This window comes from Nicotiana sylvestris, chromosome 11, assembly GCF_000393655.2.
Source record: "Nicotiana sylvestris chromosome 11, ASM39365v2, whole genome shotgun sequence".
In the NCBI taxonomy this organism is placed as follows: domain Eukaryota; kingdom Viridiplantae; phylum Streptophyta; class Magnoliopsida; order Solanales; family Solanaceae; genus Nicotiana; species Nicotiana sylvestris.
This window is the reverse complement of record NC_091067.1, coordinates 34,110,027-34,182,115: the sequence shown is the minus strand read 5'-3', so window position 1 is coordinate 34,182,115 and position 72,089 is coordinate 34,110,027. Positions and strand designations below refer to the sequence as shown.

The window sequence follows — 72,089 nt, the reverse complement described above, 5'->3', positions numbered from 1 at the left end:
ACTTTCAGAACTACACTGATCTGATTCCTTTATAACCAAGGATAGGTAGGCAACCTCTGAAGCAAGGTTTGATCAAACACTTTCAAACAATGCTTCTCATGGAGTTTCAATCGAGCAAAAATCCCTCGTGATTGCTCATTTTATCTTTGCCTGAAAACCCTTCGTGTTTACGAGCATAGAGGGGCAGCTGTAAGCATGTGGTGTTTGTCATATACTAAATACTCCTATAAAATCCCAAGAAAATAGATTTTTTGTTAATTTTTTGCCATTTTAGGAATTTTGTAGAATTTTTGTTTAATTGTTAGCATTTTTGTGCATGTTTTAATTTTATTAAATCATGAAAAGTACCAAAAATACCATGCATTGCATTTAGGCTTTATTTTTACATTTTTAGGATTAATTAATTAATTATTTGCTTTACTAAAAATGAAAATCACATAAATTACTCATTTTACATTTTTACTTTTAATTTTTAGATTATTGATTTTTCTCTTTCGATTTAGGATCAAGTAATTTTTATAATTATTATAATTAGATAATTAGTTAGTTTTACAATTTAGATTAATTTAGGATTTTTAATTAAAGAATAAGAAAAAGAAAAACAAAGGAAAAAGGAATAAAAAAGGTAATTGAAAAAGGGATTTTAATATGAATTTGGGTTAATTCTTTGTACCAAATTGGCCCAATTCTTCCCCAAAGCTAACCCAAATCCAAGCCTAAATTCGAACCAACCCCAACCCAAATACACTTGAACCCATCAGCCCAAAACCCATCCCCTTTCAATTAAAACCTAGACTTATACCTATATAGAGATAAGATTTTAGTCTACATTTAAGATCAGATTCCTAATTCCCTTCACCAAACGGCGCAATACACTCGAGACTTCCTCTTCGTCTTCATTTGTTTTCTCCAAACCAGAGACCTTTAGACCAAAAAACCTCAAGCGTCATTCTTCATCATCACCAAACAGACCTCTCTTCTCCAAACCAAAAACAACGGAACCTCACTCTCTCATTCATTGACACACGCACATGAAAGCTGAGAAGGAATCTTTAATTTTCTTGAAAAATCGAAAAAAACAAGAGAAAGCTTCAAAGTCAGATCTGAGAAAACCAAAAAAAGAGCTCTGAAAAAGGAGAAAATTCTGTTTCTTCATGTTTTTTTTTTAATTTTTATTTCTATTTTTGGGTATCAAAATCATGGTGTTTGCTTGAGGTTGGAGTTGTCTCGTTCGATTTCCAGCTCCGCTATTCGATTTTGTTGTTGCTTCTGCCGAAACTGCTCTGCTGGGTTTCATCTTGAAAGTTGTGCAAGTGATATAGTTTTGAGATTTCACAATTGTTGTCAAAGCTACAAGGTATGTTGCAAAATACATTTGGTGGCAGTCTTTATGTAAGTAACATCCTCGTTTTCAAATCCCATCTCCCAAGTTTAAGTTGTTGTATGAAGTTTGTTAATTATATTTTCTGTTTTATCTAATTGTGCCAAGTTTCTTGAAAACTTTCAGTTGTTGTGAGTAAATGATGAATATGGTGCTTGTTTATGAGAGTGATCAAGAATTTACTTGATTTATCAATATAAGAAAAGGGCTGAATTTTCTGGTCATAGCTTTATTAGAGATGCAGTATGGAATATAGAGGATACATAAATACATATAAATAAAGGAAAAGGATTGATGAGAAATGGCCGTAGTGACGAAAGATTACAATGAATTCAGCTTCTTCACCCATATGGTTGGTCAAAAATAATTGAATTGGTATTTGGAACTTTGAAAAGCAATCATTGCATAAACAAAAATCTGAATGAATCGCTTGCTGTTTAAAGCATCTTTAGATGACATTGTATAATTTAAGGGGTACGTTATGCTAAATAAGTTGTTATCTATAACAAGATTTTTCTATATTTTTTTAACAAAATAAAGACTATGGCCCAACTAACTTCAAGTATGAATTGTTTTTTTTTTTGGAAATGGGAACTGTCATAATTATATGTGATTTTCATTTGGATGTGTTTAATGATTAGCAACTTCCCCTTTATGAATGGCCAGAATCTGCTCCATTTCCACAAATAAATCTCATAAACTCTTGGACGTAATCTCAAACACTTAGAAAATATTAATTTATAAACACCGTAGTTTGCTTTAGTTGAGTAAAATCTTTTAAAATAAGTGAGGTGTGTCATGCCAAACAAAATTTATAATTCATGGCCCTCGTAATAATAGATTAAGAACTAACACTTATAGAAAAGGTTTGAGGTGTTCCATAAATAAATTAAATCATCCATGGCCCTCACAAATGTTTCTTTTAAAAATTGAATAATCGTAGTTTGCTTTAAGCTCGATTTAGACTAGTATTGTGATTATGTGTACGTTCGCGTAACATAATTGCAAATTTAATTCTAAAACTAACCCGAGGGATGTGTTCGCGCAACTTCAACCAAACATCTCTTAATAAAATCATCAAAGTGTTATCAATTGTGGACACGTTCGCGTGACATGATTTTGACGCGCCAAAGGAAAAGAGTATACGTACGTGTAACTCAATTCTTTAAAATACGAATAATCAACTGATTAAAAGCGTTAAAAAGGTAAATTAACATATGTTCTAAAATAAGTAATTAGACAATTTAAGCCAAGTAATAATCACTAAGCGACCGTGCTAGAACCACGGAACTCGGGAATGCCTAACACCTTCTCCCGGGTTAACAGAATTCTTTATCTAGAATATCTAATTCGCAGACTTTAAAAATAAAAACTTCCTCGATTTAGGATTTAAAATAAACTGGTGACTTGGGACACCAAATAAACTATTCCAAGTGACGACTCTGATTAATAAAATAATATCATTTCGAATAATGTCACTTTAATTGGAAAACTCCTTTATATACCCTCGGGGTGTAAAAAAGGAGGTGTGATAGTTTCCCTCATGAATGTCGAAACCCAGACTTCCCCATCAAAAAGGAAAAAAGGGGCGCGACAACAACCAATAGGCATTGTATCGAAATAAACAAAATATTGCAACAACCTATAGGCATCGTATCTACCCTTTCCCAATAGGATATGTATAAGCAACCCTCCCTTTTACTATTTCCCCAATATATGTTTACAAGAAATTATTATTACAGATCAATATTAATAATGAATTACAGAAGCGAAATTGCTACAACTATAGGGAGCCTGAATATAGGCCCAACAGATAAACCCGGTAGACTAGGCCTTCAACCAGTCCAAAAGTGCCATAATCTCATAGTGCATCCAATAGTACCCTGGTGTGTCAAAGTTCCCAAGGGCCTCAGGGACCCCGGGCAATGCTCACACCATGAAACCCTCAAAGTAATCCTTTGTGAGCAAGTTTTGGAAAGCCAACTCCAGTGTGTCAAAGTTCAGAGGAGCCTCAGGTATTCCTAAGCAATGCTTACACTAGAGGGTCAAGACCCTAGGTGTTCTCTGAAGCAAAGGTTTCAACAACCAAACAATAAACAGAAACATGGTCACAAAGGTTCAAAGCAAAGATTCCCATTGCCCAGATTTAGCTTAGTTCATTAATTAACATTAGGTGACATATAACATGTTGAGAACAAACAACTACATAGAGAAGGGAGCAGGAGTTGGGAACATAGGAATCCTGAATCGGGAAAACATAAAAAGGGTGAGAAGCATGCTGATTAACACCAAATAACAACCTCATTTCATGTCACCCAATAGGACCTAATGGTGCTGATTAGAAGTGATAAACAGCAAACACATAAGTTTAAAAGGCCAGATTACATAGCACTAGGTAGGGCATAGTAACAGGAGTAATCATGCTGACTTAAAGAAGCAGACATGAAAGACATAGAACTAATTGCAGGAGTAGTCAGGCTGATTAAAAGCAGTAAGCCCTAAATACAGAAGTAATCATGCTAATTGCAACAATAAACATGAAAGCAGAAGTTTAAATATAGAAGTAAACATGTTAATTGAGATCAACAAACAGGAGAAGGCATGGATTTGGCTACACAGAAATAGTCAGGGAATTGAACAGGAAAAGACATAGGTATAGCTTCAATGCGTGTGAAAGGGTATTAAGAGGGGAGACATGCCAATTAAATACAGCAAACAGAAGATGAGAATATGTAGAACTCAATGGTCTAGCCTTAGCTTTCAGTCGGCTAGACAATATAGTAAATACAAGTAGCAGCAAGATGAGAGCAAAGTTTGTGTGTGAGTGAGAATTTCTTTATGAATTGTGTTCGTGTCCTTAGAAGAATCATATTGAGAGTATATATATCACTTAGTGAGGTAAAAACAAATAAGGTAAATAGTGAAGCACAGCTCATAAAATAAGGGTAATCAAATAGTTATAGAATAAATTCATGTAAGGGAGTCCAGAATAGACCCATTAATTAGGGGTAATCACTTAACAACAAAAGAACGGGGCAATTAGGGTAAGGAATCCAAATCATACCAAATAGGGAATCAGTAAGAATCCTCAAATCCATATAGATAACTTATTAAGGTAAGGAAAGTAAAATAAGGTAAATGAAATAATCAAGTAATCAATCAATCTTTACAAGGGACATAAAATCAGGGAATTATTCCCATAAACGACTCGGATTGAGTTTCAAATAAGGCAAGAAGTTGGTTTAATAGCCAGTTAGGGTTAGAGCCCATAAATCAAGCAATCAATCACAGAAATAAGGCAATCATAGGTAATTAGAGACAAATCAAGGGTACGTCTCCCATAATAGGCAAGAGATGCTAATTAGGGATCCCTGGATTAAAGTAAGTGAGTAGAAATCAGTAATGAAACCCTAGATAATTTGGTTAATCAGTCAATTATTCAAATAATAACGGACGAAAATGTTGAAGTTACACAATGAACAACCAAGCAATCGAACTAGAGACATAACCATGTGAGAAAGATTAAACAAACATAAGGATCTCAAAAAACATTTTTGCAAAAACAAAAGTGGAAACCCTAAAATTTTAGAAATATTTATGGTTGATTAATAGTTGGAAGATTAGGAGATTCTTAAAGAAACAGTCATGGAAACAATCAAGGAAGCTCGAAACTACTTCAAACACAGAGGTTCGACCAACATATAATGAGAAAACCAACCCTAATATAATAAAGTGCTTAAAAATCAGTTAATCAGTAAAGAAATAAGGGAACCTTATGGAAAAATCAATGACGAACTCAATATCGCTCTAGATCTACAAGGATCAGGACAGATTCAAGTCCAAACATTAGGGTTTTTGAAGAAAAAGAAAGGGTAAAGAGAATATGGTCTTGAATCAAAGATTTGGGCCGTAAAACATCGATAGAAAGCACTCACAGACCATAGAGAGATCCTTGAAGAGTTTCGAACAAGATCTGGCTAGATTTCTTCAAGATCCTTCCATGAAATAATAAAATTGGGCAACCAGGAGAAGTAGGAGACCAGTAAGAGCCTCAAACGGTCATGGAAATCCGTGGAATGGGAAGGAATCGAAGACATTAGAGCTAGTTTTGGGTGGCGGCGATTAGAGTTAGAGTTTGGTCTTAGAGAGAATCAGAGGAGAGACAGAGTTTTAGGGCAGCAGAAATGAAAAGAATGAAGGGGTTTAGGGGGATTGTTTGGGATTAATTATGGTAGGTTTAATTGTGGACCGTTGATCAAAATGATTAACGACCACGATTAAATGGGGCTATTGGGTCGAGGCATATAGATTGGGTCTAAGGGAGTTTTGGGCTAGTTTTGGGTTAATATTAAGGGGTTTGGGCTGGTTTTAAAAGAGGCCATGTCTGAAAATAAAAGACTATTTATTAAATACCCAAACAATTGATAAAAATATTTTATAAAATAATTAAAAAATTATTTAAAAAATAATTTCCATGCATAGAAATGCTTTAAAATTATTACTCAATATTTTAAAAATACAATGAGCTATTTTCTGGTAAAATAATTAATAATGCATGCATGGGCTATAATTGCAAAGTTATTGCAATTGTAACCCAAAAATGTAAAATGTGGCTATTTTGCAATATTTGAGCCTAATATAAAAATATAAATAGCAATATTAAGCTGTGAAATTGTTATAAAGTCCTTTGTGATTCAATTTGTACTTATTTATATAAAAACAATACTAGGATAAATTGATTAAAAATCCCTAAAAATGTAGAAATTATGGAAAAATATCAATTGATGCCAATGCATAGTTTTGAAGACATACATGCATTAAAAAAATATCATAGTGAAATAATTGGGTATCAACAGCTGTCCCTCTTTACCTGGGAAGGATGAAAGAGTTTTCGGTAAAGAAATAATGGCCAATTTTGACCAATTGGGATGTTTTGAAAAATAGAGGCCAAACCCTGGTCTCTGAGCTGCCTACATATCCCTGGCTTTACAGGATTCAGGCCATGTGTAGTTTTGGACCCACCGGTGAATGAAGACGATGGAGTTGTTATAAGAATGGTGACCAGTTCCCACAAAGAATCTTTTGTGAAGGGTAATGTTTGATGGAGTTATGATTTGAATCTAGAATGCGACGGATGCATTATAGGGAAAATATTTGAATGGTTACAGAGTAAGGTGGGTGATTGATGGGATTTGGTTATAATGGCAAAGTGAAAATGGTATGAGCGGAAACCGGAGTGAAGGCTGCTCCTGTTTGAAGAACAGTTATTTCCTGGATTTCCTGCAAAACTTAAAACGCAATGCATGCGAGTAAAAATTACTGGGAGAATTTAAACGTGAGGAAAATTTCCTTTGGACCATGAAAGATTGTCTTTGGACGGTGCGGATGACGTCCTTAGACTATGATGTCCTAGGCTTTGAATTGTGAGATAGGGGATTCGCATGCCATGAAATGATGTTCTCGGGCCATGAGGATGGTGCCTTTGAACCATGACACCTTTGAATAATGATATGCAAATTGGAGAGATCCTCAGTCCATGGCATGGTGTCTTCCAGCTATGAGAATGATGCCTTTAGGCAATGACACCTTTGGACAAGTTGGCGATGTTTCAGCCCATGAGATGCAATAATATGATTCTAAAATCAACAGGACAAGGCTTAGTCTTGTGAGGTGGAGGGCAGAGCTTAGATCGAAAGAGAAGCAAATAGATAGAGACGGAGAGACATCACTTAGTCTCGGCAAATAAAGGCGATGATTGACCTTATGCAAATATGAGACAGAGCTTAGCCTCATGCAATATTCGGGACAGGGCTTGGTCTCATGCAGATGGAAGGCAGAGCTTAGCCTTATGCAGATATGGAGGCAGGGCTTAGCCTCATGCAGGTGGAGACAGAGCTTAGTCTCATTCAAGATTTGGAGACAGGCCTTAGCCTCATGCAGGTAGAGACAGAGCTTAGTCCCATGCAAATGGAAGGCAGTGCTTAGCCTTATGCATATATAGAGGCAGATCTTAGCCTCATGCAGATTTGAAACAGGGCTTAGTCTTATGCAAAGAGAAGACAGTGCTTAGCCTTATGCAAATGTGGAGGTAGGGCTTAGCCTCATGCAAAATTTGAGACAGGGCTTAATCTTATCCAAAGAGAAGGCAGTGCTTAGCCTTGTGCAGATATGGAGGCAGGGCTTAGCCTCATGCAAAATTTGAGACAGGGCTTAGTCTCATGCAAGGAGAAGGCAATGTGTTTACCGTGAAAATAGTAATAACAATTAAATTTAATTTAGTGGTTCTAAAAATACGTGATCTATTTTTAGGCTAGCTGTTAGGCAGTTGATGCTATGTGAAAGACTTAGAAACGAGATAAGAGCTTGAGAGCAAGGTGATAACTAAACCGAATGATTAACGATCGGGGACTCGAGCTTGCCTATTCAAGGGCCTCGGGGTCAAGTCTGAAGCTCAGCTGAGAGCTATCGAGGGTAATCAATGGGTGACTAACAGGTATAATAAAATCAATGATGGCTCTTTATGGCCAATAATAAGCAATAAATGAAGAACAATAGATAAAACACAATAAATATGGGCAATAAATGGAAGTAATAATATCAAGGGAATATGTTAGAGAGCAGAAAGAATGTTTTTATATATTTAGTATGGAGCAATAGATGTTTACAAAATGACAAGGATCCTCTTTATATATGAGAGGAAATCCCAACATAGTACAAATACATTTATTACAAAGATATGGAGATGGGACAACTAGTTAATGCCATGATGCGAGCTTAGACTAGCCTAACAGACTTTGTCGGCTCTAGCTGCACACTTTGGGAACTCCCCACTTTCTCTACATAACCGTCAGTTCGTACTGCTCCAAGGTCGAGCGTCGATGGCCCTCGAGGGATGAAACTCGACCGTGGTTTCGAGCCTTCGAGATGTCATAGCGATGGAAAAGTGGACCCTCCGATTTTACCGTATACAGATAGTCCCCACATTTCATAGAGTAGAACGATAAGAAACTATTTTGATATCCATCTCTTTGAATTTCCATGATGATGTCATACTGATGATGCAAGCTTCCATGATAACCGAGACGTCCCGTCATTTCATCTTTCCAGAATCATTCAATGCACTGTCGATTCTTATTCTTCAAAGTGATAATGTCGCCACCGGTTTAGCTCCCAAAAATGCATTGATTGCTTATGCCGGTACGTCTTTCAAATACATTGATGGCACCGTCAGTTACGCTGCCACCCTTTCCATAAATGGGAGCTTCCTCTAATCAATTCTTCATTACAATGTTCTTCAATCAGCCTTTCACTCATTTCTTCTCTCCATCCTCATCCATTGTCATTTCCCATGTCTGAGGCCCGTGGCCTTAAAGCTTCATGGTGGCATTCTCATCAGTTATACCATGGCTTTTTTCTAGGGCTCTTCCTTACTGAGCGAGATTACACCAACCCATTATTGTTGTTGTTGTTGTTGTTCTTACTGCTATCATCATTGGCTCGAAACGAGGAGATAGGGGGTTGATTTCTTCCCACTCAAGAAAATGTTTGGACTTTACACCGCTGCTCAGGAGGGTGTTCGGACTTTACACTACTGCTCACCTCCTCCGACTACCTAGTGCGGTGCCTCACTCCTTCTGCTTTTCGTGGAGTAAGGTGGTATATCTACTAACTGGTGCATCCCCGCACCGGTGTAACGTCTCAATAACTTGCTTCACAATAGTAGTGCTGGCGAAATCCATACTAGCCAGATTTTTCACCCAGCCACTTCTTCATCCCTTTCTGCTTCTCTCGCGTAACTTTTCTCTTCTCTATCACTTTCCACTTCTTCATCTTCGCCGTTGGAGATGTCATTCTAGAGGACCAAGATGAGACCCCCGAGGAGGTGGTGATTGAAGATACTGCCACCGAGAATGCATCCCCGAGGAGATGGTGCTCGAAGATGCTGCCACCGAGGATGTAACCCCGAGAATAAATTAGGCTCTTTGCTTTTACTATATGTATACTTTTGCTTCTTTGTTTTTATGTAAGGACCCCTCGTGGGCTTTTGTAATCAAGTGTTTATGAATATAAAGATGTTTCTTCAATTTGTCTCTGATGTATGCTATATTTCCCTTTATCTACGCTTGTGAAGAATATGAGTTCATGACTCCACCGATTGGCACAAATATCGAGCCCGGGTGTGAGTATTTCTTCTGACTTTTGATTAATTAACACGGCTCCCCACAGAACCCTTTTCTGTTCCTTGGACCGAGCCCAGATTGGACTGATAAACTCGGGTCATCGGGACCCTGACTTCAAGTTGAATAAGAGTAGGGCTTCGAACCTTCCGACCAAGACTTAGCCTTTAGACCTTGTGATAATCTTTGAAGGGGAATTTGCTCAGAAGCCCGAGAATAGAGACTGCCTTTAGGCTTTCGAGAATAGTCCCCGAGTGGGGGTTTTCTCAAACTCGAGCCACCTGGAAACTTGTTTTGAAGTTAGTGTAGATAGCCTTAAGGTGTTGTAGATAGATCCCAGATGAGGGTTTACCCGGGTTTAGATGGTACCCCAAGGCCAAGCCCATATGAGTAAAGTTTAAGCGTTTATTTTCTTCGTGAGAGAAGCCCTCGAGATCGGGTACCATGTCGAGTCTCTTAATGATATCAATGGCCCCTTGGAGCATGTTTTCTTCTCAGTGGGGGTCATCGAGATTGGGTACCATCTCAGGACATATAGTGAGGGCATTGGTATCCTGGAGCCTATTTTCTTTTCGATGGAGGTCCTCGAGATCGGGTACTATCTTGGAACTTGCAATGATGCCAATGGCTTCCTAGAGTCTAACTTCATTTTTATGGAGGTCCTCAAGATCGGGTACTATCTCAGGACTTGCAATGATGTCAATGGCTTCCTGGAGCATAACGTTTTTTTGATGGAGGTCCTCGAGATCGGGTACTATCTCGGGACTTGCAATGATGTCAATGGCTTCCTGGAGTATAACGTTTTTTTGATGGAGGTCCTCAAGATCGGGTACTATCTCGGGACTTGGTTGATGCGGGGGTCTTCGACCCCGAAACATCGTATGGCGACGGTGAGTGTATGATATGGTTATAAAATGACCGAGGCAATTCTGCCGGCATATCTTTCCAAAGCGTTAAAAGCTTTAGCCAATATTTTAATCGGCCTTTGAGGCAGATAGGTGGTCACCTCTTTTCCCATATATGGCGTTGTCTTCGCCCTTTTGGAGATTCCGTTATTTTGAGTAGTTATCCTCTTTCATAGAGTTCTCCTTTCTTGTGCCAATTTTCTTATAACTCAAATTTTTCGCCCAAGTCCTTATTTCTCCTTTTTTATCATAGCCATGGATACTTCATTAGGGTCCGCGGCAAGGAGAAGGGAGCTCCGCCTCTAGGCACTTTGTTTTGGGAGGGAAACTCCCGTCAGAAAAGACTCCCAATGCTCGAGGTTGTTGGGAGTATGCCTCGAAGTTTATTTCTTTAATAGGAGAAAAGCACCTTGAGTTGGTGAGGAAGAATTGTGGATAGGGATAAAAGGTAGCATTGTGGTACCTTGCCTGGAGGAGAGCATCATGGACCATGCCGAGGGATTTTTGAATGTGTACACGTACCACTTTACACTGGGCCGCATTGATGGAGTTGTGCTCAACTTCCGTCGAAAGTACCAGGTTACCTTGGCGTAGATTCACTCATCATTTTGGATAGTATTGATGATGAGGTTCTTTGCAGAAGAAGTGGGCCTTGAATTCACTCTCAATCACCTTATCAGGCTGTATCAACCCTTTCATCATTGAGGCCTACTGACCCTGCGATGCCGATCCACCACACCTTTCATTGTTGACGATGAAGAAGATGGAGATTGGGGATGGATGAGCTGATTCGTCCCGATACGTGCTATGTGATTTGCTCTCCCCTTTTTCTCTCAGACGGGTGTTTTTTCTTTCTGCATACTAACTCTATCATCGTAGGCATTGGAGAGTCCCTCAAAACGTGGTCATTCCCTTTAGGAGAGGGAGAAGATTGCTAACTTCCGGGCTAAAGAATGATAACAACAAGCAAGAAATGCCTTTGTAGGGCGACGGTGCTCAAAGAAAGCCTAAACAAGACCGGGGGCTCAGAGAAGATGTATTGACTGAGCTTGCTTCACCCCCAATTTCTGGTTTTGGAAAGGCAGTTTCTCCTCTGCTGCTGTCTACTTTATCCGTCGAAGGTACTTCAAGGGATACTAAAAAATCGGGATCGTATACACCGAGAGACCGTATCCCAACCAGGGTCGGCTCTTCTGGGGCTAAGGAAGCCATACTAGCAGATGTGTACTCAACCTTCGAGGAAGCTCAACGGCTTCACTCTGTGGTGAGTTTTGGCAAAGGCCCTTTGAGTTTTGCGCCTTCCCTTTCGTATTGAGTTTTCTTTTGCAGGCCTTTGACAAGCTTAAGTCCGAGTTGTTTCACCGTAAGGCCAGGCTGTAGAAGGCTTTAGATGGGGAGAAATCCCTTAGGCTCCTTTGTGACGAAAGGGAATTCGAGTTGGCACGCTTACGGTATGAGGTGAGTCGAAGCTTGAATTATGAGAGCTACCTGAAAGGGCAGGTAGTTTTTGTTCCGAGGGAGTGTGTGTTCCTTCTTCTAGCTCCTGAGGCTCATGATTCATTTATTTCAGTTGTAGAAAAAGATGGAGGACCTGGAGCGCCTTCGGAATGAAGTTGGCCGAGCCAAGCACGAGTATGATGAGTTAAAGGCTCAGGGGGACGCTTAGGCTTCGGTGGAGAAGGGTGCTCTAGCTAAAGCTTCTGCCCTAGAGGTTCAACTTTGCTTAGCTCGTGATAATAGCTTGGTTCGAACAGATATGATTACGAAGCTCGAGTCTGAGCTTTTGAAGATAAAGGATGAGGTTGTGGAGTCCCGGGCTGAAGCTGTAATGAGTCGAACTAAGGCTGACCAGAAAGTGACGGTCTATTTGAAAGACGTTGCCGATGCTCAAGCTAAGCTAAGAAGGACTTGTGAGCGTAAGGGCAGGAGCAAGGAATATGCTCAGCACAAGTCTCGAAGGGAAACCTTTGAGAAGATCCATGCTAGAGGCTTTGACCTCTTGGAAGAGGTGAAGCGAGCGAGGGCGAACGAACGTGGCCCTAAGTCACTTCTGTCTGACACCGAGGATAGTGAGGATGAGGACGACGAGCCATAGTCCCCAAGGGGGAAGTAGATTTCCTTTTCTGATTCTGTACATAGTACTTTCGAAGTATGTTGTAAATGGAGCTTGTATTTTTCTGCATATATGTATAAAAGGAAAGCTTCGCGGTTCGAGCTCTTATGCTTGTGTTCTTAGGTGTGTCTAGTCAACTATTTTGGGTTCAGTCTCTGAGTCGGGTATCAACTTGAGCTTAGTCAGCCCTCAAGTTTTTTGAATTGCAAGCTGGACCTTAGGCTCTTCGTACTGGGTCGGCGCAACCTTTGGTTTTAGCACTAGCGACAATGGCTATTATTCGTTTGGTCGTTGCAACCTTCGATTTTAGCGCTGGCAATTGTGGCTCTTACGCTTTTGCTCTTAGGCATATTTAGTTAACTATTTTGGGTTCATTCTCCTTATCGGGTTTTGACTCGAGCTCATTCAACCCTTAAGTTTTTGAATTGCAAGCTGGCCCTTAGGCTCTTACGCATTGTGTCGATGTGACCTTTTATGTGGGCTAGCGACAATGGCTCTTACATCTTAGGTCGATGTGACCTTTTATGTGGGCTGGCGATAGTGGCTCTTACGCCTTGGGTCGTGCAACCTCTAATATAAGCTTTATTTTTCCCTCGTTAAGGACTTTTTGAAATAATGTTTGCGTAACTCTTTGACGGTTTGATAAAAACCTCAATTGTGAATCATTATATAGCGATGATCGAGCACCTCGGGAGGTTTGTCTCGGTGGCTGAGTATCTCGAAGCTTGTGTTTGGGAGCTGACATGGTCGAAGCTCTTTTGCCTATGTCGAGGGTAGCCTAATTAACCAATTCTTTTCGAAGTATATTCGAAGTAATTAAAGGCCTGTGATTTTATAACGACAGTCGGGCATCCCCGAGTCGCGTTAGTTTGGATGGTACAGCCTTATGACCGTAGTAATTTGTGTTTGGTCGGAGCCTTTCAGTCCCGAATGAAGTAGTTTCGGCATCTATATCGAGATTATGCCTTTTAGAGGTCTTACAAGTTCGATATATAGCCTTAACTTTGAGATCAGGTTTATGCCTTTAGTAAGGTCTTACAAGTTTTACATGCCTTTGAGGTCTTACAGTTTTGGATACTTGGTACAAGTGTGGTTCATGCCTTGCTTGAGGTCTTACAGATATTATTGTTGCCTTATACAGGTCTTACGAGATCGAGGCTTCCTACATATGGTCTTATGGCCTCGAGCTTTGATAAGTTGATGGAGATGGCGATTAACGGCAGTCCCGAGTCATCGGGGATTTCTTGGCTTGAGAGCCATTACTTGTAAACTTGGCATTGCCTTATCTAGGGCTTACGATTTTGGAGTTTCCAACCCGGAGGTCATGTGGCTTGAGTTTTCGACACCAGTCCCCGAGTATTCGGGACGTTTTTGGCTCTGGAGTTGTTTTGTGATCTCGTTGTTGCCTAATTAAGGGCTCACGAGTTTGAAGCTCCGACCTGGGGGTTGTACTGTTCTGAGTTGTTGACGCCAGTCCCTGAGTATTCAGGACGTTTTTTGGCCTTGGGGCCATTTTTTGCAAAAAATGTCGAGCTTCCTTGAAACGCAAAATGCTTTCGGGAAGTATTCTTTGATAACTTAGTACAAGTATACATGCCTTTACTATTAGGGGATCAGTTGTTCTATACGGACACGATTCGTTTAACCGTTTGGTCCGGTACATTATTTTCCTATCGAGACCCCACTTAGCATGTCTAGACTTCTCCGAGTAGGTGACCTTCCGGGGGATGCCCCCCAGTGTTCGAGGTTTATAGCAAAAGAAGCCTTGAATACATGTTGAATCTTCCTTAGGTAGCATATGGATGTTGCCTCGTTAAAAACCTTGCTGGTAAAACCCTTTTTGGGATAAAAACCCGGTTGAAGGAAAAAAGTGCAACACATGCTTTTGAAACCTAAGGCCTTTGAGTTGGAGAGTGCTTTGGCCGTTTTGATCGGATACCTACACTCAGGCCAGTGTAGAATGTATTTGAAAGAGAAAAGAGACTATCATACCTTAGTGTAGAATGTGTCGGTGATGTTTCGAGCCCTGATATGTTTCAGTGGCTTGTGATGAGAACGCAGTACGGTCCCCTACTTTGTTTAGTCGGGGATAGCCGAAAGTGTAGCTTGTTATCGCTATTTTATTGTTTGCATATCCTTTGGCTCCTTCGAAGGTGGAGGTACCTGTGTCGGGGCCACATCGTGCACCGCGAACATTTCTCTCGCCGCATGATGTTCCTCATAGACGGTCTTAATCCCATCCTTTGTCGGGAATTTCATCATTTGATGGACGGTGGATAGTACTGCTCTCATGCAGTGTATCCATGGCCTTGCGAGCAAGGCGTTGTACCTCATGTCTCCCTTGATGACATGGAATTTGGCATTTTGGGTTGTGCCAGCCACGTTGACTGGGAGGGTGATTTCCCCTTCCGTTGTTCCACTCGCCATGTTGAATCCACTGAGGACTCGAGAGGCGGGTACGATTTGGTCAACTAGTCCGAGCTGTTCTACCACCCTAGACCTGATAATGTTGGCCGAGCTACCTGGATCCACAAGTATATGTTTAATTCGAAATGTATTTACAAGAAAAGAGATTACCAGTGCGTTGTTGTGAGGCTGAGAAAAGGTCTTGATGTCTTCGTCGCTGAATATGAGAGCATCCTCGGGTATGTATCCCCGAGTTCGCTTTTCTCTGGTGATGGATATGTTTGTTCTTCTCATTATGGGCTCATATGGGGCATCGATGCCTCATAAGATCATATGGATGACATATTGTGGCTCATTCGTTTCGTTCTTCTTAGCCACCTCTCTTTCCCGGAACTAATTTTTGGCCCGGTCGCTGAGTAACTCTCGGGGGTGACCTTTACTGAGTAGTCTGGCTACTTCTTCTCGGAGTTGGTGGCAATCCTCGGTCCAATGGACGTGCGTGTTGTGGAATTCACACACTAAGTTATGATTTATTTGCGAAGGATCTGATTGTACAGGCCTGAGCCACCTGGTGTCTCTGATTTTACTGATAGCGAACACGATGTCTGATACATCGACATTGAAGTTGTATTCTGACAAGCAATGTGCCTCCGTTGGCCTTATGTGCCCTATCGAATCCAGCTCTGTTGACGAGTCCCCGAGAATTTTGGCCTCGGTCCATCCTTTGGTCATTGTAGGGTATGTTACGCCTCGGGGCATTTCTCCTGTCATCGGTGTATGGCTGGTACATTTCCTTGTTTGGCTTTGGCTCCTTCGCCAGAAGCCTAATTGGGTATACCGAGCTCGATGTGTCTTCTAGTTGGTCGTCCTCAACCCTGATTTTCAATTGATATCGGTTGTGAACGTCCGACCAGATCACGGCAGGATATTTGACTAGATTCTGTTTCAGCTACTTCGAAGCCACTGAGATTCATTCACCTAGACCTTGAGTGAAGGCCTGTACCGCCCAGCCATCGGAGACTGGTGGTAGTTCCATTCGTTCCATTTCAAAGCGAGATACAAACTCTCACAGCATCTCGTTCTCCCTCTGCTTGATCTTGAAGACGTCAGACTTCCTTGTTGCTACTTTGATGGCACCAACATGTGCCTTTTGTGAAAGAATCTGCCAGCATGGAAAATGAATCTATGGAGTTAGGAGCTAGGTTGTGATACCACATCATGGCCCCTTTGGAGAGTGTTTCCTCGAACTCTTTTAGCAAGACTGACTCGATCTCGTCGTCCTTTAGGTCGTTGCCCTTCACTGCACAAGTGTAAGCAATAACATGCTCGTCGGGGTCTGAGGTTCCATTGTATTTTGGAAGGTCCGACATTCTGAACTTCTTTGGAATTGGTTTTGGAGCCGCTTCTTCTGGGAATGGCCTTTGTATGAACTTCTTTGAATCTACACCTTTCAGTATTAGGGGTGCACCCGAAATTTGGTCAACCCTGGAGTTGTAGGTCTCGACCTTTTTGTCATTGGCTTCTATCTTCTTCTCGCCCAATTCGGTCCTCTTTGTGAGGTCCTCGAGCATCTTTACGATGGTGGAGTCGGTTGCCGACCCATTGTTGCTTGATCTCTACGGTACCTACTTGGCTGGGGGAACCATTCCCAACGCTACCGTGCTGGGAGTTTTCTGGTGACTTTGCAGCTGAGCGATCGCTAATTGTTGTGCCTGCAACATTTCAAAAATAACGTGAAGGCTAACCTCCCATTCATCCATATTTATAAGGCCTCAAGGCTATCTTTATTTTAAGTTTGAACAAGTTTTCGCTCAATCACGGGCTGCCCGAGTTCGAGCAAACTCTCGCTCGGGGATTATTTGTAAAAGCCTAAGGGCTACCTTTATTTTCAGATGATCGAGCAAACGCCCACCCGGTCGCGAAATCTAAAAGTTGCTTCAGTTTGAGAAACTTACCACTCGAGGTCTACCAGCGAGGCCTAAAAAGGCTAGGCTTTATTTCAAAAATCGAGACCCTGCTCTCACTCAATTCGGACCTAGAAGTCCCGACGACCTAAGTTCGCATCAAATCAATCCAGGCTTAGTCTAAGGGATAGCAGAGAGCACCAAGGAATGTCATATTAACCAATTAAAAATCTGAGGGTTTATTATGACTGGGTCTAGTATTCAGACCGATCGACAAAGTCATACACTTGGATTTCTCACAAACGAAGGCAAAATGGAGTTTACACAAGATTAAGGCAAAATAAAGAAACTCTTATATTAATGAAAGATGATTACAAAGCCCGCGAGGGGTCCTTACACATAAATAAAGAAGCAAAAAATAACAGCTAAAATGCCTAATCTACTTTCGAGGGTATATCCTCGGGAGTGACATCTTCGGGAACCTCCTCCGAAGCAGCAATAGATGAAGAAAAGGCTATAGCCTATCTAAGAGCAAAAACTTTTAACAAGCAAGGAAAATTATGGCCTGGTGAATAACTTTGCGAGTATGGGTCTCGTCAGCACTACTATTATGAAGCCACTTCTTGAGATATTGCACCGGTGTAGGATGCAAAAGTTAGTAGATAATGCTCTCACTCCATGGAAAGCAAAAGGAGTGAAGCGTCACACCAGGTTGAAGTTAAGAGAGATGAGCAGCGGTTTACGGTCCACATATCTTCTGATACGGGAAGAATTTGAGACCCTTCTCTCATTATTTCGAGCTAACAACAACGACAACAACAACTCAGTGGGAAAAAACTTTGAAAAAGAGTCATGGCATAACTGACAAAGTTGTTACCGTATGACCTTATGGTCACGAGTTTGAACCATAAAAATAGGAGTTTGGAGGAGGATATAGAGAAGGGAAAGGGCTAAAGGCTGTTGAAGAAAGACTGAGTGAAGTCTTGGTTCAAGCAATCCCCCATTTATAGAGAAACAATAGCGTAACTGACAGCGCAATCAATGCTTTTAGGGAAACAGATCGGCGACGCAATCAGCGCTTTTTGGAAGGTGAACCAACAGTGCATTCAATATTTTTTGGGAAACGGACCGGCGGTGCGTTCAATGCTTATGAGGGAATGAACCGACGGGACATTTCAATCATTTCGAGTACCTACGTCACCAACGTGGCGTCATCACGAGAGGTTCGAGAAAATCATGGTTAAGATCGTTTCTTATCGTTTCACTCTAAGAAACGCGGAGATTATCTATATATAGTCAAAATTAGGGAGGACCGTTTTAAGGCTCCAGTGGCAATTCAAGCCCGGCCTCGATGGGATCAAATAACAGAGTCCATGGTCCATCCCCGAAGCACTCGCCTCGGCAGGGAACGTCGAAAACTTATCATGGTGTACCCCGAGGGCACGCGATGGGGACTGACAGAGTCTGTAAGAATAGTACAAATTCGTACTGAGCTGCTATACAGCTGTACTAGTAGCATTCCTCGCCATTATTAGACATGTACTGTGTTGGGATTCACCCCTCCTATATAAAGAGACCCTTGTCATCTTGTAAAAGAGGATCCGGATTATTATACAACATATTGAATACAATACAACATTCTTTGCTCTTTGCTAATACAGTTGTTCTTCACATTTATTGCTTATTCTTTCATTGTTCATTTATCGTTCTTCATTTATTGCTCATTATTAACCTCAAAAGGTCATCTTTGAGGCCCTCATTATCCTTGATTCTTCATCAATTGTTCATTGCTATTAGCCCCACCTAAACCTCGAGGCCCTGCTCCAGCCAGCTCGAGGCCCAGCCTTGTGATCCTATTGTTTTGTATTTCTAATTTTTTTACTTACAGTTAGCGTCTATTGCGCTACGATTAGTATTAAAATAAATCACGTATTTTTAGAACCACAAAATTAAATATAATTGTAGTTATCATTTTCAAGTTAAACACTAGTAATTCGGAATTTGCAGGCTCTGTTCGTGCCAATCTGCAGTAGCTTTTAAATGTTTCTTTCCCAACTAAAGCCAGGTACGCATTTGAGGCCTTATAACTCTAAATCCATGTGACTCTTACCAATATATGTTTGATCAGAGAAACCAATGAAACGAGGAGCAAATGAGTTTGCAAAACAGTGTTTTGTAATTAATTACCATTTTTTTAATGCATTTTTTATTTATGTAAAGTGAAAAGAGAGATGAGCTTTCATTTTTGAGCTTACTTTTTCTCGGCTTCCCTGTCTTTTGCCAATTTATGAACATAGGAGTAAAATGAAAGAAAACTTAAGCTTACTAAACCACTGAGATATGTAAAACAATGCTGCTTTCAAGACTGTATGTTCCATTTATTTGTTCTGCATCTTTGAGCAAAAATCCCGAGGGACCAGGTTTTGTTTTAGGTTTTAAGAACTCAAGTTTAGCTACCTTGAATCATAGTTCACCTTTCAGTTCTATTTCCTCTTTATTTTGGCAGATCTGCTCTTATGAGTTATGGTTGATTTTGATTTTTTGCAGATTTTGGTTGAATCAATCTGCAAAAGCGTTCAATTTTTTCTTCCAGCTAGATCTAGGTTAGCATTTGAGGCTTAAAACTCATTATTAACTGTTGCTTTTCTTGTTTACAATTGATGTTTTGTTTGATCTAGGAAACAAATAAAGAGAGAAGTGAATTTTTTTTTTCATCCTACAGTTGGTGAAAGAGATGGCTTATGCTGATCTGATTTCCCTCGAACGAACTTTGGAGCAACTGGTGCAGCAAAAGCCACATTGGATTAGTGCTGAAACAAGAAGAATGGTTGAGTCTCTCCTTGATAGTCTTGAGTATTTCCAAAACTTTCTTGAAGACACTAGCAAGAGAAGACAACATTGTGAAAAGTTTGAAGAGTTGGAGAGAGAGATCAGAAATGCAGTGAATGAAGCAGAAGATGTCATAGAACTAAAGATATATGAAATTAATGAAAGAGAGGCATTATCCAACACTTTCTTGAGGACACTTGTGCAAAAGGTTGATGCTCTAAAGAGGGAGGTGATGAGTTGTAGGTTTGGTAAATATAAAGTCCTTAACGAAACAACGGAAAATAAGGCATTACACGAAACATTTTCTCCACTTGCAGAAAAGATTGATGCTGTGAAGAGGAATGTGATGGGAAGTAGTTTTGGTACAAATGAAGTTCAAGGCTATGGTGAACCTACAAATGAGGATCCGCAAACGTGTAATTTCTTGCCTAGTCATTCATCTAGATATTGCAAAACTGAATCCAGAAAATATTGTCGTGGGTCTTAAAGATGACCTCATGAGCATCAAGAGAAGATTAATAGGGCCCCCGTCTAATCGTGATATTATCCCCATTTTGGGAATGGGGGGGGGGGGTTGGAAAGACGACTCCAGCTAAAAAGGCATATGATGATCCTGAAATCAGGCATCGTTTTGACATCCATGTTTGGGTGACAGTACCTCAAGAATACCGAATTAGGGATTTGTTGTTAGGTGTTCTTTCTTGTACTTCAAATGGCGTGAAAGAAGAGATTGATGATGATCAATTGATGGATATGATATACAAAAAGTTGAAGGGTCGGAGGTATCTTGCTGTAATGGATGATCTTTGGAGTAGTGACGTCTGGGATCTTATGACAAGAACTTTTCCAGACGATAATAATGGGAGTCGAATTATTTTGACTAGTAGGCTCAATGATGTGGCCATGCATGCTGACCCTGACAGCCCTCCTCATGAGATAAGCCTATTGAATGTAGATGAAAGTTGGAATTTACTTCATGACAAAGTGTTTGGAATAAAACAGGTTTGTCCTCCTGAATTAGAGGATATTGGGAGCAAGTAGCACAAAAATGCCAAGGACTACCTTTAGCTCTTCTAGTGGTTGCAGGACATCTCTATAAAATTGCTAGAACACCAGAAAGTTGGGGAGATGTTGCCAAAAGTGTAAGTATAGTTGTTGCTGATGAACCAGATATATGTCTAGGTGTGCTTGCTATGAGTTACAATTACTTACCTAATCATCTTAAATCATGTTTCCTTTACATGGGAGTCTTTCCAGAAGATAGTGAGGTTGAGGTTGAGAGAATGATAAACTTATGGGTTTCTGAGGGTTTTCTATTGGAAGAAAGGCACAAAAGCATAGAAGAAATGGGAAGAGAGTGTTTGGAGGATCTTCTTAGCAGGAATCTGTTAATGGTTAGAAAGAGGAGATGGAATAATGAGGTGAGAACATGTGGTGTCCATGATCTGATTCGCGACTTAATTTTAAGAGAAGCTGGGAAAGAGAAGTTCCTGCAGGTTACTAGAAATCATGAAGCCACTAATCCTTCTGCACAGAAGCTTCGTGTTCGTCGCTACAGTTTCCATTCAAGCATTTATCAGGCTGCCTGCTGGGAGTCATCATCCATTGATCTCACCCGAACTCTGCACTTTTTCCAACAACAACAACAACGACCCAGTATAATCCCATAAGTGGGGTCTGGGGAGGGTAATATGTACGCAGACCTTACCCCTACCCTATTCCGTCTTCGTCCTGCTCAACTTGTACCCACCTGCACTGAACTCTGCACTTTTTCCATGGATTAGAAACGCCTTCTAAACAAGTTCCTCATTTTGAGCGCTTCAAACTGCTAAGAGTGTTGGTAATCTTTGGCTTTATATTTCAAGATTTTCCACTTGAAGTAACAAAATTAGTACATCTCAGATACCTTGAATTCTACTGTAAAGATGATATTCACTGGTTAGTCTCAGAGCTTCATAATCTGCAGACCTTGATTTTTGGGCACCGAGGTTATAAATCTCCAACTATACCTGCGTCCATCTGGAAGATGAAACATTTAAGACATCTTCACGTGAATGGTTTCTTTTCCTTCCCCCAGAGTATAATAGACAGTTTTGGGTTCTTTTCTTTTCTCCAAAATAAGCTACAAAATCTGGAGGTACTTTCCTGTCTAGCTTTGTCCAGCTGTACTTCTGAATTGTTTTCTGCTATTCCGAATCTTAAGAGACTGACAGTTCATCATGAAGAAGAGTTGACAGAATTCGAGCGCGTGGAGATTTCCCAGCACCTAAGTAATTTTTCCCGTTTAAAAGAACTTGAAATATTGAAGTTCAGGGGCAACAGACAATACTTTCGCCGAATGCCGGGTAAGTACTCTTTGCCTACATCTCTGAACAGCTTGACTTTAACAGATACTTATTTACCGTGGGAAGACATAGCAAATATAGTAATGTTGCCAAACCTCGAAGTGCTTAAAATTAAATACCATGGATTTTATGGTGCTTTCTGGAGATTAAATGACAACGAGATTTTTAATCAGCTTAAATTACTCCTAATTAATGAGACATACCTGAAGCACTGGGATGCTGGAAGTGTTAACTTCCCAAAGCTGCAACGCCTAGTTCTGAAAAGATGCTTCGACCTTGAAGAAATCCCTAAAGATTTTGGGGAAATTTGTACCTTGGAGTCAATAGAATTGCATAAATGTAAAACTTCCGCTGCAGCATCAGCTAAAAATATTCAAGAAGAGCAAGAGAGCATGGGGAATGATTGTCTTAGTGTCCTCATTAATGATTGTAGGTAAGACTCACACTGTCTCAATTTAGTGTTTGCTAATCTGTTCAATGATCTCTCTTTATTTTATGTGCTCCATTTCTTCTTATACATTGCCTAATGATATAGTTTTACAAGTCAAGCAATGATAGTTGAAAAATCTACAGAACTTAATCAAAGAAGTCCACATCCCACTTAACATATGGTATTGTCCTTGCCTTGGACATCATTGATATGCTTCAAGAATCATGATAAATTCCTTCTCCTTGGTTTTGATTTTAAGTTCAAAAAAGTTGGTCGTGCTAAAAGGACAGCTCGGTGTACTAAGCTCCCGCTATGCGCGGGTCCGAGGAAAGGCTAGACCATAAGAGTCTATTGTACGCAGCCTTACCCTGCATTTTTGCAAGAGGCAATTTCCACGGCTCGAACCCGTGACCTTCTGGTCACATGGCAGCAACTTTACCAGTTACGCCAAGGCTCCCCTTTCAAAGCTGGTCGTGCTAGTTAAGAGAAAATGGTGTGTTTGTAGTGACTCTCTCAAGTAGTGGAAAGCAAGGGGAGATAGATCACTTGTATATTGTTCTTTACGAAATGAGGTCTCTTTTCTGTTCCTTATGACTAAAGAACCTAAGTTTTCCTGGGCCGTGTTGCTAATTGTTCTTTTATTTTTGTAGTTTTGTTGCAAGTGAAAAGTTAATGACTAGATGGTTTTTTATGATGGTGTATTTCATAATGTTACCTTCCTCAATTTGAGTGCATATTAGAGCTTCTCTATTTGCCCTATACTCTTGAAGAGTTGCATGTCTTAATGTTCTGATATCTATTCCGTATGCTTTAATACTACTGAATTAACAAAAGGCAAGAGATAGGAATTTTGAGGTAGAAACACAGCCTGCTTGCTACAGTGAGATTTGATCAAAGACTTCAAAGAATTTAATGAGAAGCATCAGGAGTGAAGTCGACACGTTCTGCTAGAACTTAATTAGAAGGTGTTATCGCTTGTTACTTCTTCATCAGCTAGTAATTATTTCTTTTCTGTTCCTTTATTTATGATGGAATAACAATTTGCTAACCAAAAGAACCTCTGACTGTTGATTTATGCCCGCTAAGGGTGACTCTTAATTAGAAGTTCATATTCGTACAGATTCTGAAGAGGATTTTACCATCAATTAGGAGTACTCTCTTGTGTCATGAATATATATGAAAGATTTTCTATGCTATAAGTATGCATTTCTCTGTTGATATGATGATTGATATATATATATATATGTTATACTAGAATGTTTGCTTGAGAAACTCTATGAATGTGCAAAAGTTTGCTGCCTGTTTTACAGATCTCAGATTAAACTTTACCAAGATAGTAAAATTGGCTAGGGAAATATTAACAAAAGACAAGAGATAGGGGATTCAAGCTGAAGTGGAAACTTCTACAAAGAACGCATTGATTTAAAAAAAAAAAAAAAAAAACCAGTAAAGAACGTATTTAGAAGCCCGGCGAACTCAAAACATGTTTAACAGAAGCATCCGTGCAATGTTTCTAAAGAGTGTAGTCATCCATAACCTTGATTCCATGTGATCTCTTCTTTGGTAGTAGTAAGTGAATCATAATATTAGAAAAGGTACTTTCAATTGTCTGGGAACCTCTTTCTCAATTCTCCTAGATCAAGATAGAATTGTTAGGGTTAGTGTTAATTTTCTACTTTAACTAGAATTACCTTTTTTTGGGAAAAAAATTCTTTGTGGAAAAGCATTTTTGGTGGAATAGGTATCTTCCATATTTGACTAATTGTGAAGTTTCGCACTTCTTCCTTATCATAGAAAAACACAATAGCATCCGCAATATATATTCCTTAGAGTTTTGAGAATTTTGGTTAGGGGGAGAATTTTCTCTCGATATTTTAGTATTCTTTTTTATGTTAGTAAATTCTTTTATGAATGTAGGTCAATTAATTAAACCTTTTCTTTTAGTATAATTTTATTTTTATCGTCTGATTTATCGTTGCTAAAGTTTATTTTGTTAACTTACACATGATGCCTTGTTATTTCAATCCCAATAAGAATATCATCCAATATTAGAGTAGGAGGATAGATCACCTATTCCTTTATGACTAATCTGATCTAACTTCTACGCAGGATGTGTTGCAAATTGTTCATCTCTCTCTCTCTCTCTTTTTTTTCCCCTATTGAAAGCTCTAATTTAATGAAGATTGTTCTAATTTAATGCTATATCTCTCTAAAATTACTATAACATCCAATTAATGGTGTGTTCAGTTATAGTAACAATTGATTGGATGTTTGATGTTCTAATTGAGGTTGTATATTGATATTTGCTTAGTGAACTTAGTTTGATAGTGTTGGATGTTAACATAGATTGAATTGAACATGTCGAACGTGGTGGAATCTAATGGGGCATTGGCATTTATCTCCGCTTTTTGTGTCACGTTTTAACTTGTGTCCGCTTTGCAAAAAAAATTGCAAGCGTACCCGCTTTTTTCGCATAACTTTAGCATACGGGACGGGACTGAAGTAACAACGACAATCACGCAAAACTTCAGCATTCTAGTAGCCAGACCTAAAGTTCAGTTCTAGAGCTGAAGTTTTTGTTTTGTAACTGGCGAAGTTTTTGTTTTTGTAATTGGCGAACTTTAGCTCTATAGTTTTTGTTTTGTAACTGGCGAACTTAAGCTCTAGAGCTAAAGTTATTTAGTTCATTTGTAAAAACTTTAGCATTATTTATGTTTGTTTGGGATCTTGGTCATCTGTAATTATGTAAACAATATAAGAATTTGGTGTTACAGTCAAATAATTAGGCCCCCTACCACCTTTTACGTTTAGCAAAAGAGCACGGCTCTTCTTCATCAGTTGCTGCTGTTTCCCCACTTCATGACAGAAACTGAATAGGTGTGAATGAAAGAAATAGAGATAAGAGTAATAAGGGTACTCATCTAATATAGTTACAGCTAGTTATTTAGTTCATTTGTAATTATTTATAATTTTTTTAAAATAATTTAATAAACATATTTATGGTAATCATCCCATGAACTGAAGTTCCATAGCAGCACCAACAGCAACAGAAGAAAGAAGGAGGAGGAGAAAGGGGGTTGAAGTTATTTAAAATGTGAGTACAAGTTAAAAGTTAAAAAAAAATAAGTATAGATTAAATGAGGACGACCAAATAGGGCGCCCGTACAATTTTTACGAATCTAATCAAAGAAATCTTGAGTGGGACAATTGAAAATGTAATATCCTTGTACCATTATGGATTTGATTTCAACATGCCAACAGTGGCCCAATTCATAGTGGGCAGCCCAAACAAGAAGGCCCAAATAACTGATTGCTGATGTAGTCTATTTTACATTTCTATCAAGTCTTTACTTTTGTAGCCACATTTACTTGTCTTGTGTCCATATTCGTAAAGCTGGTTGTATATAAGGATCAAAAGGATCCAGAAATGCGGTTAGATTCATTTTTTTGTCTGAAGTAAAAGTATCTTCTTCTCTCTATACTTCTCTCTTCATGTAGGTTTTCTATATCAAATTCATTTCCGCAATTTATTTTTAGTGATCGAATATGTTGTAGCTAATGACAAATATTTGTTACACTTGGTGCACCTTGTATGTGGTATATTCGTTGATGGAAAAAAAAAGTACTCCAGCTATTTTGTATGGGTTAACGCACTTGTTTGTACGAAACCTAGCTGACAAAGTATCAAGATAGCGTGATAAATTTTACAGTGATCGTACGCAATAATATACTTCTTATAATATATGAGGGTGAAGTACACAAATAACCCTCAAAGTAAATAATCTTGAATCTTTATCTCCACTTGCTTTATAGGCATAACTTCAAGTCAACACTTTTAACTTTTGACTTTAAAGTTGTCCCTATGAGGCAAGCGTTGGTTAAAAATTAAATATCATCCGAAAAAGTGTCATATTACTGCAATTTTTGAGTATATATATGATGCTGACGCATTACCATCCGTGGTTCTCATGCGATCCAGTTATAGCTTTAATGCAAAAACATTAGACGACTTTTTGTATTAGTAAGATGTACTTTGCTAAATAACGAATTCATAATTCCAGTAGATTGCTTGTAGTTATGCTTCTCATCTTCTTTTTCCTCCTTAAATATGTTTTTCCTGTCAACTCGTTTAGGTTCGATTAATTCCAGTAGGTTGCTTGTAGTTATTTTCTTTTTTTATGAACACACAGATAATTAAAATGGAGATGAAAATTCATGTAAGAGAAAAAAAAAAGGTTACTGCTGAGTTACATTGGCTAATTGACTTCTAAAACTCTTACTGATGCCAAAGCCTGTTTTTATTAAATTTATAAAAAAAATATAAACATGCTCAATATTAGTCTGGCGGGTTAATTTCATTTTCTTTGCGCCTAGTGGACCTGCAGTCGAGTTTGAGTTATGAAAAGGGATTTTTTATCTTCCTATACACTATGTGAAACCTTAGTACCCTCACTACTAGAGTTTTAATTTAATTATATGATCATATACAATTTACCAATTATATAAAAATAAGTTTTAAATGAGTATCCCTTTATATTATAGAGTAATGAATAAGGAATATCAGTTATTTCCTTATCCCTTTACTCTCTCTCTCCCCCCCTCTCTCTCTCTCATAGCCTCAAGATTCACTTCGCTTTAGTTGGTCATATGTCTCTCTCTTGCAAAGCCTGGAGACTCATAAGGAGTACCAGTTTATGATTTAAAAAGACAAATGCTCAATGAAGTTAAAATCACAAAGCCTGAAGATTCACTTCACTTTAGTTGGGCTATAACATATGCGGAGACTTTAATCTCTCCTAATTCTCTGTAGAATTATAAATTTTGAAGGTGTTTGACTCTCCACCATTGACAGTCATTAAAAAGTTTTGAAGCATTAAAATCGAATTTGGGTTTTCAAAATTCATTATTTGTTTGGATTGGGTGCTGTTGCAAACAATTGGAAATATCATTTGGAGTTTATATCTCAATTTTGAGTGTATTTTGGTGAAGATTAGACTTGATTTTGGCTGAATTTCAGATTGAAACTCGAAGAAGAAGAAGAAGAAGAGGGGAGAAAGAGAAAGAAGAGGAAGAAGAAGAGGAAGAGGGGAAGAAGAAGAAGAAGAAGAAGAAGAAGAAGAAGAAGAAGACATGAGATATAATATACTTACGAAATTGCGAAATTGTAGTAAAGTTGTATTATAATTGTATGTAAATTATATTCTATTGTAGTTATATATATATATATATATATATATATATATATATATATATATATATATTTTATTTGAATGTTGTATGAAAATCGAAAAATAGTTGAATAATGTATGAATCGTTGTATAAAATTTGTATTCAAGTTATCAATACTATCTTTTTACATAAATTTATTGATATGTATCAAAATTAATGTATGAATCGTTGTATAAAATTTGTATTCAAGTTATCAATACTATCTTTTTACATAAATTTATTGATATGTATCAAAATTGTATTAAGAGATTAAGGTTTGATTGGAGTTTTAGAGAGGAAGAAGCACACACCAGAGACAAAATGTATACAATTCAGATACAAAATATCTACCAAAGACATATTATATAAAAATTATATTTAAGTTGTATGATATTGTAGTTGTATTTAACTGGGTTGGACAAAAGTTGTAGATAAGTTACAAATAAATTATATAATATATAATTAGTTGTATAAAATTTATTTTTACTATGTATAAATCAGATACAAATTATGCAAAAGACATATTGTATATATTCGTATTTAAGTTGTATGATATTGTAGTTGTATTTAACTATGTAAAATAATGTATGAAAGTTGTAGATAAGTTATGAATAAGTTGTATAATATATAATTGGTTGTATGCATTTTTTTTACTATGTATATTGCTGTAGATATTCAATTTTGCATTAAATTTGAACGAAGTTTATTTTTAATTTGTATGCTGATGTACCATACATTGTTCTTTTTCTCAATTGATTTATTAAGGAAAGAAGAGTAGAGAATGAATTCCAAATAGACTCATGTCCACCGATTCATATTTATTTGAAAGGAAAAACTTGAATATTGATGGGAATTGAATGATTTGGGTAGAGAAATTTCAAGTTTCATATTAAAAGCCATCATCGCAGTTTGGAGAAATTGAGTTTTATATGAGATTTGAATTTTGTGTGAGAAATTAACTGGGTAGCATAGATTCTTATTGAAAATACTAATACAAAGTTGAATCCGAAGTTTGGAGGCGATTAAATTTAATTTTTTCCCACTCGAAAGGCCTTGGTATAAGTGAGTTCCAAATGATCCAATCTTTTATGTTCATATAGTTTAATTTCTGCCTCCTAACTAAACCAGATATGAAATAGAAACAAAACGTCTGTTCATATGGCTACTCAAAGAGGCATTGCTATTTCAATTTTCACAAAACAAACTACAAATTATGTATTTGATAACAGAGACACACACAAGAAGACGAGGAGAACCAGAAAAAAGAAGGGGTTCGTTAGGGTCCGAGCAGAATTGGTGAGATTGAATTTAATTTGAAATCTTCTAAAACTTTGAATCTGCTTAATTATGCTTTTTCCTTTTTGTAACTGCAATTCCGTTTATTATGGCTTAAAATAGGTAATACACAAATGAAAGGAGTCTTATTAAAAGAGGAATGGAGAGAAAATAGGAAAATGATATAACTAAATCTCCTAATTGAAGGCACTAATAATAGATTGTATATAATTTGTAAGTAATCCTTGTTTAGGGCGGGTAATATATAACATTAGGACAATTTTAATAAATAAGTTTTAAATATTATATAGGAAGAAAAAATCTCGTAATATAAATCTCGTACATTGATGCTCACAGTTAAATAACAAAATGTATATTGGAAAAACAAATTTACTAGCCATAGTAATGTAACTTATTTTGCTTTGTGGATCTGTAGGCCCAGGAATAACTCCTTTATCCATTCTCATAAGGAATTTGTCATGCAATTAAATTGAAACTTGAGTAGTGAGGTATTAAGGTTTCACATGCAATTAAATTGAAACTTGAGTAGTGAGGTATTAAGGTTTCACATAGTGTATAAGAAAGTAAAAATCCTTTTATATTATTGTAAGACTTGTATTAAGGAAATGAGTTCACGCGTCCCTCTCAGGATTACATAAAGAAAAAAAAATGAATGAAAACCTACTTAGGAACAGGCAATTCCGACTATTACTATCATCTGAAGTTACGAGACTTGTTAAAATTGCTAAATAATAGTGCAATATAGAGGAACCAAGAGAGACAAAAAAAAAGACCCCATATTTTTTGTATCTTATATACGAAAATTATACAAATTTTATATATACTTTTTCGATTATCATATGTAAATAGTTTCTGGCGCCGGCTAAAATTGATAATACCCCTAAAAAGAATGAAATAAAACCTGTTTAGGAACAGCTTAATAGGAAGCTCCTAGTATTACTATCACCTGGAGTTACCAAACTTAATAAATTTCTAAATGATAGTGAAATTGCAAGAGAAGCCAAAAGGAAAAGAAAACAAGCACTTAACAAAGAATAGCGAGTAGTGTATATGCACATCACATTGAATTGAGCTGTAATTTAATATTGTGTTGCTATATTTTATTTTAAACGTACAATTCCATTATCATTATCAAATATCCTCTATTCTAAGAAACTGAGAGTGAAAGTCTAAAGTCTATAACGTGACACTTTTTCTTATGATAAATGTAATTAGTTACAGACATAGGATGATCCAGGATCTATACTCAATGGGTTCAACCTTGTTTTTAGTATTGAACTCGCTATATTCTTAAAGTTATGAGTTTATATCTACAATATGATGCGATTTTAGTAAGCTTTTGCATATAAATTTATACTCCGTGTCAAAAATTATGGTTTCAATTGAACCTGTTGATACAAAGCTACGTCCGCCCTCGGTTAAAGAGCGAAGCTATTCTTCTTCCAGGGAGACAAAATTCGTTCTTCTACAGGCCGAACCCTCAATTTAGATATCTTTGCTTCTTCTTTTTTTCACCATCCCCCACCTTATTTTAACAAGAAAAGAAAAGAGAAGAGAAAATGACATCACTTTCTTCGATTGTCCACTTAGATATAGTAGTTGTTGTTAGTTATACTTTAGATTTGGGACCAAATCATGTCCCTATCATCCCATTTGACCCAAACATCATTTTAAGTCTTTTCTTAGTCATATTTGCAGTCATGATGTCTAATGACTCTTTGAGAAATTGGAACCCAAGTCAGCAGCATCTTGTTTTTGGCAACCCCACTTTGCTTGAATATATGCACATTATGTCTCACCCCTTTCAAAGTATAATCGCCTCTATAATTGCTCAGACCACTAAAAATCATAGGCCACTACCTATCATGCATTTTGCCAACATAATCATTATTTATTTTCTTACTTGATTTCTTGTTTGACCTTAAGAACTAGGGCAAAAGAAGAGAGAAAAGACAAAAAAAAAGAGTAACATATATTATGTTATCCAACCTCCATTTATGGTAAAAAGGTAGTCTATTCTCTCCTATTTGCGGACTGACAAAAGCCAATTATTAGAGATTCCTATTATTACCGCAATCTAAAAAACTGAGGCCAAAGCCCAATCATGCAATTGATCCTACTAGTACAATGTTGGTCGATTGAAATTTGAATACATGATTTGCTGGAAACTTATCCTTAGGTCAACCAGATTTATGATATTTCAAGATTCTTTTTCAATACGAAGTAGTGGGACAAATGGAACTTGCGAAATTAAAGAATCTAAAATTTTAAACTCAATACCTTATACTTATCAATTCAAACCAAGACCAAACACTAGTCCAATTTTGTAGTTAGGTCAGGAGGATTGTAACTACCCGGAATTCCCACTGCCGGGACCGTAATGACTTGCTAGGCAAACCAACGTTAAAACAATTTATCCTTTTAGCAGTTTAAAATTAATTAATGAAGAAAAATTGAGTCAACTGCAATAATCCAAAATATAAATACAGAAGCTAAAACTGTAAAACATCTGCTACAAATCCCTGAATCCGGTGTCACAAGTGCATGAGCTACTAGAGTAATACATACAAGGGTCTAAAATAAATACAAGTGTCTGAATGAAAATACATAGCTAAATATAAAGGGGAAGGGGACTCCAGTAGCTGCGGGCGCTGAGCAGTCATACCTCAAGTCTCCGCAATTGTCCGATCCGAGCATGCTAATAACCGCTGGTGGGACCGACTCTAAAACCTACACAAGAAGTGTAGAGTGTAGTATGAGTACAACTGACCCCATGTACTTTGTAAGTACCGAGCCTAACCTCGATGAAGTAGTGACGAGACTAAAGGGGTGACTTGCACTACAACCTGTACGCAATATATAATAATGACAGAAAATAGAAATACGGGACATGGTAAAATAGTCAACTGAAAATAACAGCCACAGCCTCAAGAAATAACTAGTGTCATCCAAAATTACGAATCCTTAATAGTTCAACTAAAAATACAGGTAACCAACACATCTAATGAAATAAAAATATATAGATTGTTGCGGCGCACAACCCGATCTCACTAGACAACACAAAATTCTCCCTTATTTCATCGTAATAATATCAACAATAATAAATAATAATAAATATTGTGGTGCGCAACCCGATCCTACCATATATCAAGGTCAATATCATAATTCACCCTTATTTCACCATATTAAACTATTCGTATTGCACCTGTTGAGGTGTGTAACCCGATCCCACCTTACAGTACGAATTGACCCTTATTCCACCATATCAATCCACCCTTATTACATCTGCTGCAGCATGCAACTCGATCCAACTATATCAGTACCAAACACTCAATATACACATTCAAATCAACAGTTCGGAACACAAAACCTTTACGATCAATAAATACTAAACTGAACCAAAAAGGAAACCTTGTACCATATAAAGATCTACAAAAGTAATACTACACAGCGAGACCAATCCAGCAATTAACAATTAGAAGGCGCAAGAAAGTCAATTTAAGTAAATAGTAGGGAATCATGAGACTATGAAAAAAGCTAACACCATTAACAGGAGACGATATTGATTAACATGTAGCAGTTAAGCATTGAAAACATTTAGAGCATATAACAGTTAAAGCAGGGAAAGAAATAATCAAGGAAAAGCGGAAAATGAGGGAAAACCGATAATTCGGCGGCGTATAAGCACTCGTCACCTTGCATATACGCCGCTCACATGTGAATCACATAGCACATAGTCCGAGAGTTCCTAATACCATCAAGTCAAGGTTAGACACAACACTTACCTCACTCCACAATCAATTCAAAGCTCCACCAGGGCCTTTCCCCTAGAATTCGCCTCCAAACCACTCGTATCTAGCCACAATTAACTCAATAATATTAAATATTGCTAAAAGAATCAACTAAAATGTATAAATTTTGATTTCCCAAACGTTCCCCCAAAAAGTCAAAAATCGACCCCGGGTTCACTGGTCAAAACCCGAGGTTCGGACCAAAATCCATTTACCCATTCGCCCTCAAGCCCGAATATGTAATTTGTTTCAAAATCCGACCTTAATTCGAGGTCTAAATTCTAATTTTACAAAAATTCCTAATTCTACCTAAACCCCCAATTTCCACCATGAAAATCCTAGATTTTAAGTTGAAAACTCATAAAATGTAATGGGTAATTGAAAGAAATTAGGTAAGAATCATTTATAAACAAATTGGGGAAGAAAATCTCTTAGGAAAATCGTCTCTAGGCTTTTTAGCTTTTGAAAATTTGAAAGAATGGAAAAAATCCCGTTTTCAAGTCTGTTTTAATCACTAGCGTCAGGCCTTCTTCGCGTTCAAGATGGGCTTGCCGCATTCGCGAAGGGTAGCGGCCCAGAAGACCTACGTGTTCACGAAGGGTTGCACGCATTCGCGAAGGGTCTGTCCCCCCTGGCCATAGCATTCACGAGCCTTGGCTCACGTTTGCGTAGAATAACATATTGATCCCCAACCCACCTCTAATAACTCTGACACGTGTTGCCGGTCACGTTTGCGAAGAGCAGACCCCCTAGTGCTCCGTGTTCGTGACCATGGACTCATGTTCACATAGAACAAAACCATACCCCAGCCCAGTTCACACTTTGCGTTCACGAGAGTACCTTAGCGAATGCGAAGATGGAAACCAGAACGCACCTGAAACTGCAGAAAACCAGATTTTTCTAAGTTCAATTAACCTTGTAGCCTATCCGAAACTCACTTGAGCCCTCGGGGTTCCAAACTAAACATGCACACAAGTCCTAAAACATCATACGAACTTGCTCGCATGATCAACTAGCCAAAATAACATCTAGAACCATGAATTGAGCACCAAATCAAATGAAAATTTCAAGAAAAAATTGAAACTTCTATTTTCACAACCGGATTGAATCGCGTCAAACCAACTCCGTTTCTCACCAAATCTCACAGACAAAGTCATAAATATAATAATGAACATATACTAGGCTTCAGAACCAAGTTACAGACCCGGTATCAACAAGACCAAACATCAGTCAATTCTTAAAATCATTAAACTTTCAAACTTTCAATTTTGTATCAAAAATCCATATCTCGAGGTAGGGACCTCGGAATTTGATTCCGGGCATATGCCTAGGTCCCAAATTATGATACAGATCTACCGGGACCGTTAAAGTACAGATCCAAGTCCGTTTACTCAAATGTTGACCGAAGTCAACTCGTATTAATTTTTAAGGCAAAATTCTTATTTTTATCAGTTTTTAACATATAAGCCTTCCGGAAATAATACCTGGACCGTGCATGTAAATAAAAAACGGCTAAAACGAGGTTTTTAAGGCTTCGAAATACAGAATTTGATTTTAAAATATAAGATGGCCTATCAGGTCATAACACCGACCTTCTATTCCAAACAATTTTCCACTTATTCGGCAGGGACATTAGTTGAACATGCTCTGCAATCTTTATGTAATTTTTTAGGCCTCTAGATTTTGACTTTCAATATAAATCCAACTCCAAAAAATAGCTTATATAGGAACGAATTTCAAAAATCATATAAGGAAACAACAACTCATTCTTTCAACGATGTGGGAAACTCTAAAATGCCTTGCGTACACCTCAACACAGCATTCCCTTAATTAATGTAGGAGACTCTAACATTTTAAAACAATATGTGAAGTTACCTTACATTTGTATAGCTTTTTAAGTGTGTTTATTTTGGAAAAAGGCATAAGTACCTCCTAAAACTAAGCTCAAATTTTCTGTTGCATACTTTATCTTTATGGGAGTCTGATTACCCCTTGAAATTTTTTGAAGTGGAATAAATACCACCTTAAATGTCACAACCAAATCTATTTGACGTGTATATTTCTTTTTAAAAACTAATTTTCATTTTTTATTCTTTTTTCCCTTTATTCCTCTTCTTCTTTTGCTTGTCTCTTCTTTCTCATGTTTGCGTCGCTTCTCGTCACGTCATTCCCATTTTTTTCTTTCTTCTTTTCCTTTCTCTCCTACTTTTTCATTTTTCCTAGTTCCTGGTTCTCTTCCCAAAAGAAACTATTGAGAATTGGGGTTTTGATGATTAACAAAATGTGTCCAGGTGAATGTCGCTAAGAACTAGGTCCTCAAGGTAGCTGCTAAAGTGTTCTTAGAACCAGATTCTCAAGGTAGATGGTGAAGGTTCTTACAAGGCAATAAAGTTTTCACAAAGTTACTATGATCCTAGATTGCTGGAAAAAGGCTGTTAATATGATAGTGTGATAAGAGTCATTGTCCAAGAAAATATGCTCACATAAGTGATAGACAAGAGTCACAAGATTTGTGAAGTCCTTGAAACTGTAGGAGTCCTATCAAATTAAAAGTTGACTATGTATAGGACTCCCAAAAGATCTTAAAGTCTAGTGAATTTAAATACTTTCTTGATGGACTAAGGACACTATCCTTTTGCACGTCAACTATGGAACTACATTTTCAATACTCAAGCAATTACTAGTCTTAGTGTTCTTCTTGAGTCTATTAGTTAATGTGTATTAGGAAATTGATTTATAATCAAGTTGTCATTCATAATATGTTAGTTGGAGCAAGTGTTTGAGTGTGCAAGTTAGAGTAACTTGTTATTCACTTAGATAATTGAAGTAGGAGAACTGTGTGGATATTAATTTACAGGTCTTGTAATCAGTATATTTGGCTCATTTGTTTTAGTGAAGTTGAAGCTAAAATCCTACGTGGTAGGTCGTGGTTTTTGCACATTTGATCTAGGTGATTTTTCATGTAAAAATTGTCGTCTTTATTTTTTACTATTTATTTTGTTTACGCTTAAAGAGTAAGAGAAAGAACCAAGTTCTTTAGTAATTTAGGAAGGCACTCAATCTAACAATTGATATCAGAGTAGGTTCTCTCAAACGTGGTTAACACCTAGAGAGATATTGGAAGCAAAATGAGTACTCCACCTAAAATTAACGAAGGACAGTCAACTGCTAGACCACCTCTGTTCAACAGAAAATACTACAGTTGGTAGAAAATACTACAGTGGGCAAGAATGGAGGATTTTTGTAACGACCTGACCGGTCGTTTCGAGAGTTATAGCCCTGTTCCCCCATTTTTTGCTCCTTTTGTGTTCTTCAGCTATATTTTTGACTTACCGAGTTAGTCGGTTCGGGTCCGGTGAGGTTTTGGAGTGAATTGAGATACTTAGTCTCTTATGAGAAGGTTTAAGTTGGAAGAGTTGACCGGATGTTGACTTATGTGTGAACAATCTTGAATTTAAATTTTGATGGTTCTGTTAGCTCCGTTAGGTGATTTTGGACTTAGGAGCGCATTCAAAATGTGATTTGGAGGCCTGCAGTAGAATTCGGCTTGAATTGCCGAAAGCTGGATTTTGGCGATTTTGGTCGGCAGTGGAAAAATTCGATATCGGGGTCAAATTGAATTTCCGGAAGTTGGAGTAGGTTTGTGGTGTCATTTTTGACTTGTATGCAAAATTTGAGTTCATTCGGACGTGGTTTAGCGGGTTTTGGCATCGGTTGTGGAATTCAGAAGTTTAGAAGTTTTTAGGCTTGAATCCAAGTGTAATTTGGTGTTTTGATATTGTTTTGAGTGATTCAAAAGTTCAACTAAGTTTGTATGTTGATATATGACTTGTTGGTATGTTTGGTTGAGGTCCCGATAGGCTCGGGGTAATTCCGAATGGTTAACAGGGTGTTTGAAACTTGGAAATTGTAGCCGAAGCTGTTGTTGCTGGTGTTTCCGCACCTGCAGAGTGGGGACCGTAGGTGCGAGGCCATAAGTGCGTTTGGGGAGGCACAGATGCAGACGTAGAGGAATTTGGTCTTTTTTGCAGAAGCGGAAGGTGAGGTCGCAGGTGCGATGAGTTGCCGCAGATATGGAACCTGGTGGATTAAGTGAGTTCCACACTTGCGATTGAAATTCCTCAAGTGCGGTGTCACAAAAGAGGAAATAGGACCGCAAGTGCGGTTTTGCTGGGCAGAAAACCATAGCTCAAGGTTTTGTTCTCCATTTTTGATTTTGGGTTTGAGGAACTCGGGAGAGAGGCGATTTTCGAAGTATTTCAAGGAGCAACGTTGGGGTAAGTGATTCTAACCTATAATGATATAAATTTCATGAATCCATGGATTAGAGAGTGGACTTTGAGGATTTGAGTGACCAAATGAGGTCGGATTTTGATAAATTTGGTATGGTTAGACTCGTGAGCGAATGAGATTTCTAGTTTTGTTACTTTTGTCGAATTTCGTGACGTGGGCCCGGGGGTTGGGTTTGGGTGAATTTCGGGATTTGGCCTATAATTTGGTATTTTTCTTGTGGAATTGGTTCCTTTAGCCTATATTGATCGTATTGTGTTGCTTATGGGTAGATTCAGGACGTTCGGAGGCTGAGTCGAGAGGCAAGGGCATTGCGGAGTAGGAGTTTGCTTGGTTTGAGGTAAGTAACGCTTCCAAACTTGGTTCTAAGAGTTCTAAACCCCGAACTATGTGTTATGTGATTAGTATTGAGGTGACTCTCATGCCAAGTGATGGGCATGCACCGTGATAATTGTGGCCTGGGTGATTCCATGGCACCGTTTAGTGACTCTATCCTGTTGATATCCGTGTTATCATCATGTGATAACGTAGTTGAGCAGTAAATCATGTTGAATATCATGTGTAGGATTTGTGTCGGTATTGTTTGGACCCTTAGCGGTTGTTTCTTGCTGTCATCTCACTAGTTTTCACTTAATATTCCGTACCCAATCATAATCATGCATTCTTATATCATATCTCAGTCTTAGTTAATTATTGATTCATCATGTCATTGTTCCGAGTTGTTTTCATGACATTGTGAACTTATGTAAGACTAGAGAGGTTAATGACTGAGTGAGGCCAAGATCTTGGTTATTAGTGACAGTTATGGGATCATTCTGCACGTTGAATCAGTTATATTGATGATTATGATAGCGCTTGGACTATAGGAGACCCTCCGAAGTCTGTAACATACACCTAGTGAGAGCAGTTGATATTATTAAGGGATGGATCTTCCTTGGACATGGATCTTGTCCGAAGCATTGACACCTAGATATGGATCTTCTCCACATGGCTGAAATGGCCTTCCTTAGTACGGTGTTACTGTTGTCAGTGGTGTGTATATATTCCGGGATGGATCTTCCCTAGGCTGGATGGCCATACACAGTACCGGGTGGTTGGTCACTTGAGAGTGGAGGTACATGGTGCATTTTCATACATTCTCTGCATTGACACGTAGAGATTAGCTGAACTTTATACCTCATATTGTCCATATTAGTATTTACTTTACTACTTGAGTTGAATACTTGAATTGAAAGTATGCCTACTTTTCAACACAATTTACTTATGTTTACCTGTTGAGGTTAAGTTCGTCACTACCGATCAATCCATAGTTTGGATTTGTTACTTACTGAGTTGGTGTACTCACGTTACCCCTCTGCACTTTATGTGCAGATCCAGGTATCTCTGGCCACGGTAGCGGCTGCTGATATTTTCTGTTGCTGATCAATGTAGATAGTAAGGTAGCTGCCTGGCGATCGCAGTTATGCTTTCATTTTCTCTATCTTCCCCGTAGTTGTATTTGGATTTTCCCAGACTATGTTAGTCTTGTTGTTATCAGAACAGTTTATAGTAGTGGCTCATGACTCAGTGACACCCCGATGTTTGGGGCTTTACTTTCTGCATTTCTATTTCTTTTTGAGTTCAACTCTTGTTTTCTTTTATGAAATTCTACTAAACATATGTATTTTGGCATAGCTTTTAATGAATTATGGTATTATTGTGGAAGTCGGTTGGCCTAGTACTATGGATAGGCGCCATCATGACATGTTTGAGTTTAGGGTTGTGACAAGTTGGTATCAGAGCCTAGGTTACATGGTGCATTTTCATACATTCTGTGCATTGGCACGTAGAGATTAGCTGAGCTTTATACCTTACATTGTACATAGCAGTATTTACTTTACTGCTTGAGTTGAATACTTGAATTGAAAGCATGCATACTTTTCTATACAGTTTACTTCTATTTACCTGTTGAGGTTATGTTCGTCACTACCTATCAGTCCATAATTTGGATTTGTTACTTACTTACTAAGTTGATGTACTCAAGTTACCCCTACATCTTATGTGCAGCTCCAGGTATCTCTGGACTCGGTAGCGGCTGCTGATATTTTCTGTTGCTGATCACTGTATATAAGGTGGCTAGCGATCGCAGTCATGCTTTCATCTTCTCTATCTTCCCCGTAGTTGTATTTGGATTTTTCCCAGACTATGTTAGTCTTGTTGTTATTAGAACAGTTTGTAGTAGTGGCTTATGACACAGTGACACCCCAATGTTTGGGGCTTTACTTTCTGCATTTCTATTTCTTTTTGAGTTCAACTCTTGTTTAATTTTATGAAATTCTGTTGAACATATGTCTTTTGGCATAACTTTTAATGAATTTTGGTAGTATTGTGGAAGTTGGCTGGCATAGTACTATGGATAGGCGCCATTACAACAAGTTTGAGTTTAGGGTCGTGACAAGTTAGTATCAGAGCTTAGGTAACATAGGTCTCACAAGTCATGAGCGGGTTTAGTAAAGTCTTGCAGATTGGTACGAAAACGTCTGTACTTATCTTCGAGAGACTGCAGAATCCTTAAGAAACTCCACATTCTTGAAATCTTATTGTGTGAATCTGTTGATACTAGTAACTAAACTTCTGTTATTTTATTCTCTCACAGATGATGAGGACACGTGCTACTGAGTAGGATGGACAACCACCAGTGCCACCAGTTAGGGCCGAGAGAGGCCGAGGTCGCGGTAGAGGTTGTGGTAGGGGTAAGGGCATAGCCCGCACAGTAGCTAGGGCATCACTTGCAGATCCACCAGTTGCCCAGTACAGGATCAGGTCCCAGTTGTGGATGCACCAGCGGGACCAGCTCAGGCACAAGCTGTGCCCTTTGTGATTCCAGGTCTTCAAGAGACCTTAGCTCAGATTCTGACCGTGTGCATCAGTCTTGATCAGGCGGTCTCTATTTATACTACATCAGCCACTTCTTAGGCTGGAGGAGGCACTCAGACTCCTGCCGCCCATACACCCGAGCAGGTTGTTCAGGGAGTTCAAACACTGGGGGCACCACCAGCCCAGCCGGTTGCAGCTGCTCAGGACTATGTGGTTCCTACCTGTTTGATGATGAGCAGCATAGATTGGAGAGGTTTGGTAGACTTCATCCTCCGACTTTCAGTGGTGTAGAGGGCGAGTATGCCCAGGATTTCTTGGATAAGTGTCAGAGGATTCCCCGTACATCAGGTATTTTGGAGACCACTAGGGTCTCGTTCACTACTTTTCAGCTCTCTGGAATAGCTTTCACTTGGTGGGAGGCTTATGAGAGGCGTAGGCCGATTGGTGCAGCGCCACTTATATGGCAACAATTCCCCATTCTCTACCTAGAGAAGTATGTGCCACAGTACCGTAGAGAGGAGTTGCACAAGCAGTTTGAGCAGTTAAAACAGGATGATATGGCTGTGATGCAGTATGAGATGAGATTTTCTTAGTTACCCCGTCATGCTGTTTGGTTGGTTCCCATAGATAGAGAGAGGATCAGGAGGTTCGTTGATGGCCTCGCACATCAGCTACGGATTCTTATGACTAGAGGGAGTGTTTCTGGTGCTTCTTTTAAAGAGGTTGTTGACATCGCTCGGGAGATTGAGTCTGTTCGCCACCAAGAGCGGGTTGAGAGGGAGGTCAAGAAGCCTCGAGGATCTGGTAGTTTTGGTGGTGTTCCTTCTAGAGATCAATTTCGCCCTGGCAAAGGTCGTCCTTTCAGGCATGCTCAAACGGCCCGCCCAGTTCACCGTGGTGCAACATATGGCCATGGTTCTCACAGTTCTCAGCAAGGCCGCTCATCTCTTAGTGCCCTTCCAGCTTAGAGTTTGACTCATGCACCATCAACTCAAGGTTCATCTATGCTTGGTCCTTCTAGCAGGTATCCCGGTGCTCGGGGCTCCCTTCATTCCCCACCGCCATTTACAGGGAGAGGTTACTTTGAATGTGGGGATTTGGGTCATATCAAGAGGTTCAGTCCCCACCTTATGGGAGGTTCATCCCAACAGAGGAGTCAGCCTTCGGCTTCAGCACCAGTTACTTCACCGCCCGCCTAGATAGCTCAGGGTGGAGGTCAGTTAGCTAGGGGTTGCCCTAGAGGGGGAGGCTGGTCAGGCCTATTTCTATGCGCTCCCTACTAGACCAGATGTTAGTATTTCAAATGCTGTGATCACAGGTATTATCTCAGTTTGCCATAGGGTTGACTCTGTATTATTTAATCCTGGTTCCACTTTTTCATCTATGTTATCGTATTTTGCTCATTATTTGGATACGCCCCGCGAGTCTCTTGTTTCATTTATTCATGTATCTACACCAGTGGCGATACTATTGTTGTGGACTGTGTATATCGATCATGTGTTGTGACTATTGGGGGACTAGAGACTAGAGTGGATATGTTGCTACTTAGTATGGTTGACTTTGATGTGATATTGGGCATGAATTGATTATCTCCCTGTCATGCTATTTTGGATTTTCATGCTATGACGGTGATGTTGTCTATACTGGGAGTGCCACAGATTGAGTGACCAGGTTCATCGAATTATGTTCCCAATAGAGTGATTTCATTCTTGAAGGCCCAACAGATGGTTGTGAAGGGTTGTCTTTCTTATTTGGCTTTTGGGAGAGATGTCAGTGTAGAGACTCCTACTATTGATTCATTTCTAGTGGCGAGGGATTTTCCGGATGTGTTTCCTGCAGACCCACCGTGCATGCCACCGGACAGAGATATCGACTTCGGTATTGATTTGGTGCTGGACACTCAGCCTATTTTTATTCCACCGTATTGTATGGCACCAACGGAGTTAAAGGAATTGAATGAACAACTTCAGAAACTCATTAATAAGGGGTTTATTCGGCCTAGTGTGTCACCTTAGGGTGCACCAGTTCTATTTGTGAAGAAGAAGGATGGCACTATGAGAATGTGTATTGATTACAGGAAATTGAACAAAGTCACAATCAAGAACAAGTATCATTTTCCTCATATTGATGATTTATTTGACCAGCTTCAGGGAGTGAGGGTGTTCTCCAAGATCGACTTGATGTTAGGGTATCACCAGTTGAAGATTAGGGACTCAGACATTCTTAAGGTAGCTTTTAGGACCCTATGTGGTCATTATAAGTTCCTTGTGGTGTCTGTTGGGCTGACCAATGGCCCAACAACGTCCATGCATTTGATGAACAACATGTTTCGGCTATATCTAAACTCGTTTGTTATTGTATTCATTGATGATATCCTGGTGTAATTTCATAGCTAGGAGGAGCACACTGAGCATTTGAGAGTTGTATTGCGGTAGTTGAAGGAGGACAATCTTTATGCTAAGTTCTCCAAGTATGAGTTTTGGCTCAGTTCAGTAGCGTTCTTGGGGCACGTGGTGTCCAGTGAGGGTATTGGTTGATTCGAAAAAGATAGAGGCGGTCCAGAGTTGGCCCAGACCATCCTCAACCATAGAGATTTATAGCTTTCTTGGTTTGGCGGGTTATTACCGTCGGTTCATGTAGGGATTCTCTTCTATTGCATCGTCCTTGACCAAATTGACCCAAAAGGGTGCTCCTTTCAGGTGGTCGAATGAGTGTGAGGCGAGCTTTCAAAAGCTCAAGACTACCTTGACCACAACCCTAGTGTTAGTTTTGCCATCAGGTTTTGGTTCATATTCAGTATATTGTGATGCTTCTCGGATTGGTATCGAGTGTGTTTGATGCAAGAGGGTAGAGTGATTGCTTATGCTTCACGTCAGTTGAAGCCCCATGAGAAGAACTACCATGTTTATGATTTGGAGTTGGCTGCCATTGTTTACTCGTTGAAGATTTGGAGGCACTATCTCTATGGTGTGTTTTGAGAGGTGTTTACTAATCATCGTAGCCTCCAACGCTTGTTCAAAGAGAAGGATCTCAATTTTAGGCAACGAAGATTGTTGGAGCTGCTAAAGGACTATAATATTACCATTTTGTACCATTCGGGAAAAGCCAATGGCTGATGCCTTGAGTAGAAAGGTAGTGAGTATGGGTAGTCTTGCATTCCTTCTTGTTGTGGAGAGACCTCTTGCAGTTGATGTTCAGGCTTTGGCCAATCGGTTTGTGATATTGGATATTTTGGATCCTAGTCGGGTCTTAGCTTATGTGGTTTCCCGGTCTTCATTTTTTGATCGTACTAGAGAGAGCTAGTATGATGATCCTCATTTTCTTGTCCTCAAGGACAAGGTTCGTCATGATGACGCCAGAGATGTGACTGTTGGTGATGACGAGGTATTAAGGATGCAGGGTTGGATATGTGTGCCCAATGTAGATGGGCTTCGGGAGTTGATTCTTGAGGAGGCCCACAGCTCGTAGTATTCTATCCATCTGGGTGTTGCGAAGATGTACCAGGATTTGAGACAGCACTATTGGTGGAGGAGTATGAAGAAAGATTTAGTTGGGTTTGTAGCTCGGTGTCTCAACTGTCAGTAGGTGAAATATGAGCATCAGATGCCGGGTGGCTTGCTTCATCAGATAGAGATTCCAGAGTGGAAGTGGGAGCGGATCACCATGGATTTCGTAGTTGGGCTCCCACGGACTTCAAGGAAATTCAATGATATTTGGGTGATTGTGGATCGGTTGATCAAGTCCCCGCACTTCATTCCTGTGTGTACTACCTATTCTTCAGAGTGATTGGCCAAGATTTATATCAGAGAGATTGTTCGCCTTCATGGGGTGCCAATTTCTATTATTTCAGACAGAGGCACGCATTTTACATCGCAGCTCTGGAGGGTCGTGCAACGAAAGTTGGGCACTTAGGTTGAGTTGAGCACAACATTTCACCCTCAGATACGGACAGTCCGAGCACACTATTCAGATATTGGAGGACATGTTGCGTGCTTGTGTCATTGATTTTGGTGGTTCATGGGACCAGTTTCTGCCACTCGTAGAGTTTGCTTATAACAACCATTATCAGTCGAATATTCTGATGGCTCTGTATAAGGCTTTATATGGGAGGCGGTGTAGATCTCTAGTGGGTTGGCTTGAGCCGGGTGAGGCTAGGCTTTTGGGCACAGGCTTAGTTCAGGATGCATTGGATAAGGTGAAATTGATTCAGGAGAGGCTTCGCATGGCGCAATCAAGACAAAAGAGTCATGCTGATAGAAAGGTCCGTGATGTGTCTTATATGGTTAGAAAGAAGGTTCTACTGAAGGTTTCATCCATGAAGGGTGTTATGAGATTTGGGAAGAAGGGCAAGTTAAGCCCTCGGTTTATTGGACCGTTTGAGGTGCTTCGGAGGATTGGGGAGGTGGCCTATGAGCTTGCTTTACCACCTAGCTTATCGGGTGTGCATCCAGTATTTCACGTTTCTATGCTTCGAAAGTATATCGGTGATCCATCTCATGTTCTTGATTTCAGTAAGGTTCAGTTGGATGGTGATTTGACCTATGATGTGGAGCCAGTGCCTATTTTGGAGTGGCAGGTCCGAAAGTTAAGATCAAAGGATATAGCTTCGGTGAAAGTGCAGTGGAGAGGTCAGCCCGTAGAGGAGGCTACTTGGAAGACTGAGTAGGAGATGCAGAGCAGATATCCACACATATTTGATATTTTAGGTATGTTTCTAGACCCATTTGAGGATGAACATTTGTTTAAGAGGGGAAGGATGTAATGACCCGGCCAGTCGTTTCAAGAGTTATAGCTCAGTTCCCCCATTTCCTGCTCCTTTTGTGTTCTTCAGCTGTATTTTTGACTTACTAGGTTAGTCAGTTCGGGCCCGGTGAGGTTTTGGAGTGAATTGAGACACTTAGTCTCTTATGAGAAGGTTTAAGTTGGAAGAGTTGACCAGATGTTGACTTATGTGTGAACGACCTCGGATTTGAATTTTGATGGTTCCATTAGCTCTGTTAGGTGATTTTGGACTTAGGAGTTTGGGATGTGATTTGGAGGCCTGTAGTAGAATTTGGCTTGAATTGGCGAAAGCTGGAATTTTGGCGATTTTGGTCAGCAGTGGAAATTTTGATATCGGGGTCAGATTAGATTTCCAAAAGTTGAAGTAGGTTCGTGGTGTCATTTTTGATTTTTGTGCAAAATTTGAGGTCATTCGGACATGGTTTAGCGGGTTTCGGCATCAGTTGTGGAATTCAAAAGTTAGAAGATTTTAGGCTTGAATCCAAGTGTAATTTGGTGTTTTGATGTTTTTTGAGTGATTCAAAGGTTCGACTACGTTCGTATGTTGATATATGACTTGTTGGTATATTTGGTTGAGGTCCAGAGGGGCTTGGGGTGATTCTGGATGGTTAACAAGGAGTTTGGAACTTGAAAATTGTAGCTGAAGCTGCTGGTGGTTGTGTTTCCGCACTTGCGGAGTGGGGACCACAGGTGCGAGGTCGCACGTGCGTTTGGGGAGCCGCAGATGCAGACGTAAAGGAGTTTGGTATTTTCTGTAAAAGCACAGGGTGAGGTCGTAGGTGCGTACCGAAGGTATGATGAGTTGACCGCAGATGTAGAACCTGGTGCATTAAGTGAGTTCCGAACTTGCGTTGGAAATTCCGCAGGTGCGGTGTCGCAGAAGCGGAAATAGGACCGCAAGTGAGGTTGTGCTGGGCAGAAAACCCCAGCTCGAGGTTTTGTTCTCCATTTTTTATTTGGGTTTGAGGAACTCGGGAGAGAGGCGATTTTTCGAAGGATTTCAAGTGGAAACATTGGGGTAAGTGATTTTAACATATAATGGTATAAATTTCATGAATCAATGGCGTTGTTCATCATCTCATTGGTAATATGAGCTAGAAATTTGGGAATTTAGGGCTTGGAAATTGGAGAGTGGATTTTGAGGATTTGAGTGACCATATGAGATTGGATTTTTGTAAATTTGGTATGGTTCGACTCGTGAGCGAATAGTCTTTCTAGTTTTGTGACTTTTGTCAGATTTTGAGACATGGGCTCGGGGGACGGGTTTGAGTGAATTTGGGATTTGGCCTATAATTTGGTATTTTTCTTGTGGAATTGGTTCCTTTAGCCTATATTGATCGTATTGTATTGCTTGTGGCTAGATTCGGGACGTTCAGAGGCCGAGTCTAGAGGCAAGAACATTGTGAAGTAGGAGTTTGCTTGGTTTGAGGTAAGTAACACTTCCAAACTTGGTTCTGAGGGTTCGAAACCTCGAACTATGTGTTATGTGATTAGTATTGAGGGGGCGTGCGAGCGTGCACCATGATAATTGTGGCATGGGTGATTCCATGGCACCGTTTAGTGACTTTATCATGTTGATATCCATGTTTTCATCATGTGATAATGTAGTTGAGCTGTAAATCATACTGAATATCATGTTTAGGCTTGGTGCTGGTATTGTTTGGACCCTTAGCGGTCGTTTCTTTCTGTCATCTCACTCGTTTTTGCTTAATATTCCACACTTAGTCATAATCATGCATTTTTATATCATATCTTAGTCTTAGTTAATTTATGAATTCATCATATCATTGTTCCGGGTTATTTTTATGACATTGTGAGCCCGTGGTGAGAGTGTAGAGGTTAATGACCGAGTGAGGTTGAGATCCTGGTTATGAGTGACAGTTATGGGATCGGGTTGCACGCCGCAGTAGTTATATTGATGATTATGATAACGCTTGGGCTGTAGGAGCCCTTCCGGAGTCTGTAACACACCCCTAGTGAGCGCAGTTGATATTATTGAGGGATGGATCTTCCTGGACATGGATCAAGTCCGAAGCATTGATACCTGGAGATGGATATTCTCCACAAGACTGGAATGGCCTTCCTCGGTACTGATTGACTGTTGTCAGTGATTGTCACACCTCCTTTTTACGCGCCCGAGGGGGCGCAGGGGAGTTTTTTCCAATTAAAGGACAATCGAAACGGGATTGGTTTAATTATTTCAGAGTCGCCACTTGGGAGATTTAGGGTGTCCCAAGTCACCAATTTTAATCCCGAATCGAGGAAAAGAATGACTCTATATTACAGTCTGCGTACCAGAAATCTAGATAAGGAATTCTGTTAACCCGGGAGAAGGTGTTAGGCATTCCCGAGTTCCGTGGTTCTAGCACGGTCGCTCAATTGTTATATTCGGCTTATTTATCTGATTTTAAAATACAATTATGAACCAATGTGCCAATTTTAACTTTTAACCGCTTTATTATTATTGTATTTACAAGAATGTGAACATCGCTTAAAATACGTCTTTGGACTGCGTCACATGAAATGCACCCATAATCCGGAACGTATTTTATTTGATGTTTTGAGATTTGGATTTGGGTCGCATGAAATGCACACCCGAGTTTAAGAAAATTAAATTATTAAAGGTGCGCCTAAAGAGACTATCGCGTTATTATTTTGCGGAGGCCGTGAAATTCGCTAAACGACCCTCCTGAATTCTAAGTAATTTTAAACAAGTATTTACTGAGGGCCCCGCAATTTGTATTTTTATTCGGCGAGGCTCATCTCATTCTTATTTTTTTTATTATTTTATTATTATTTTTTTTTATATTTTAAAGGGATGCCATTTTTACGCTTTTAACCATACTAAACCTTACAACTTCTTTACAACTAAAATCTCATAACTTGTTAGAAGTTTAATAAAAAGATTTTTAGCGAATGAGTATTTCGGGAGTAGTAATAACATGTACTAATAATAATTTTTTGAATGAACTAAGCGAAGGAAAGGACGAACAAATTAACGGCAAACTTGTGTCATAGAACAACTAGTCAAACTTAATTAAATGACATCAAATAAACAAGAATCACATAACGCAAAATGAGCAAAAATGCATACGATGAAAACATAAGCAGAAAATTATCATACCAATTTCTATATTGCATTTTTTGAACTTTTGACATAACATTTCCTTATTTAATGCTCGAGGTTTACTAACCTTTGAACCTCGGCAAACTTAGGACGACAAACACGATTCCGACGGAACTCAAGCCGGACCTCTCTGAATGAAGAACAACGACGGAACCTCGGACAGCGCCTCGACGAACCAAAGTCGACCTCGACGGAAAAACAGAAAACTCGGCCAAGCAAGATCGCAGCAACCCACCGCTGCTCGGAAACGCAGCTACGACTGCCTGGCATGCAGCGATAGCTGCTCGTCGGACTGAAAATGGCGGACTGGTTCGTTAGAGCTAGGAGGAGGAGGGGTGGTTGCCGGTGTTTGGTGGTCGAAGGGACTGGGGCTGCGACGGGGGGGTCAGCTGGGTAGGTTTTGGAAGTGGTTTTGAGGCGTCAATGGTGGTTTTGGTCGGTGTCGTTTGGGTGTGTTCGTTGGTGGTGTCGGACGGTGGTGATGGGGTGGTGTTTGGTCGTTGGTTATGTTGGTCCGGTGCTCGGGGGGAAAGTCCGGTCAGTAGGGTCGTTTACAGTAGGTGTTTGGACGTTGCGAGGAGGAGGAGGGTCGTCGTGGGTTGAAGAGCGGTGGTCTGTTTGGACAGGAGGAGGAGGTTGGTTGTTTGGACAGGAGGAGGAGGTTGCCGGTGCTGGGGGGGGCTGTTCGTTGATGGAGGGGGGCTCCTCTCGTTCTTTCTCCTTTTGTTTTCTCTGCTTCTTCTTCTTAAGAAGAAGATAAACAGTACATGTTTTCTCTTTTTTTTTTTTTTTTCAAATTTTCAAAATCCCTCCCTTTGTCAAATGTGTAGTCCGTGTATTTGGCATGGTTTGCCCCGAAAAATGAGCCCACGCGTGGTGGGGTTCAAGGCATATGTTCCCCACGCGTGGTGGGGTTCCCCACGTGTCCTGGACACGGTTTATTATAGGCTAGGTCCGAAAATTAGGCCTAAAACCGGGTAGTTTAAACCTGAATATTATTCTTTTGCCCGGACCCGAGAAATAGGAATACGTTGCTTAACTAGTCCTATGTAAGCAAAATAACTACCAAAAATAAGACTAGTATTTAAACGAAACTATATATTTTTAAATATTTTTCAAGATTTTAAAATAGCTACAAAAATATTAATAAAACTATTTTTTTGTAATTTTCGTAAATATTAAGATAAAATATGAAGTACTATTTTTGTATTTTTTCAAAGTTAAAACGACTATAAAATATTAATAAAACCATTTTTTGTAATTTTCGTAAATATTAAGATAAAATATGAAGTAATATTTTTTGTATTTTTCAAAGTTAAAATAACTATAACATATTAATAAAACTATTTTTTGTAATTTTCGTTTTTTTTAATAAAGACAAAAATATGAAATAATATTTTTTGTATTAAAATGACTTCAAAACATTAATAGAATTATATATATATTTTTTGTTAATTTCCGAATTTATATAAAGTACTAAAATAAAGTGCAATTTTTTGATTTTTTTCAAGTTTATGAGGGATACATAAACTAAAATTTATATATATACTTTTTTTTTTTGTAATTTTTCTTTTTGCAATGAAATAAAGTAAAAATAGTTAAAATAGCTATACTAGACCCAATTTCACATATTCACACTAAAAATGTGAAAATTCTCGGGGAGGGTCAAAAATCACGTGCTTACAGCTGCCCCTCTTTGACTGGAAACACGAAGAGTTTTCCGACAAAGAACGACTAGCCGTGTTTTTGACCCGACCATTACTTGGACGGACTACACTTCAGGAAAGGGAGGGAATGTGACCGAGCCCTGGTATCCGAGCTGCCTACATATCCTTGGTTATACAGGAATCAGGCCACGTGTAGTTCGGAAATGAGAGAGATAGTGAAGTGTACCGAGGTGAAGAGCCGATCGAGGTGCCGTTCCGTTGAGGTTCCGGTCCGCGGTCCTGTCGTTACAACAAAAATGAAAACTGAAAAAGACTAACTAAGCCTATCAGCTACTAGTTACAAGGATTCCTATCTCTTAAGTCTTCTGAAACTTGGTCTTGAGTCTTGAATGGTGCTTCATACAGACTTTGGATTTGAACCTTGATACTTGCTAGTTGTAGGCGCTAGTTCTTGAGCAGATCACATCCGTTCTCCACTTCCGTGCTTCAGATTCATTCATTTTTTCTTTTTTTCTCTTTTTTTCTTTTTGTGACTAGCTTTTGTTGACCATCCCAGACTGTTGACTTGCGTTCTTGGGGCGAGCTTCTTGTTGCTTCTATCTTGGATTGAGTGCTGGGATTTTTGTTGTGACTTCCTGCCTTCCAATGGGTTACGGCTTGACTTTGAACGATCCCGCTGTTCTACAGGCGGACCCCTAACTTCTTCAATCTTTGATATATAACAATCTTCTGCTCTACAGGCAGGCCCCTGACAATCAAAACAAACAAAATTTCCTAACCCAGTTTGCACTGGGAAGGTTTGTGAGTCGTTAGCAAAATCGTAGCCCACTGATACTACTGGTGCAGTGCTGAGAGTGAACTAAACACTAGATTAGGATGTATTCCCTTGTTATGCAGGTGGGCGCCTAACTCCAATGCTTGAAATGTAAGGACTGAAATGTATTCCTCCGTTCTATGGGCGGGCGCCTGGCTTTAGGAAAATGACTCTTCTTTTTTTCAAAATGTTTTTTTTAGCATCTTAGGAGAAAGATTCATCGGACTAAGATTTTGATCCTAGGAGAAGGTTCGTCAGACTAGGTCATTTTTGTTTTTTGGTTATCTTAGGAGAAAGATTCATCAGACTAAGATTTTGATCCTAGGAGAAGGTTCGTCAGACTAGGTCTCTATCTCAGGAGAAAAATTCATCGGACTAAGATTTTGATCCTAGGAGAAGGTTCATCAGACTAGGTCATTTTTTTTGGTTATCTTAGGAGAAAGATTCATCAGACTAAGATTTTGATCCTAGGAGAAGGTTCGTCAGACTAGGTCTCTATCTCAGGAAAAAAATTCATCGGACTAAGATTTTGATCCTAGGAGAAGGTTCATCAGACTAGGTCATTTTTTTTTGGTATCTTAGGAGAAAGATTCATCAGACTAAGATTTTGATCCTAGGAGAAGGTTCGTCAGACTAGGTCTCTATCTCAGGAGAAAAATTCATCGGACTAAGATTTTGATCCTAGGAGAAGGTTCGTCAGACTAGGTCTCTATCTTAGGAGAAAGATTCGTCAGACTAAGATTTTGATCCTAGGAGAAAGTTCATCAGACTAGGTCATTTTTTGTTTTTGGTATCTTAGGAGAAAGATTCATCAGACTAAGATTTTGATCCTAGGAGAAAGTTCATCAGACTAGGTCATTTTTTGTTTTTTGGTTATCTTAAGAGAAAGATTCATCAGACTAAGATTTTGATCCTAGGAGAAAGTTCATCAGACTAGGTCTTTTCTTTTTGGTATCTTAGGAGAAAGATTCATCGGACTAAGATTTTGACCCTAGGAGAAGGTTCATCAGACTAGGTCTTTTATTTTTGGTATCTTAGGAGAAAGATTCATCGGACTAAGATTTTGATCCTAGGAGAAGGTTCGTCAGACTAGGTCTCTATCTTAGGAGAAAGATTCGTCAGACTAAGATTTTGATCCTAGGAGAAAGTTCATCAGACTAGGTCATTTTTTGTTTTTGGTATCTTAGGAGAAAGATTCATCAGACTAAGATTTTGATCCTAGGAGAAAGTTCATCAGACTAGGTCATTTTTTGTTTTTTGGTTATCTTAGGAGAAAGATTCATCAGACTAAGATTTTGATCCTAGGAGAAGGTTCGTCAGACTAGGTCTCTATCTTAGGAGAAAGATTCATCGGACTAAGATTTTGATCCTAGGAGAAGGTTCGTCAGACTAGGTCTCTATCTTAGGAGAAAGATTCGTCAGACTAAGATTTTGATCCTAGGAGAAAGTTCATCAGACTAGGTCATTTTTTGTTTTTGGTATCTTAGGAGAAAGATTCATCAGACTAAGATTTTGATCCTAGGAGAAAGTTCATCAGACTAGGTCATTTTTTGTTTTTTGGTTATCTTAGGAGAAAGATTCATCAGACTAAGATTTTGATCCTAGGAGAAAGTTCATCAGACTAGGTCTTTTCTTTTTGGTATCTTAGGAGAAAGATTCATCGGACTAAGATTTTGACCCTAGGAGAAGGTTCATCAGACTAGGTCTTTTCTTTTTGGTATCTTAGGAGAAAGATTCATCGGACTAAGATTTTGATCCTAGGAGAAGGTTCGTCAGACTAGGTCTCTATCTTAGGAGAAAGATTCGTCAGACTAAGATTTTGATCCTAGGAGAAAGTTCATCAGACTAGGTCATTTTTTGTTTTTGGTATCTTAGGAGAAAGATTCATCAGACTAAGATTTTGATCCTAGGAGAAAGTTCATCAGACTAGGTCATTTTTTGTTTTTTGGTTATCTTAGGAGAAAGATTCATCAGACTAAGATTTTGATCCTAGGAGAAAGTTCATCAGACTAGGTCATTTTTTGTTTTTTGGTTATCTTAGGAGAAAGATTCATCAGACTAATATTTTGATCCTAGGAGAAAGTTCATCAGACTAGGTCATTTTTTTGTTTTTTTAAAACAACTTAGGAGGAAATGCATCTCCTATGGGTAAAACTTAACTTTGAGGAAGTGCGTCTCCTGTGGGTACAATAAACTTAGGAAGTGCGTCTCCTATTGGTAGAACTGAACTTAGGAGGAAATGCATCTCCTATGGGTGAAACTGAAACAAACCTAGGAGGAAATGCGTCTCCTATGGGTGAAACTGAAACAAACCTAGGAGGAAATGCATCTCCTATGGGTGAAACTGAAACAAACCTAGGAGGAAATGCGTCTCCTATGGGTGAAACTGAAACAAACCTAGGAGGAAATGCATCTCCTATGGGTAAAACTAAACAAACCTAGGAGGAAATGCATCTCCTATGGGTAAAGACGTGGAATGTATTCCCTTATTATACAGGTGGGCGCCTAATGGTAAAGACACAAAATGTATTCCCTTGTTATACAGGTGGGTGCCTAGAATATGAAATGCACAGACAAAAGTATTCCTCCCGTTATTCAGGTGGGCGCCTGTTTAAACTAAGACATAAAAGTATTCCTCTCGTTATACAGGTGGGCGCCTGGTTTTAAAACTTGAAATAAAAAGACTGAAACCAACATATCCTATTTGAGGGCGGATGAACCCAACAGATCCTATTTGAGGGCGGATGAACCCGACATATCCTATTTGAGGGCGGATGAACCCGACAGATCCTATTTGAGGGCGGATGGACCCAACAGATCCTATTTGAGGGCGGATGAACCCGACATATCCTATTTGAGGGCGGATGAACCCGACAGATCCTATTTGAGGGCGGATTAACCCAAAATATCTTTAAGACTTGAAAATGTCTTACCTCGAATACTTGCTGGGGGTTGGGATGAATTTTCCTTTTCTACCTTCCCCATTTTTATTATTATTCTTTTTTTTTCTTTTTATTATTCTTTTTTTTTTATGTTTTTGCATAGCCTCTTCCTTCGAAGACTACCTCCCTTGAGAGTCGTTTTGCCTTTCCCCAAAAGGAACCGCTGAGGATACCGTCTTTCCAACCTTGTGTTGGACTCCTCGCAACTGCTAGGGATAACACTGTTGGGGAATTATTTACTTACCTGTTGGGGAATTATTTACTTACCTGTTGGGGGGTAAAATGTTATCAGCTGGGGGTACCTGACTTCCAGAAAATTTTCTAAATGGAAGGAAAATTTTCTGCCCCAGTTTGATAATATCCCTTGTGGCATGCAGTTCTGGCATCAATGCCATTTCCTTTACCTGTTTCAAATCAAACAAAATTGTTAGTTTAAAACATGGTGGTTGGTTGTGATACTCCCAACGGGATGGCTTTTCCTTTTTTCCTTCCTTGCTTTGCGTTGCACAACTTGTTGGGGACGATTTTATTTGCTGGGTACAATCCCTTTCTGCTGGGGATATCCCTCTTCTTTTGTGGCATAGCTTGGAAACTTGCATTTCCCCGACCTTTTAGTCTAGTATGGATTTCGCCGAATCATGCTCACTGCTCTCCTTGATTTGTTCACGGGCTTTGTCTTTGAGGTTTATAACCTTGATTAAGGCAATGGTATCCCTCTTGATGCTTGTCAATCCTTCTGTCAATTCCTTTTTGCTGGGGTTATCTTTGTGACACTGGCCTCGCGCTTGTTCCTCGCTGACTATACCATTTGGATATACTAGTCAGATCTCATATCGGAAAGCTGATGGCATATTCTGAAATCATTTCATACTTGTTCTGACCGGACAGACTATATTGGGGAATTTTTTTTTTTTATGAAAGGAGAAAGATAAAAGATACAAAACAAAAGACAAAGGAAACGATGACTCTTTTACAAAAGAAACTATAAATAAAAACCTACCAAACGCAGATACCGACTCTAATGGCCATGACACGCATATGAGGCCCATCCTTTACCGTCAATCATCTTTCAAGATCTTCAATTGGCGATTCCCCCTCTGATTCTCAATCTTATTCGACTTGTAGTGCCCGAAGGGTTTTCACTATCAAGTCTCTCTCATTTTTGGGTTCTTCTCTCAGCTTTCATCGCCTTATGGTGCCTGTGAAGGTTTTCACCAATAAGACTCTCTCGTTTTATATCTCTCTCCAGCTGGGGATTTTGGAGTGTTTCTGGTATGACTCTTTCTGTTGGAGATTAGAGTCCTTTCTGCTGTGGAACAGAATGTTATGTTCGCCGGTAAGACTCTTCATTTGTCTGACTTGGCATCTTTTGAAGACTGATCGGAAGGTCTTTCTTTGGACCGTAATGTGGGTTTTGGATAAGGCTAGAAAGAAAGGGTATAAAAGGCTCAAAAATGCATTAATTTTGGGTTATTAATTACAACCTTCGGAATTAGATTTATTTACATCAAACGCAACATCTGCCCCAGTTTCTTGCTTGGGGATATTTTAATTGTTTGTTTTTTTTTTCATTTTTCAAAACTATGACCGAGCCGTGAAGCGCCTACGTATCCTCTTTGAGGAATCAGGTCAAACGTAGTTCCCACTTCCTCTTTTTCATTTGATTTTTTTTTCTCTCTGTTATCAATTTTCTTTTCTTCTCTTTTCTTTTTATTTTTTTTATTTTTTTTCGTTGTTGTTTTCTTTCTATCTCTCTTTTTTTTCGTTGTTACTGATTCCGAACGAGGGGTATGAAAGAAAAATTAATAATGGCTCAAAAGGGGTAACGAAGGATAAAGTGTTTAGGTAGCAGAACAAAATGCCTTCGTCATTCCAGTCTTCAAGACATGCCAAGTGCAAACAACACAATTAAACAATAGATTTATAGTCTCTTCCGATGGTGCCGGACTTGACAATTATATTCAACATCTGTTTGTTCATTTGTCACTTCTAAAACACCGTTGGGCGACACTCTCATTCTCATTATTATGAACGACCCTCATGCCAATTTAGGCGAATCTTTCTTTAGCGGGTTTCTTTGTGTTTAACTTGCCCCAGTTCAACATGACTCGGGCTCTGAATAATCTCAAATCATCCTTATTTTCTTTAAATGGTCGGATCGCCTTTCCAGGGTTTTATGATTAACTTTAAAGACTAGGCCCAAAGTGTGTGCGCATGTCATGTTCCTAGAATCGGCATCGAATGAAATGATAAAAGGACTAAACAAAAGACGACTGGAACTAACAAAAGACCGACTTTGTTTGAATAATAAAACAAACAAAACAACCAGAATAAAATCCTAACACAAACTGGACAAAATTTAAACAAACTGCTATGACAAAATGGAAAGATAAGAAGGTTTGACACATGACAAAATCCCAATTACAACCTTAATAATCCGAACAACAGAAATGACCACAAAATAAGCCACCACAAGCTTCTCTCTTGCTGACCAAGGAACGGAGCGTTCTCCCCAAAAAATTGGCATCTTAGCCACCGAGATTTGCATCAATACTGCCAAGACCATTACCCGCTTCAACATCGTCACCCTCTGTCAACAAGTTCTCGATAGGGTTCGAGTGCTCCATGTCACTGTTATTGATCACAATCCGCCCTTCTTGGATCATTCTTTCTATTTCTCTTTTCAAATCCCGACAACTTTCAACATTGTGCCCCTGGGCATTGGAATGGTATTCACACCTTTTAGAAGGGTCAAAGCTTCTTGCACGTGGGTCCACACGATTTGGAGGAATAGGTGCAATCATGTCATGATTCTTTAACTTCTCAAATAAGCTTTCATAGGACTCTCCTATTGGTGTAAAATTATCCTTCAACCTTTGCTCCCCATTATACCACTGGCTTGGATGTGGGTTATAGGGCATCTGAAAATTTTGTGGAGACTTCTGGAGATTTTGTGATGCTCGTGCTCGCCTCCTGGGGTGTTTTGGTGGCTGGAAAACATACTGAGGTGGAGCGACAGAGTATTGAGCGTCCTGAGGTGGATAGTACTGCTCAGGGGAGCCATAGAAAACCTGAGGAGGCTGCTCATACATTCGAGATGTTCTCCTGGGACCTCTTCTAGACCCTGATGTCATCATGATTCCTTCAATCTCCTCATTTGTGTCGCTAAGATTATCTGACTCAACCCGGACAGCCTGAGTTGCGGCCTTAAGAACAACTTGACTTATAATTTTGCCTGTCTTAAGACCATTCTCTACCATTTCTCCAATTTTGATTGCTTCCGAGAAGGTTTTGCCAACTGCGGACACCATGTTTTGAAAGTAATCTGGCTCTTGCGCTTGAAGGAAGACAGTAATTAGCTCGTGGTCATCCATGGGTGGCTTAACTCGAGCTGCTTGCTCTCTCCATTTTATGGCATATTCCCTGAAACTTTCACTTGGTTTCTTCTTCAGGTTTGAAAGGGAAATGCGGTCTGGGGGAATGTCGATGTTGTATTGGAACTGTCTGACAAAGGCCTGTGCCATGTCATCCCAGACATACCAGCGAGACGTGTCTTGATCCATAAACCATTCGGAGGCTACTCCCGTAAGGCTTTCCACAAAATAAGCCATCAACAATTTTTCATTTCTTCCTGCCCCTCTCAGTTGATTGCAATACCTCTTCAGGTGGGCTATGGGATCTCCATGTCCATCGTACTTTTCAAATTTTGGAGTCTTGAAACCAGGCGGCAAGTGGACATCGGGGAATATACATAGATCTTTGAAGGCAACACTCTTTTGGCCTGCCAACCCTTGCATGTTCTCCAACCATTGTTCTAAGCTTTTCACTCTTCGGGTCATTTCTTCCTGTACCATCTTTCGGGCAGGCTTCTCAGTTTTTGCAGCAAGATCAAACGAGTACGAGTGGTACTCAGGAGAGTGGTACTGCTCTTGTTGTGTCGCAAATTGTGACTCATGACGAGGAACCTTCCCACTCTGAGTCTCTGGAGCACTTGTAACAGCTTCGACGTTAGTTGTCATTTTCTTTGAGGCACAAACCAACCACCTCAACTTTCTTCACAATTCAAAACCAAATATGTTAGAATGGACTCAGTCGGTCCTTATTATTATCAATATATATATATATTTATTTATTTATTTATTTACCTTTGTTTTTCTTTTTCTTTTTTTCTCTTTTTTATCATCATTTTTTTTCTTCATTTCTTTCTTCATTTTTTTTTGTAGTGGTCGAATCTTATGGAGATTGCCTACGTATCATGACCCCGCATGAATCAGACCTTGCATAGTTCGGCCCATAAAAGATAAACAAACAGTAAACATTTTTCAATTTTCATATTAGAACAAACTGGGTTTCAAGGATTTAAAGATGACCCGCAAACTTGAAAATCAAACAAACCGCATGTTCTAATCAAAAGATTGGTAGACTCAAAAACAAAATTCCAGCTCCCTTTCTCTGTTCGACAAATGCAACCAAATGGTTATTTTTTGCAAATGTGGCCCCTTCCAAATTTCACATGAATTTTGAGGCCGGGGAGGATTATTTTATGACACTTTTACAAACTTGTCCGTTCTTTTACGAAAATAACCTTTCGACAACTGAAAGATACTCTAAGGCTATTTCGGCAAGAACGGTTTAAGACGCGGCCGAAGCTGGCTCGGCTTATTATGACAAAATTCAAACGGTATTTTTTTTCTTTTCAAATTATAATAAAACCTGGTGTTGCAAACACGGCCCTTCAGCGCCTCGGGGACGAAGATTTTTAAGGCTGTGCGGGTCAACTGGACCAAACTCCTAAACATGACCCCAAAAGGTGGCTGTTTATGCAAAGTCAGCCTTCCGGCGTCCCTTTCGGGAACATTCGGCTATTTATGACAAACAACATCACCTGATTTATTTATGACTCTTTTTATCATTTTTCAAAAATAGAAAACTCAATATTGCAAACACGGCCTTTCAACGTCTCGGGGACGAAGATTTTTAAGGCTGTGTGGGTCAACTGGACCAAATCTTAAACATGACCCAAAAGTGGCCGTTTGTGCAAAGTCAGCCTTCCGGCGTCCCTTTCGGGAACATTCGGCTATTTTTGACAAAACAGCATCACCCGACTTATTTATGACAAAAATTAAAATTTTGACATGTTTTTATTTATTTGTTTTTGGTTATTTTAGCAAAGGGTGGGGTTGGACCCGATGAGGGTTGCCTACGTATCTCACATCCGGTGAGAATCAAACCCGCGTAGTTCGGGCAAATAAACTGTTTTTGAGAGGACCCTTTTCCATTTTCTATATTTTTTTTATTATTATTTTCACAACAATCAAATAGACTATTATTCTATTATTTTCATTTATAACAAACAAACGAATTAACGAAAAAGATAAGTAGTTCGGTCAATCAAGGATAAGTAAATGAACTAACCTTTTTTAAATTTGAAAGAACTACTTCAAAAGAAGAAAGGAAGTATATTTTTGAATTTCATTGGCTTTTTATTTTTTATTTTTATTCTAAAGAAGAAGAAGAAAATATTGTTTTTTGGAATTTTACCTTTAATAAAAGAAATGCTTCTAACATGTTTTTTTTTCTGAATCTTCTAAAGAAGAATCAAAAATATTTTCGGTTTTTTTTTATTTATTATTATTATTTACACAATTAGCGAGACTTTCTAAAGAAGTCAATAATGGAAAATATATTCGGATTTTTTTTATTTTTGAAGATTGGGGTTCTAACAACTTCTCTAAACCTTTGGCAAGACAAATGCACTTGCAACACATGAAGATATATATACATTTTGGAAATAAAGGAAAACTTTTGGATTTGTTATATATAACATATATTTGCAATAATTAAACCCCTTTCGACGCCCGACTCTTTTTTTTTTTTTTATAACCTAAATAAACTTTTGGACTTTTGACATTTTTTCAAAACAAGACTGCTAATAAACAAACTAATAAGACATTTTTTATTTTCTCCAAATTTCGACAGAGCTTCGACTCTACTTGGTTTTTTCTCCACGCTGTTATTTTCTCCTCTTTTCCACAATTTTCTAATTTGTGGATGATGATGAAAACATACACAATCCTTTTCTTTTTTTTTGAATTTTCAATGTTTTTATTTTATTTTATATATATACATATATATTTTATTTTTTATTTTTATTATATTTTCAAAATGTGGCATGGGAGACATAACGATTTTCAAGACTTCTTGGATTCCGCAAATGCTCCCCATGCGCTTTTCCCAACATATGAAGCGTGGGGGACACATGAGAATTCCAAGACTTCTTGGATTCCACAAATGTTCCCCATGTGCTTTCCCAAAAAGCAAGCGTGGGGGACATAGGGAATTCCAAGGCTTCTTGGATTCCACAAATGTTCCCCATGCTTTGATTAAAATAAAATCATGCTGGAAATGACCAAATGACTCATTCGCCCTTGACTGAATACAACATGTAGCACATAGGATGCCATAAGATGGTCTATTATTTTCAGGTTGCTTGTCCTAGACGGACTCAACCCCTATGTTGAGTCCCCTAAGTCAAATGCACATGATGCAAATAAACGTTCCTACTAGGGATCCGGAATGAAGTCACGTTATTCTATGTTCAAAAGCCTGGGTAAGTGTTCTAGACAGTGTACCCGAGCGGACAACTCGAGTCGAGGAGGGGCAACTTACCGGGAACCAAAAGGCCGTCCGGCTTCGTAACTTATCCGTCCCCTTTCTTATTTCGGGTATTGACACTAACAGAATAGGGAGTCTCGACCAGCGAGCTTCTCCCTGAAGGTAAGAAGAGAAGGGTTTCGGCACAGTTTATATACAGTCCAAATAATATCAAAGCGGTAAAAGCAGCATTTAGCACATTAGGCTCAAACACGTAAAAAAAACCAGATAATAAATAAAGCCAAATAATAACAATTATTTCAAGCTCGAATTCTTAAACCTGAACCAGTGGTTCTGGGTCTATTCCCCAGCAGAGTCGCCAGAGCTGTCACACCTCCTTTTTACGCGCCCGAGGGGGCGCAGGGGAGTTTTTTCCAATTAAAGGACAATCGAAACGGGATTGGTTTAATTATTTCAGAGTCGCCACTTGGGAGATTTAGGGTGTCCCAAGTCACCAATTTTAATCCCGAATCGAGGAAAAGAATGACTCTATATTACAGTCTGCGTACCAGAAATCTAGATAAGGAATTCTGTTAACCCGGGAGAAGGTGTTAGGCATTCCCGAGTTCCGTGGTTCTAGCACGGTCGCTCAACTGTTATATTTGGCTTATTTATCTGATTTTTAATACAATATGAACTTATGTGCAAATTTTAACTTTTAACCGTTTTATTATTATTGTATTTACAAGAATGTGAACATCGCTTAAAATACGTCTTTGGACTGCGTCACATGAAATGCACCCACAATCCGAAACATATTTTATTTGATGTTTTAGGATTTGGATTTGGGTCGCATGAAATGCACACCCGAGTTTAAGAAAATTAAATTATTAAAGGTGCGCCTAAAGAGACTATCGCGTTATTATTTTGCGGAGGCCGTGAAATTCGCTAAACGACCCTCCTGAATTCTAAGTAATTTTAAACAAGTATTTACTGAGGGCCCCGCAATTTGTATTTTTATTCGGCGAGGCTCATCTCATTCTTATTTTTTTTTTTTATTTTATTATTATTTTTTTTATACTTTAAAGGGATGCCATTTTTACGCTTTTAACCATACTAAACCTTACAACTTCTTTACAACTAAAATCTCATAACTTGTTAGAAGTTTAATAAAAAGATTTTTAGCGAATGAGTATTTCGGGAGTAGTAATAACATGTACTAATAATAATTTTTTGAATGAACTAAGCGAAGGAAAGGACGAACAAATTAACGGCAAACTTGTGTCATAGAACAACTAGTCAAACTTAATTAAATGACATCAAATAAACAAGAATCACATAACGCAAAATGAGCAAAAATGCATACGATGAAAACATAAGCAGAAAATTATCATACCAATTTCTATATTGCATTTTTTGAACTTTTGACATAACATTTCCTTATTTAATGCTCGAGGTTTACTAACCTTTGAACCTCGGCAAACTTAGGACGACAAACACGATTCCGACGGAACTCAAGCCGGACCTCTCTGAATGAAGAACAACGACGGAACCTCGGACAGCGCCTCGACGAACCAAAGTCGACCTCGACGGAAAAACAGAAAACTCGGCCAAGCAAGATCGCAGCAACCCACCGCTGCTCGGAAACGCAGCTACGACTGCCTGGCATGCAGTGATAGCTGCTCGTCGGACTGAAAATGGCGGACTGGTTCGTTAGAGCTAGGAGGAGGAGGGGTGGTTGCCGGTGTTTGGTGGTCGAAGGGACTGGGGCTGCGACGGGGGGGTCAGCTGGGTAGGTTTTGGAAGTGGTTTTGAGGCGTCAATGGTGGTTTTGGTCGGTGTCGTTTGGGTGTGTTCGTTAGTGGTGTCGGACGGTGGTGATGGGGTGGTGTTTGGTCGTTGGTTATGTTGGTCCGGTGCTCGGGGGGAAAGTCCGGTCAGTAGGGTCGTTTACAGTAGGTGTTTGGACGTTGCGAGGAGGAGGAGGGTCGTCGTGGGTTGAAGAGCGGTGGTCTGTTTGGACAGGAGGAGGAGGTTGGTTGTTTGGACAGGAGGAGGAGGTTGCCGGTGCTGGGGGGGGCTGTTCGTTGATGGAAGGGGGCTCCTCTCGTTCTTTCTCCTTTTGTTTTCTCTGCTTCTTCTTCTTAAGAAGAAGATAAACAGTACATGTTTTCTCTTCTTTTTTTTTTTCAAATTTTCAAAATCCCTCCCTTTGTCAAATGTGTAGTCCGTGTATTTGGCATGGTTTGCCCCGAAAAATGAGCCCACGCGTGGTGGGGTTCAAGGCATATGTTCCCCACGCGTGGTGGGGTTCCCCACGTGTCCTGGACACGGTTTATTATGGGCTAGGTCCGAAAATTAGGCCTAAAACCGGGTAGTTTGAACCCGAATATTATTATTTTGCCCGGACCCGAGAAATAGGAATACGTTGCTTAACTAGTCCTATGTAAGCAAAATAACTACCAAAAATAAGACTAGTATTTAAACGAAACTATATATTTTTAAATATTTTTCAAGATTTTAAAATAGCTACAAAAATATTAATAAAACTATTTTTTTGTAATTTTCGTAAATATTAAGATAAAATATGAAGTACTATTTTTGTATTTTTTCAAAGTTAAAACGACTATAAAATATTAATAAAACCATTTTTTGTAATTTTCGTAAATATTAAGATAAAATATGAAGTAATATTTTTTGTATTTTTCAAAGTTAAAATAACTATAACATATTAATAAAACTATTTTTTGTAATTTTCGTTTTTTTTAATAAAGACAAAAATATGAAATAATATTTTTTGTATTAAAATGACTTCAAAACATTAATAGAATTATATATATATTTTTTGTTAATTTCCGAATTTATATAAAGTACCAAAATAAAGTGCAATTTTTTGATTTTTTCAAGTTTATGAGGGATACATAAACTAAAATTTATATATATACTTTTTTTTTGTAATTTTTCTTTTTGCAATGAAATAAAGTAAAAATAGTTAAAATAGCTATACTAGACCCAATTTCACATATTCACACTAAAAATGTGAAAATTCTCGGGGAGGGTCAAAAATCACGTGCTTACAGTGATGTGTATGTATTCTGGGTTGGATCTTCCCCGTGTCGGGTGGCTATATACAATATCGAGTGGTTGAGCACTTGAGAGTGGAGCTATATGGTGCATTTTCATATATTCTGTGCATTGGCACGTAGAGATTAGCTGAACTTTATACTCCACATTGTCCATATCAGTATTTACTTTACTGCTTGAGCTGAATACTTGAATTGAAAGCATGCCTACTTTTTTCAGAGTTTACTTCTGTTTACCTATTAAGGTTAAGTTCGTCACTACCTATCAGTCCATAGTATGGACTTGTTACTTATTGAGTTGGTGTACTTACGTTACCCCTTGCACCTTGTGTGCAGATCCAGTTATCTCTGGCCATGGTAGCATATGCTGATATTTTCTGTTGTTGATCACTAGAGATAGTAAGGTAGCTTCCTGGCGACCGCAGTCTTGCTTTCTTCTTCTCTATCTTCCTCGTAGTTGTATTTGTATTTTTCCCAGACTATGTTAGTCTTGTTGTTATCAGAACAATTTGTAGTAGTGGCTCATGACATAGTGACACCCCGATGTTTGGGGCTTTACTTTCCACATTTTTATTTCTTTTTGAGTTCAACTCTTGTTTTCTTTTATGAAATTTTGCTAAACATGATGTCTTTTGGCATAGATTTTAATGAATTATGGTAATATCGTGGAAGTCGGCTGGTTTAGTACTATGGATAGGCGCCATCATGACATGTTTGAGCTTAGGGTCGTGTCAATTTCATAATGGCTAAGGAGTAGGACTATGATCTATAGACAATAGTGAATCGAGGACCACTGACTCCACCAAATAAAATAGGCAAAATGAGACTGTTCCCAAAGACCCCTCTGAATTTGTGGCAGTAGATTTCAGGATGATGGAGAAGAATACAAAGGCCAGGAAGATCCTCATCTGTGGACTTGGTCTTGATGAGTACAACATGATATATGCATTCTCAAATGCAAAAGTGATCTAGGATTGTGATGACCCGAAAAGTCATCTTATGTTTTAGAACTCAATTTTTCACTTTTAAGCCTTAAAATCTCATTTTTACCCTTCTCGATTTGCGTGCATAGTTCGAGCACGTTTTTGGAAGCTTTAATGTTAAAAGTTGATAAAAATAAGAAATTTTGCCTACAAACTTCATTTGGGTTGTTGCCAGTCAACATTTTTGGTAAACGGACCCGAATTCATATTTTGACGGTTCCGGTGGGTCCGTATCATGATTTGGGACTTGGACATATGCACGAAATCAAAATCGGAAGTCCCTAGCCCGAGATATCGAACTTTGTCGAAATTTGAAAATTTAAGGCTAAATGAAATGGAAATGTTTGACCAAGGTTTGACTTTTTAGATATCAGGTCTGTATTTTGGTTCAGGAACCTGGTATAGATCCAATACCATATTTATGACTTGTCTGTGAAATTTGGTGAGACACGGAGTTAGTTTGATGTGATTCGGACGTTCGGTTGAGAAAATAGAAATTTTAAAATGTTCTTGAGAATTTCATTTGAATTGGTTCTAAATTTGTAGTTGTAGGTGTTATTTTGGCAATTTGATCGTGCAAGCAAGTTCTTATGATGTTTTAAGACTCGTGTTCATGTTTGGTTTGGAGCCCCGAGGGCTTAGGTGAGTTTTGGATAGGCTACAGAGTGAAATTTGGACTTAGAGATGTTTGGTGTTCCAGTTCTAGTGTTGGACTCTGATCTCGCATTTGCAAGATTAGAGTTTGCATTTGCGAGTATGATAGCTTCATATTTGCGAGCAAATCATTGCAAATCCGAAGAGTAGCTGGGCCAGGCAGTCTTCGTAATTGCGAGAAAGGCTTCACATTTGCGAAGTGAGTCTGGGGAGGGCATGATCGCAAATGCGATCATTTCTATCGCAATTACAAAGTAGGATGTTCGCATTAGCTAACAAATCTTCGCATTTGCGAAGGAAGCATAGGTGTGAAAGACTTCACATTTGCGATGGTCCCTTCGCATTTGCGAATGCGAAGACTGGTCGCAAATGCATCTTCTGCAGCTGAACAATACTAACTTAGATGGGATTTTTCTCCCGTTCTTCAAATTTTCAAAACCTAAAACACAAGAGGCGATTTTCCAAAGACCATTTCTCCCCCAAACCATTGGTAAATGATTCTAAACTAGTTTCTTTCAATCTTTCACTTCATTTAACAAGATTTCATCTTAAAATCTAAGGTTTTCATGGTGGAATTCGGGATTTTTTGATAGAAACTAGGGATTTTGAAATTTGGGGATTTAGACCTCAATTAAGGTCAGATTCCAAAACCAATTATATATCCGGGCTCGAGGGTAAATGGATAATCGGGTTTTTATCCGAATTTTGGGTTTGGACCAAGCGGGCCCACTTGTTAACTTTTGTTGACTTTTTAAAAAATGACCTAAATTGAATTCTTTGCAATCGTGGGTAGTTCCTAAGGCTTAAATTGAATCGTTTGGTTGGTAATTTACTAGATTCTATTGGTTCGGAGGCTTGTTTGAAGGGAAAAGCTATGGTTGAGCTTTGAGTTTGGCCGTTGGAGCGAGATACGTGTTGTGGTTAATCTTGGCTTGAGGGATTAGGTATTATTTGCTTTTTTGCTATGTGTTTGAATGTAAGGTACAACGTATAGGTGAGGTGACGAGTACCTATGCGTTGTTGTCAAGTTATAACAAGTGAGTGGGTCTTATTCTTGTAACAGTTGCTTTCTTTAATCATATTGTCCATGCTTAGACTAGCTACTCATTATGTTGAGCATTCTTATCATGTTTACATAACTTGGTATTGATTGAGTATTGGTTCAAAGTTGAGGTTTGTATTGTTGCACCAAATGTTGATGTAAGACTTGTTATTGTCATTCCTATCTCCCTGTTATTATTGTTCATTGTTTTGGTAAGGGAGAGTATTAATGCACAAAGGATGATGTCGTGCTATGTTTTGTGAGTGATAATGCGCTAAGTTTGATGTCGTGTCATATTGTGAGTGTTAATGCACGAAAGGTGATGTCGTACCATGTTATGAGAGAGTTAATGCACGAAGGATGATGCTATGCCATTTCAATTGTTTCGTATGGTGAGTTTGAGAGTAAAAGCACAAAGGGTAATGCCATGCAGTTTCCTTTATCACTTTTACTTGTTTCTATATGTTAAAGGCATATCGGTTGATCAAGTCTTTATCACTGTTTGATTCTTCATCTTGTGATCCCCGCAGCATACCCCCTCCCAATATTACATGTCTTGTTCCTTTTATTACTGTTATTGGTATATGTATTGTTATACTACATAGATTGTTTGTAGGTGTCTTTTCCTAGCCTTATCACTACTTCACCGAGGTTAGACTCGATACTTACCAATACATATGGCCGGTTGTACTGATACTGCACTCTGCACTTCCTATGCAGATTTTGATACCAATTCAGGCTGATCCTTAGTTTAGCTATTGGCTTTATCTTATCGGAGACCCAAGGTAGTTCTGTTGGCATCCGCAGGCCCTGGTGTCTCCTTATATACATTCTCTTTACTGTTTCATTGTATCCAAAATAGTTGTATTTCCTTCATACAAATTACTTGTAGTTAAATCTTGGAAGTTTGTGAAATATGACTCTAGATTCTAGGTAGTTGTGTATACATATTAAGTTTGTTATGGATTTCTGCACTCTTTTAACTTGTTATGTCTTAATTATTGTTAATCAAAAGGTTAAGAATCTGGCTTAATAACCTCTAATGTTGGCTTGCCTAGAAAGTGGACATTATGCACCATCACGGTTCCGATGGTGGGAATTTCGGGTCGTGACAAGTTGATATCAGAGCACTAGGTTGCCTAGGTATCACAATTCATGAGTAGGCTTGGTAGAGTCTGGAGGATCGGTACGGAGATGTTTATACTTATCTCTCAGAGGCTACAAAATTTAGGAACAAGTTAACTTCTATTCTTCTCTGTCGTGCGATTTTGTTCTCTCAATGTTAATCAAACTCTTCTACTCTTGTTCTTTCGCAGATGGCGAGAACACGTACTGCATCTTTAGTGGAGCAGCAGCCAGAGCCCCCAGTGGAAGCTCCTATGAGGGGCAGAAGATGAGAGCGAGGTCATGCTAGAGGTCGAGGCAGGGGCAGGACTCAGCCTAGAGCTTGAACAACAGCACCAGCGCCAGAGCCTCAAGTAAAGTTTGAGGAGGAGGAGGCTCTAGCCTAGATCGTTCCAATAGGACCAGCTCAGGTCCTAGAGGGGTTCATCACCACACCGGTACTTCAGGATGCTTTGGTCCATTTAGTAGGCCTCATGGATAGTGTGGCACAGGATGACACATTTCCTATAGCACCAACTGTCTCTTAGGCTAGGGGAGGAGCACAAACTCTCGTTACTCACACCCCGGAGCAGATGGCTCCCCAGTTTTAGACTCCAGCAGATCAGCCCGTTAGGGTAGTTCAGCTGAATGTTGCGGCACATACCGGTTATGGATCAGCTATGTCTTTTGAGGCTTTATGGAGACTGGATATATTTACCAAGCTTTTCCCAATTCACTTCAGCGGTGCATTTTCAAAGGATCTCCAGGACTATCTAGACAGTTGTCATGAGGTATTACGGAACATGGGCATAGTGGAGACCCATGGAATTGATTTCGCTGCATTCCAATTGTCGGGTTCTTCTAAGAAATGGTAGTGGGATTATATGTTGACCAGACCAGCTAGGTCGCCGGCTCTCACTTGGGACCAGTTCTCTCAGTTATTTCTTGAAAAGTTCCTTCCTGTCACGTTGAGAGAGGACTATTAAAGGCAGTTCGAGCGTCTTCAGTAGAGCTCTATGACTGTCACTTAGTACGAGACCCAATTTGTGGATTTGTCCCGTCATGCTATTCTTCTGCTTCCTATCGAGAGAAAGAGAGAGATAGGGGGTGAAGAGGTTTATTGAGGGACTTGCTCAGCCTATTAGATTGCAGATGTCTAAGGATACTAGGAGTGAAATTTCTTTTCAGACAGCTGCTAATGTCACCAGGCGAGTCGAGATGGTACTAGATCAGGGGAGTGGTTAGGGATCTAACAAGAGACCTCATCATTCTGGTGGATTCAGTGGTGCCTCGTCTGGAGGCAGGGGTACTTTTGGTAGAGGCCATCCTTCTAGGCCATTTCATTCAACACTCCAAACTTCTCATGGTGCTTCAGGTGGTCGTGGCCCTCACATGCATTATTCCGATCAGCTAGCCTATAGTGCACTACCAGCTCCTGTAAATGCACCTCCTCTCTAGAGTTTTCTGGGTAGTTACTTAGGTCGACAGGGTTAGCTTCAGGGTCAACAGTCACAACAGCCGAGGTCTTATTATACTTATAGCGATCCAAGGCACATTGCTAGGTTTTGCCCTCGAACATTGAGCAGTTCTCAGTATTAGGGTTCTCGTGCCACGGTTCTAACACCAGGTGTATCACCGCCCGCTCAGCTAGCTAAAGGTAGGGGTCAGACAACTAGAGGTGGAGGTCAGGGCATTAGAAGAGGAGGTCAGGCTGCTAGAGGTGGAGGCCAGCTAGATATGGCCCATCCTCAAGATAGAGTTTAGAGTGGTGGGGCCTAGCCCCGATGCAATGCCTTTCCAGCCAGGTTTGAGGCTAAGTCATCTGACATAGTTATCACATGTACGGTTTTAGTTTGTAGTAAAGATGCCTTAGTTCTATTTGATCTGGGTTCCACTTATTCCTACATGTCATCCTATTTTGTTTCATATTTGGTTGTGCCTTGTAATTCTTTGAGTGCCCCTGTGTATGCGTCCAACCCTATGGGAGATTCTATCATTTTAGATCGCGTTTATCATTCATGTGTGATTATCATTGGAAGTCTTGAGACTCGTGTAGATCTCCTACTTCTCGATATGGTCGATTTTGATGTCATTTTGGGGATGGAATGGTTGTCACCTTATCATACTATATTGGATTGTCATGCCAAGATAGTGACCTTAGCCTTGCCGGGGTTGCCTCGATTGAAGTGGAGAGGAACTTCAAGCCATTCTACCAGCATGGTTATCTCTTATGTGAAAGCTCATCATATGGCCGAGAAGGGGTGTCTAGCTTATTTGTCTTATGTCCGTGATTCTAGTGCGGAGGTTCCTTCCAAAGATTCAGTACCGGTCATTTGTGAGTTTCCAGGAGTATTCCCTGCAAACCGACTGGGGATGCCACCCAACAGAGATATCGACTTCTATATTGATTTGTCCCTAGGCAGTTAGCTCATCTCCATTCCGCCATACCGTATGACCCCGCCAGAGTTGAAAAAATTGAAGGAGCAGTTACAAAATTCGCTTGATAAGGGCTTTATTAGACCTAGTGTCTCGCCCTAAGGTGCGCCTGTGTTGTTTGTGAATAAGAAGGATGGATCGATGATGATGTGCATAGATTATCGGTAGTGGAACAAAGTCACCATCAAGAACAAGTATCCGCTACTAAGGATTAACGACTTATTTGATCAACTCCAGGGTGCCAAGGTGTTTTCAAAGATCGATTTGAAGTCTGGCTACCATCAGTTGAGGATTAGGGAATTCGATGTCCCTAAGACAACATTTCGGACTCGGTATGGACATTATGAGTTTATAGTGATGTCATTTGCGCTAACAAATGCCCCAGAAGCATTTATGGATTTGATGAACCGAGTGTTTAAGCCCTATTTAGATTCCTTTGTGATTGTGTTTATTGATGATATCTTGATCTACTCCCACAATCGAGAGAAGGATGAGCAAAATCTTCGGATCGTTCTTCAGACTCTAAAAGATAGCCAGCTATATGCTAATTTTTCAAAATGTGAGTTTTGGTTAGACTCAATCGCTTCTTTGGAGAATGTTGTATCAGTAGAGGGTATTAAGTTGGATCCTAAAAAGATTGAGGTAGTCAAGAACTGGCCTAGACCTATATAAGCTACAAAGATCTAGAGTTTCTTGGGATTGGCGAGCTATTACCGTCAGTTTGTGGAGGGGTTTTAATTTATAGCAACCCCATTGACTAGACCCAGAAAGGTGCCCCATTCAATTGGTCAGACGAGTGTGAGGCGAGCTTTCAGAAGTTCAAGACTGCTTTAGCTATGGCACCATGTTGGTGTTGCCCATTGGTTCAGGGCCTTATACAGTATATTATAATGCATCTCGTATTAGACTTGGTGCAATATTGATGCAGGATGGCAGGGTTATTGCATATGCGTTGTGGCAGTTGAAGGTTCACGAGAAGAAATATTATGTTCATGACATAGAGCTGACAGCCATTAATCATGCATTGAAGACTTGGAGGAACTATCTTTATGGCGTGTCGTGTGAGGTATTCACGAATCATGGGAGTTTGCAGTACTTGTTCAAACAAAAAGAACTCAATTTGAGGCAGAGAAGGTGGTTGGAGCTATTGAAAGACTATGATATAACCATTTTGTATCATCCCGGGAAGGCCAACATGGTGGCCAATGCTTTGAGTAGAAAGTTAGTGAGTATGGGCAGCCTTGTGTAAATTCCAGTCGGTGAGAGACCGGTTACATTAGATGTTCTGGCCTTTGTCAATCAGTTCGTGACATTGGATGTTTCTAAGCCTAGTCATGTTCTAGCTTGTACGGTCGCTCGGTTTTCATTATTTGAGCGCATTAGGGAGCGACAATATGATGACCCTTATTTGCTTGTCCTTAGGGATACATTGCAGCACGGTGGTGCCAAGCAGGTTACTATTGAAGATGATGGAGTTTTGAGGATGTAGGGTCGTGTTTGTGTGCCTAATGTGGATGGACTTTGTGAGTTGATTCTAGAGAAGACCCACAGTTCCCAGTATTCTATACATCCGGATGTTGCCAAGATGTATCAAGACTTGCGGAAACAATAATGGTGGAGGAGATTGAAGAAGGATATAGTGGCGTATGTGGCTCAGTGACTTAATTGTCAGCAAGTAAAGTACGAGCATCAGAGACCTGGTGGTTTGCTTCAGAAGATAGAGATCCTGAGTGGAAGTGGGATTGTATCACTATGGATTTCGTTGTTGGACTCCCACAGACTTAGAGGAAGTTCGATGCAGTTTGGGTTATTGTGGATAGACTTACCAAGTCAGGTCATTTCATTTTTGTGGCAGTTACCTATTCTTCAAAGCGGTTGACAGAGATTTATATCTACGAGATCGTTCATCTTCACTATGTGCCCGTGTCTATCATTTCTGATCGAGGTACACAGTTCACCTCACAATTTTGGAGGCAGTACAACGTGAGTTGGGTACACAGGTTGAGCTGAGCACAACATTTCATCCTTAGACAGACAGACAATCCGAGCGCACTATTTAGATATAGGAGGATATGTTCCACGCTTGTGTTATTGATTTTGGAGGCTCACGGGATCAGTTCTTACCACTTGCAGAGTTCCCCTACAACAACAACTATCAATCGAGCATCTAGATGGCTCTCTATGAGGCATTATATGATAGACAATGTTGATCGCCGATTGGATAGTTTGAGCCACAGGAGGCTCGGTTATTGGGTACAGATTTGGTACAGGATGCCTTGGATAAGGTTAAGATCATTCAGGATAGACTTCGCACAGCTTAGTCCAGACAAAAGAGTTATGTCGACCGTAAGGTCCGTGATGTTGCATTCATGGTCGGAGAGAGAGTGTTGCTCCGTATGTCACCTATGAAGGGTGTAATAAGGTTTGGAAAGAAGGGCAAGTTAAGGCGTAGGTATATCGGGCCTTTTGAGATTCTTGAGTGAGTGGGGGAGGTGGCCTACAGGCTTGCGTTGCCACCTTGTTTATCAGCGGTACATCCAGTGTTCCAATGTGTCCATGCTTAGGAAGTATCCCAGCGATCCATCCCACATGTTAGATTTCAGATCTATCCAGTTGGACAAGGATTTGGCCTACGAGGAGGAGCCGGAAGCTATTCTAGATTGGCAAGTTCGTTAGTTGAGATCGAAGAGTTATCCTTCAATTCAAGTGCAGTGAAGGGATCAGCCCGTTGAGGCATCTACTTGGGAGTCCAAGTCGGACATGCGGAGTAGATATCTCCACCTTTTCACTAGCTCAGGTACTTTTTTGCGTCCGTTCGAGGACAGACGATTGTTTTAGAGGCGGAGAATGTGATGACCCAAAAGGCCATCTTATGTTTTAGAAGTCAATCTACATTTTTAAGCCTTAAAAATCTCATTTTTACCCTCCTT

General features: G+C 39.4%; 1 protein-coding gene across 1 annotated transcript; it reads left to right on the top strand.

Moving 5' to 3' along the window:
• The first annotated feature begins 20,462 nt into the window (after positions 1 to 20,462).
• Positions 20,463 to 40,524, top strand: LOC104241508 (putative late blight resistance protein homolog R1A-10). Its single transcript, XM_070161098.1, has 5 exons — positions 20,463 to 20,752; positions 20,824 to 21,371; positions 21,581 to 21,653; positions 21,879 to 22,493; positions 40,215 to 40,524. The coding sequence occupies exons 1-5, from the start codon at positions 20,463 to 20,465 to the stop codon at positions 40,522 to 40,524; spliced, it is 1,836 nt and encodes a 611-aa protein (XP_070017199.1).
• Positions 40,525 to 72,089: the final 31,565 nt, after the last annotated feature.

What these genes read in the sequence shown, in the direction of transcription:
- LOC104241508 (XM_070161098.1), top strand. Translation starts at nt 20,463, where the DNA reads ATGGATATGATATACAAAAAGTTGAAGGGTCGGAGGTATCTTGCTGTA. An exon ending in TTAGAGGATATTGGGAGCAA is followed by an intron (nt 20,753 to 20,823) that starts GTAGCACAAAAA and finishes TAAAATTGCTAG; the next exon opens with AACACCAGAAAGTTGGGGAG. An exon ending in TGTAAAGATGATATTCACTG is followed by an intron (nt 21,654 to 21,878) that starts GTTAGTCTCAGA and finishes AGCTTTGTCCAG; the next exon opens with CTGTACTTCTGAATTGTTTT.